We start from the raw sequence: 69,092 nt of genomic DNA on the forward strand, positions 1-69,092 counted from the left end.
GCATCCGACAGCTGCTTTGGCCCACATACACACACACACACATACACACACATACGTACGTATACATACTTACATTTGTATGTATATTGTCCCGCTCGAGTGGTGCTTTGCTGCTATTAGTGGTGCTAGCTGCTGTTGTTGGCCATCAATCTGCATTCATGGCATTCATCATCCAAAAAACAGAGTCAGATACAAATATGGCGACACAGAAACCATTTGCAAATACCTACTCGTATTCTACATACATGAATTCACACACACACACACACACACATGCACGCATGTGTATGTAAAAAAAAAAAAATAAGAAATCGGTGGCTTTTGTCAATTGGTATTCCCATCGTGCAAATACTGCTGCTCCCCAGTGAGAGACTGTGAACCCTGGAAATGGGCCAAATTGGATATAGCGAAGCTGGGGCCAGCATGTGGGGGAAGGGGGGGGGGGCTGTGGATGGAGCTGCAACGCTGTTGTCAAGCGTAAAAAAAGCGTCATTGAGATGTCAACTGTGAAAAGTGCGACCGGGTCCCGGGAACATCCATGTGGTGAGCCAATAAATATCGTGTTTAAGCCAACACCCAAACAAAGTGATGCGAAAATAACACAGCGACTGTCAGGCCAATCGGTTGGGCCGAAGGCCGAGGCGGGTCCGTCGCACAGCGCGGAGGGACGGACAGAGGCATAGTGGGGAGTGGGGGAGAACGTGGCGACAGTGCGACCATGCGATCGGTGGGTGCGGCTTTTGGCCATTGTGTACGCACATGGCAAACAGTGTGAAGGCGTTGGAGCATAAACAGTTTTTGACATTGTCAGGCCCAAGACACATGCTAATGCCTGACTGCCTGACTGCCTCGGCAATCGGCGCACACACACACATATACACCCACATCGTGCTTGTGCGCACGTCTCTCTCTGTGTGTGTGTGTGTGAGTGGGTCGGCTTTGTTGGCCGCACACACGGCTTGTCCAGTCAGCCATAAACGTTATCTGTTCATTGCGACAAATGCATGAATAGTTGCGTCTCATGCTCCCGTTCCGTGTCCCGAGCTTATACCCTGTACGCCCCCCGCCCAAGCATATGGGCATGACAAAATGCGACTGAACAAGCTGTGTGCGTCTGCTAAGGGCAAAGGCCAACATCCTCGACTATGCCGTTAAGTAAAAGCTCGTTTAATTTGAAAATGAGCCATTTACAGCAGAGACCAGACCAGAACAGACCAGACCAGACCAGGCCAGACCAGAACAGACGAGCATCCAGCATGCACAACAATTTATTTCCATTTTTGCCTATGCTTTGCTCCACATAAACAGTTTAATAAAAAGCCTCAGAGAGCGACAGCTAAACCTTCGATATGACCTAGTTAATGGGCTCGCTAGATAACGGACAGATCCGGCCTCCGGGGCTAGCCTGTCTGTACGGCTTATAGAAAGCAGGTGACGAAATTAGGGCAAACGAGTTTTCATAATAAAAACAATAATAATAATAATATTATTATTCTCTATGATAATTACAATATAAATGTGAGCAATAATTAGCCTAATGAGTTGGAATAATAATAGTAATTAAAGTATCTACCAAAAAACATGGGTAATAATTCTGATAATTATATTAATATATCAAGATTAAAATAAGGCTAATAATAATATACTGCAGTCATTAAAATAATAAACTTTAGTAAGACAATAATTATGTTAACAGTTATAATGAGAATGTTAATAAGGCTGATGATGATATATAACATATTCATTATATATGTGATTACATTATAATATATTCTTTTTTAGTGCCTTACTCTATAAGTTAGTTTTAAGTTAATTTTTTAAGGGTTCGTTTCTTTTTCTTAATTTAAATACTTGTTTGTTATTATTTTTCTGTGTAAATTATATTTATTATTTTTTACATTAAATTTTTGTATTATTTTCTTTTTAATATTGGAATTTCCATTGGAACTATTATAATTATTACTGCTTTGAATATTATAATTTTGTAATATATAATAGTTTACTCTGAATAGCATAATATGTAATTATGGGCTACAATATATTCAAATAATTTAATTGATTTAAACAATATCCTCTCCTCCTCTCTCTCTATCCTTTCTTTCCTTATCAAGCTCGCTCTCTGTCTATCTCTCTCTCTCTTTCTCTCCAACTCTCTTTCTCTTTCTCCCTCTCCCTCTCTCTCTCTCTCTCTCTCTCTCTCTCTCTCTCTCTCTCTCTCTCTCTCTCTCTCTCTCTCTCTCTGTCTATCTCTCCAGATCACTATCGCGCTGTCTTTGTCTGTTTCATTCTCCATCTTACACTGACAATCTTACTCTCTTTCTCTTCCCTCTCATCCCTCACAATCTCTTTTCCCTCACTCTGTATCTCTCTCTCTCTCTCTCTCTCTCTCTTCTGTCTTCCTCTCCCTTTTGCAACATTTACAGGGTATATCCCTTAGCAAGCAATATTTGTCTTGGAAAACTATCGTGCTGTAAGCAGAGAGGGTGGCCGATACCGGAGGCGTTACGATGACTGTTTTTCAGTTGAACAAGTGTTTGCCACATGGCAATTTATACACATGCGATATCTAACTATCTGCCCTTAACCTCGTTATATATAATATGTAGATATATGCGTTGTATGTTGTGCATTTATACAGCAAGCTGGCCAATAAATCGGCTGCTTTTATGGCCTGGCCCGAGATTCACGTTTGCGGCCGGGCCTTTGACTTTATGGAGTCCATTCCGTGACAGAACGTGACATGAAAGCTACGGCCAACTACGTTAACACCCGGACACCCGGACGCCCGGACACCAGGACACCAGGACACTTGTATGCCAGAGCTGAAGCTGTGAACCGATTTGTCATTATTATTGGAGACACACGGCAAAGCGGCCATAAAAGCCATACATGCAACACGCTGTTGCCGCAATAACAACAACAACAACAAATGATAAGCCACACGCGCGCCTATGGGGCACAAAAGTCGAAATGTTGACAAACAGCTTAAAAATTGAACGTACCGCCACGACTCGCGACGATTGCGGACTGCGAATGATGCACAAACACACGCAATTGCGGCGCACGCTATTTGTATATAGAGTGGAGCTTACGAGCTTAGCACTAAGGGCTTCGCCGACCTTTGATACCCTATAAAAACTAAAATGAGCCTAAAAATGCGCTTTAAATGGATCGTCTTGGAAAAAAGAGAGAATGCGGCCAAGAAAATAACAAAATGAGAGAGAGAGAGAGAGAGAGAAGGGATTGAGAGATAGACAAGTCCACACAGAGACCGAGAGAAAATCTCATACAGAAAATGAGAGATAAAACCCGAAAGTAAATGAAAGAAAAACTCTGAGAGAGCGAGAGAGAGAGAGATATAGAGGGTAATAGATCAAACAAGAGGAAGAGAGTGAGATTTTGAGGGACAGAAAGATAGATATTACTATAGATATAATGGAAGAGAGATAGAGAGAGATAGATAGATAGAGGTCTAAGCACATAAATAAATATTGTATTAAGATAAATTGGAGAGTTTGGCAGAGAGAGAGAGAGAGAGAGAGAGAGAGAGAGAGAGAGAGAGAGAGAGAGAGAGAGAGATAGCGAAAGTAAGAGATATTGGTAAAGATACAGATAAAGATACACAGAGATAGGGAGAGAGAGGGGTATATATATATATAGACAGAGATGATAACTTTAAGGCCCACACTTTATATAACAAGAAAATGGTAGAGTTGAGATGGTAAGTCTCTAACAAGAAAAAAGAGAGAGTGAGAGAGAGAGAAGACTCATAGCAAACATTAGAAAAGCAAACAAAGAGAAAAGAGAGCAGCTACATCAGCAAGCTTTATTACAAAAGTTTCATACGGAATATAAATTCCAAGACAAATATAAATTTCTAGTAAAAACAGCCAAAAATTTGCAGCTTGAGCAGCGCCCAACACATTCGTTCTATAATAAGACAGGGTATTATGGGATGGACTGCCCGTACCGTAGTTGCCATCATATTGAGTTGGTTGAAAGCGATTTCAATTGACCGCTTAACACTGACATCCTCTTGCAGGGCTTTACAGAAATCAATAGAAGGAAGCTTCAGTAATTTCGTATTGAAATCATTTATCACGTTCCGAGTGATGAATGGAAACAAAAAATTTGTTTATTGAACCGAAAGATAAAAGGCGACCAATTTGTAAGTGGCTGGCAAATAAGCTCTTGGGGCTCCGGGGGCAAAGAGTGCTGGGAGTACCTTAAAAAAAAAAAATGTTGAATGACATTAAACTTATGCCAAATGGGTTAACTTGGCTATTGAAGAAACGCTGCAAAACATAATCCGAATCCTCTATAAGCAGAAGCCTCGATAGAACAAATGAAATGACTAAAAATGTATGTGTAAATAGCAAATGAAATTTCCTAATGAAACTAGGTCGTTGGGGGCCCTGTTCCGGGATGCTGAAAGCTCTGAAGCGCACCATTGTCTCTTGATGGCTCGACACTCGATGTGGACAGGAGTGTGTGTGTGTGTGTGTGTGTGCATAATTCCTTGTGTATACATGTGTCTGTGTGTGTGTGGCTCGTTCAATTGTCGTCAATGGGCAAATATCTAGGCATTAATTGCAAACAACCGAGAGACGAGCCCAAGACGTATGCAACGCTTTGTGGCAGCTCGTTTGCATGTAGCCAAGCCTGACACATGTCCAACGGCCTCGGCTTGAGCGTGAGCTGCCTGTGGTGGCTGCTGGCTTAGCCAGACTATTCCAATCAAGCCCAGGCCGTGGGAGCACGTGCCATCTCTGGGCCATCTGCTTAATTAGTTGTACCATAAGCGAATTTGTATTCAATTTCGCGCAAACGTTTCCCATTTCATAACAGAATCGCATGTCATGTGGCACAGCCCATAAATTATATTGCCAAACAACTTGGCAATTAAGTGCAGGCCAGTAACGTGCTAGCTTGACTGTGTGAGGGTGCAGATGGTGGGGCCATCTCGGCCATCTTAGTTGGCGCGTGCCACACAGAAAGCCCCACCAGAAGAAAAAACTACAAGCGAGCGAGTTGATGCTGATATGGAGGCGATACAGCCGCTTGCCATATCAAATTTACACCTAACAAACTTCATAACAAAGTCATAAAAACCCCAGCAGACCCTTCACTCCGCCATATCCATAGGCCATAAAAATGTACATAAGCTTCATGAGCGGCAGCCGGGACCGGCAAGTGGAGTGGGCGCCAACGGCTCAGGGGAGGACCCGTAAAATGGGGGCATACAAACAAAGTGCCCGGCTAATAGCAAATGAAAAGCCAAATGGAAGTCCATAGGAGGTAGCTGGCCACATTGCAGGCAGGCTCTTTAAACAAGTGAATCCTTTCCACGCTCCGTCTCAGTCTCTTTCTCTCTCACTCACTCTTCTGGCGACTTGCGAACGATATTCAACATCCAGCGATTGCTCACTCGTTCGCATGACGTTGGTCAAATATGCATATGAATATAAAACTATTTGGACATTTTGGCCGGACCCGAAACTTTTCCAGACGCCCCAGAATTGGTGGGCCGACAGACAGACAGACAGGCAGACGAACAGGCGGACGTACGGACTACAGTAGGTTCAGTGGCCAATCTTTTAGCAACATCCAACAGGCAGCACCAAAAAATCCACCCCCCACACACACCCCCTGCAACAGACGAGCAGGTCATGTGCCAAGGGCAGACACACGAATTTTAGTTTCAGTTTCCGTTTCGGTTTCGATGTTGGGATTTGTGTTTACGGGCTTGGGGCCGAGCGCCTTGTTGCCCATGTCACCGAGCCTGTAATGTATTCTAATTGAATGTTGAACTTGACCAGCATGGAGCATATGCAATTGCCAACAACAACAGCACACACACACACACACACACACACACACACACACACACACACACACACACACACACACACACACACACAAATACGCACATACATGGGCGTTGAATGCTATTTACACGCATATTCTATTTCTTCTGCTTCTGGCTTTTTACAATATTACCTTAAAATTTGTAATGTAAACACGGAACACGTTGAGCATAAAAAAAAAAAAAAATGAAAAAAAAAAAAAACTCCCGTAAATGTGTGCAGTAAATGTGATTTGCGTCGGGCCGTAACGGATTTTATCTACATGAAAATAGTTGAATTGAAAGAATATTTTCAGTTCTGTTGTACGGAATTAAAATAACTGTAAATTTATTTACAAAAGAAAGAATAATGGGTCTACAGATAAAATAAATACTTTCGTACTGTATCGATTTTTATAGAGCATCGAGAGAATCGAAAGTGAACTGATCTATGTATATCTGTATCTATATCTATATCTATATCTATATCTATATCTATATCTATATCTATATCTATATCTATATCTATATCTATATCTATATCTATATCTATATCTATATCTATATCTATATCTATATCTATATCTATATCTATATCTATATCTATATCTATCTATATCTATATCTATATCTATATCTATATCTATATCTATATCTATATCTATATCTCTATATCTATATCTATAGTCTATATCTATATCTATATCTATATCTATATCTATATCTATATCTATATCTATATCTATATCTATATCTATATCTATATCTATATCTATATCTATATCTATAGTCTATATCTATATCTATATCTATATCTATATCTATATCTATATCTATATCTATATCTATATCTATATCTATATCTATATCTATATCTATATCTATATCTATATCTATATCTATATCTATATCTATATCTATATTATTCGATATTATGATACATTTCGTCTTCTTGTTTTAAAAGTTTGCATAATTTGGACAGTCACAATTCGCTTCATAGGCATCTAGAACTTGGTAGTCTTTTATTCTTCAGGGAATGATTCTGTCCAGGTGTATATCCCATTGGACTGTACGTAAATGCATGTGGAGTGCATTGCAGATTCAGGTATGCTGCATTTTTGGATGTCTCATATTTCATTTATCCTCACCCCTTTGTATTCATCCCATTGTGAACGAAATCAAGTCTATTGCCACTAAAGAACACTGTTGTGTTCGTACTCGTGCCAGCCTTAAACCTGACAGCTCGTCCTTCAGCCAGCTCCATGTTAAGCCTCTGAATGGTGCTTCCTCTAGTTCACTCTGCTATACGGGTGATTGGTCTTGCCGAAATATATGCGAAAACAATCTGCCTGACCCTTCTGAGTGATGACCGAAATTCAGTATGTATAGAGAAGGCATTAATTTTACAATTTATCAATTTAAATTTGTAGAAACTTTTACAGTTTCCATAAGACTAAAATCAGAAAAAATAATTTAGGAATGCTGTAACCCACTACATGTTGATTACTGCCACAAAAGTAACTCGAATGAATTTTTGAAATGTTATAAAAATATTGAAATAGCTCGACGGGCCACAGAAAGCAATCAAAGTGAGAATTAGTCAAACGAAGACAAACTTTGCCATTTATGCAATGCATTGCCAGATAAATACATATTTGACACAAAAGCATTTCATATTTGTTGCTGTTTTTTCTTTGATCCCTTTGCTTTAAGGTAAGCAAACCCACCCGCCAGCAAAGTGGTTCACTGCAGTTGTTGGTTTGGTTTAGTATTCATATAGATATTTCGCAACGTATGACAAATTCCGAAAGGTCAAAGCAAACAGAGGGAATTGCGCAATGCGACGCACAAATGTTTAAGCTACATTTTCCAGATGGAATGTAATTTTATTGAAAAACCAATGCACTGAGCGCCCGGACACGCCTACGCTTACGCCTATGAGCTTTGAGCAGCGACCCCCCGTGTGCACCTTTGTGCACATTGATTGCATTGTGCATTGTGCGCGAATTTCAAATATATGTACATGCACACGTGCATATGTATGTATGCATGCACACATATGCGATTCGATTCGAGGTCTGGTATCCGAAAAAAAGACAATTTAGCTAAAATTGCACAGCTCCAAATGCAATTACCATAACAAATCAAATATTTTATTGTGAAAAAAAATAAAAACAATTATATTATATGTATATATGTATAATAAAAAAAAAAATCTAAATCTAAATCTAAATCTGTAAAAAATAAAAGATTTAGCAAGCGTCAAATTTCAATTTTAAAGCAAGCAAAACGTTTCCGCCTTGTCACACAGACTTGCATACCCATACATATATATGCACGCACACACACAGAGAGAGAGAGAGAGAGACACACACATACACTGCATACCACGTACCGCCACATGCCGCATGCCACATACCGTGCGGCACATACATGTACATATGTATGAAACAAACGGAATCCCAGCATTTCACATGTCGATTTAAGATCCCAAGTTTGACAATATGTTGAATCATTTAAAATTTTATTGAAATAAATTGCAAATATTTTCACCAATACGAAGGACGATTCATTCGCATCACAGGATAAACAAAACATTACCAAAGAAGAGATCAAAATCGAGTCTAATGACGTAAGAGTTGACATGTTAGGTATTTATACAATATATATTTATATATTGTATATATGTATGTATGTATGTATGTATGTACCCTTCGTCTGATTGTTTTTATGCAAGATTCACCTTATGTTATGAGAATGTTTACACAAAACTTGTTTTTTATTTTCTTTTTGCCACCAATTTAACATGTAAGACAGGTTGTTGCATATGTATGTATATGTATATATATATATGTATATATGTATATATATTTTGTATGTATTTTTATATATATAATGCGATATATGTGTATTATTTTCTATTCAATAATTTAGTGAAGTCAATAGCAGAGTCTGTTCTCTGTTTGCCAATTCTGTTAAACTTTGTCGCGATTACCTCATACTGCTGCATTAGTATTAGTGTGAGTCTGAGTGCTTGCATTGCACTGTTGTAAAAATGTTATCCGATTGAGCTTGCGTCTTACATGCACGCTGCTCACTCCAAGACGAAGAGAGAGAGAGAGAGAAAACTAAAGAGAGTGAGCTGTAGCTGTTGCTCACGATTGAGTGTCTTTTAACAGTGACTGTTGCTGAACATAGTCCCATGCTGCTCGCGCTGCTGTGTGGGAGAGAGATGACCAATGAGAGCGCATTCGGACAGCTTCATTATGTTTGTCATTGGGCGAAGACTAAAATGAAGGCGAAGAGAAGACTAGAAATTGTCATTCTGCAAAATTTCTTTGTGAAAGACAGCATGCTGAGAGTTCATTTGTGCGCACAGACATTAAATTATGAAATTATAACGGAAGGTGTCCAAGTTTACACAACTCTGAAATACATATGCATACACATATATGTATACAAAGATATTTAAATGCTTATATGTATGTATATATGTACATATGTATGTATATAGTATATGTAAATACTAGGTTGCAAGGTACTTTCTCGAACAACTATTCCAAATTGAATATATGTAAACTCTGAGATAAACTTTCAATATGCAATTTAAATTGCATTATATACGAGGTGTGCTCCAAAAGTATTGAAAATGTTGAATTTCCACGAAATGCGTATACTTGATTTTCTATTTTCATCACTTTTCTTGTCGCCCTAGCCTGAGACTCAGGGTTCCCAATTAGACCGTAAATCTCATCCATTTTGAATACTTGGCGCATTTTTTGTTAAAGCTTCCAAGTTTTTTTTTGGCTTGTCTGCGTTAGCCGTTGTTAGCCTATTCCACACAAAGAATATATATCCCTTTTTTGGCCAAATCACTAATGAGGCCGCAACCAACATCGACCTGAATCTGGTCGGGCTGAAGAAGCCCCAGAAATGTGGGCGGTACGCTTTGATGAGTACGATGGCAGCGTTGGCGCAGCTGAACAAGATCATGAAGGTAAGTTTAAAATTAGATGAGTATACGGACTTGAATACTTGAATAATGAAAAATCGAATATTTAAGATATGGATAGAGGTATTCAAGAATAACTGAATAATATAAAAAATGCAATATTAAAAATATGAATGTAGATATTCAAGAATAAATATGTATATAATATAAAAACCCCATATATTTAAGTTACTGAAGATGTTTAGCGAATTCAATCGATTCGAATGCAACGCACGCATTACACTGTTGAGCAAAAGAAATGTATTTGTTGGCCCACGGGCCAATTAGAAGCTGCAACGGGCAACAAATCAGCTGTGCAACGCATCAGCGTAAGCATCAATGCACTTGTTTTCAAGATTAAAAGCTGAAACGGTGCTGGGCGGGGTAAGCCGGTTAGAGAATGCCACAAAACTGCTACCATATTACCCGATAGCGAAATGGTGCAAAGTTGTTTTTAAGCCTATGAGCTGTGGCCGCTGCCATTCCCCATTCGCTCCACCCTATGCGCTGTGCCTCATTCTCTATTCCCCATTCACATCCACATCCACGACTGCATCCGCATCCACATCCACATCCACACAGTGGGTGCTACACGATTTGGCTGCTCCTTGTTGTGGCTGCTGGCTAAGCATCGCTGAGCTGCGTCCAGTTCCTACGTGCGCTGGACTCTCTGCTGCTGTTGCAGTTGTTGCAGCTGCAACAAAAACAAAAGCGTTGAAACCACCAAACACCAAATGCTGTCAGCCAAACAGAGAAGCTACGATGGCCATGGATATATATATATATACATATGTACATGTATATATATGTATATATATATATGTTCGTGTGTGTGTTTCAGCAACATTGTTGTTGTTGGCATTGATGGCAACGCAGGAGCAGAGCAGCCGTTAGCACAACTGCTGCCAGCTGTTAAAGTTCACACACACACAACCTACACACACACACACGCGCGTGTGTGTGTGTGTGTGTGTGTGTGTGAATGCTCCTGTTCATTTGCGCATCTAATGAAGCTGAGCGCTGCAAATGTGCGTGGGCGGTTAACGACTGCGGCTGCTTCTGCGGCTGCGGCCGCCATTGCCTCGCCTCGCCTCGCCTCGCCTCGCCTCGCCTCGCCACGCCACGCCTGGACTTGCTGCTGCTGCTGCAAAAAGTTAGCCAAGCGCAGAGCGACGCGACGCCGCCGTTGCCGAGACCCACGCCAAAAACAAACTGTTCCATTAGAGATGAGCTGATTAACATGCAGCCGCAGCGAGCAGGCGACGCAGCCAAAAAAAACGAGCAAGCGAAAAAACAGTCAAAAAAAAACAGAAATTGAAATAAACTAAAAATAAATGTTATAAAATTATTAACTCATTTACACAGTGCAGTAAACAACGGGGCAAACAACCAAGCCGAACCCCAACTTTGTCCCATATTTAATTTAATTTTCATTATAGATAAACACTCCATAGAGAGAGAGAGAGAGAGAGAGAGAGAAAGAGAGAGTGCTGAAATTGTAGCTGATTGAATCTTAATATAAATTTGATGCCTTTTTGATAGCGCTATAGCTAGCTATATCTAGATATATGCTCTATGTATGTACATATGTATGTATGTATGTATATATATTTGAAAAGTTGCTTAACATATGAGCTGCCTTTTAGCCAAATTGATGCGTTGCTTAGGGAGATAGCCGCAGCGAGAGGAAGAGAGAGAGAGAGAGAGAGAGAGAGAGAGAGAGGGAGAGAGAGACTGGCAGAGAGAGCTGATTGTAATTATGTTGAGTGTGTCACAGTGTTTAAAGCGAAATTCACGATTGTTGCATACTTTGTCCTACTTTTATTATTATTTTTATTTTTATTATTTATATTACTTTCTTTATTATTTTTTGTTTCAAGCGCCTGCAGGGAGCTGCCATCACTTGTCGCCTGTGCCCAGTGCTGCTGAGTCGTACTGTCGTCGTCACACACATGTACGCATACATATGTATATACATATATTTGCACTTGCATGTGTAAATGTAAATGTTGCGTGTGGCATGTGCGGTGTGTGTGGGTGGCCCTGTGTCTGTGTATGTGTGTCTGAGTGTGTGTGCGTGTGTGTTTAAGCAATTGTTGTTTTGTTGCTGGCAGTTTGCATGGTTTTTGTTTTCGTTACTGTTTGTTGTTTGTTATTGTTGTTGCTGTAGCATTTTGTGTTTTGGCGCCCTCTAAAGAAGAGCAGCAAAAAAAAAAAGAAGCAAAAGCAAGAGCAGGAAAAAAACAACAACAAAACTCGTGCACAATTTCTTGTTTTGGATGGGTGACCAGCGCAGCATTCACTGGCAGCCGCGTGCGGTTGGACATACGACAACAACAGCATTCAAATTTGAGTATGCTGCACACGCACACACACACACACACTCGCACACACACATACTCGCACACGCACGCACAGACAGGCACACACGTTGAGAGAAAGCTTTGGCACGCAAATACAATAACAAATTAGAGGCACAAAGGATTTAGCATGTGTCATGGCTAAGCTCTGCGGTTGAGCCTGCAGGCATGCAGCCACCTAAACCCCCCCACGCCAACCACTCTAACGCTCTCTCTCTCACTCTCTCTCACTGAGCTCCTCTCTCTGTCTGTCTCGCTCCGTCTCGCTGCTGTTGTTGCTGTTGTTTATGCGTGCAAATTGCGTTCCTGGGCCGGAACTGTGCAGCGCAGCGCTGCGATGCCTCTCCGTATTCAACTTAAAGCGAGCATTACCCGCTATTACCCCGTTACTTGCCGGGCGAAAAAACGGGCAACGGCCAAAAGAGTTACAGCAGCAGCGGCAGCCCTACGTATATGTATATGTATATGCATATGTATATGTATGTGGATGGCCCTTTGGTCCTTTGGGATGTATGTGTATGTGTGTGTGTGTGCATGTGTTCGTATGAAACGCTTTCGCGCAAATTTCCTAAGCTTCTTTAAGCGTAAAGTTACGAGCAGAGCAACAATAACAAAAGCAACAGCGATGACAGCGTCCGAGCACACACACACACACACACACACACAAGCACACACACACTTTGAAAATTAAACGAAAGTCCAAGGTGGCAATGGCCGGAACGAACTGGCTTGCTACTCCAAGGATAATGCATACAAATACAAAATATACACTCACACAAACACACACACACACACACACACACACAATAACACTCGAACACACACACACAGACAGTGGCACAAAGCTGTTGCGAAAGCAATTCATTTGTCAAACCTTAAGGCAGTGTAATTACTCAACTATATAAGGCCAGTTTACTGTTGCCACGGTCAAAGTTCATGTTAGTTGACCAGAAGTTAAATTGTAATCCGGTTTTACCAAATCCATGTCAACGAAATTTTGTTACGTTCCTTCCCAAAAACGTAATCCAACAAATTTTGGCCACAGTTTTGGCAACTGCAGCTGCAACGGAATAATGGCTTGGAGTTGGATGGGAGTTGGACCGGGCTTTGGAGTTGTCTGAGCTGGTCAATAAATTTAAATGAGTTTGTAAGTTATTTAAATGCATTTACATGCAAATGGCTGGCCGTTCGTCGTAGCTGGTGGCCACTGTACGCACATGTTGCGATGAAAACTATTTGTGCCTTGAAGATAAAGTGTCCGACATTCTCTGGCAATTGAACAGCTCAGCACTCGGAGCGGAGCAGGACCGGGCACAGTCAGCGGTCCGTGAGTTGAAAAATTGCTTTGAATTAACGCCCACAAAATTTATCATATAACTTTTGATCTATTGTAATTATTTAAGCCCCGGCATATTGCGCCAAAATTAATGGAATGCTTTTGCGCATTAACGTTATTTGGTTTATGTGAGCATTTGTTTTTCGTTTCGATTTATTGTGCATACCCTGCGCCCAGTGGTTAAGCTGGGTATAATGCGCTTGCCTAAGCGGCATGCAACGGCCTCGAGGAGAAGTGGTCGGTGACGAAATCAACCTAATATAACTATATAGTACTCACCACTCCCACTTCCACTCTCCCCATATGCGCACTTTCTGAATAGAGGCATTGTGAGGAGGAAAATCAAAGCAGTTGGAAGCTTTTGTGGTATTGGGGAAGCCCTGTAACAGAGGAACAAAGCAAAGCTGCTTATACAGAGCTATAGACAGAGCTGCATTGATCGAACTACCATGACTACTACTACTAGTCGTCTGTCTGTCCTCCTGTCTCTTTGAATAGAAGTCCGTCTGAGGTGCACTGTTTATTTAAGGGAAACTGACAAGACGGGAATCAATTTGAAGATAATTTACATTTACTATTTATTATTCATTATTTATTATTTATTAATTATTATTTATTATTTATTATTTATTATTTATTATTTATTATTTATTATTTATTATTTATTATTTATTATTTATTATTTATTATTTATTATTTATTATTTATTATTTATTATTTATTATTTATTATTTATTATTTATTATTTATTATTTATTATTTATTATTTATTATTTTTATTTATTATTTATTATTTATTATTTATTATTTATTATTTATTATTTATTATTTATTATTTATTATTTAATTTTTATTATCTATTATTTAATATTTATTATTTATGTGATCAATAAATGGCCTATCAGCCTGCCGTATTGCCCATATATAGAAATATCATTACTTGTCTAAAATTACTTCATAAGTAATTTGTATGCAACAATCTCGAGTCTGGCTCTATTTGGAGGAAGTGTTTGATGCTTGACATCATCACGGGCAATGGAGCTGCAATGCTACGCACACGCTTTGTACTGCATTAGACCGGCTCAGTTCGCCTTCTGCTCCATACAATTCGGCGAAGCTCTGCCATAACTGTTGTCGCAAAGGAGCTTATTAGATTCTAAGCTTCCATCTGATGCCATGGCATGGCTTTCACGATGTTGCCCGTTGTGATGGAACGGCTCATTGTCTACTCGAGGACTCTCATAGTGCTCTGCTCAAAGAACCTTCCACATTTGTTATAATGTATGTGTGTGTGTGTGTGGGTTTACATGATTGAGCGTGAGCGTGTGTGTGTGGGTGTTCTGTATACGTATGCATGCACACAACAAACAGAAGAGCTTTTAAATAAATATGCATATATAGGGTATTTTCTAGTCAGGCACTCTCCACTCTGGCAGTATTGCTTGTTTTATTTTATTAATATTGTTTTTGTTTTGCTATTTGTTTTGCTGCATGACAGTCGCATAAACAGCATCGATAAATAAATTCAAATCAAATATTGGCGCGCCATATGTCGTGCTGCCACTTATCGATAGCCATGATTATCGATAGCACGTGAAATTAATTGATATGCGAGTCAATATATTGACTGCCATCACTGTTGTTTAGTCAGTGCAGCCATATACATGTGTGTATGTATGTAAGTATATATTCCGCAGCGTGTGGCCGCCGGTGCCGCATTGGGTCGGCTTGATTAATGGCTTGATTGACTGCCAGATTGATTGATTGAATAACTGAGCTGCACGCGCACTATATGTGGCCAACAATTTCATAGCAGTTTACAGCTCGATCACGTTCCATGCCCTGCACCGATCTGCCAATCCAACTACGACTTTAATCTAATAAGCAGTGCCCGCTCGCACGCTCAACCTCTCCAAATGAGATGCCGTACTGTGGAGTGGCCCCCACTTTAGTCAGACGCCTTTTTTATAAGTGTTGCTTCTGTGCCTGTAGTTTAATTCTTTTTTTTTTTTTTTTTGCTGTTTTGCAGGTAGAAGAGACAGACCCGCTGAGCAGTCAGCGTTAAATGCAATAAATGGCGTAAAACTTTGCGGTTTCCGTGCCGACCTGCTGCCGCTGTAGCCATCAATATAGAGCAGCCGCCCAAGCCACCCAACCACACAAAACGCAGGCCAGCTCCACTGCATAAATCAACCTAAAATGTCAATGAGGGGACATTACATTATTGAGTTGGCGCTTGGCCGTTGACGGTTGAATAGCAGCCCGCATCCTGCATCCTGCTGCCTGCTGCCTGCCTGCCTGCCTGCCTGCGTCCTGCCTGCTGCAGCAGGCAGTCACCTGGCTTTTGGTCCTGCGCTGACTTCCGCACCAGCTCCACCTCCACCTCCACCTCCAGCTTGCATCCCGCATTGCGGTGGCACTTCGGTTGTTGGCATTAGTTTGACATTTACTTTGGCACGTCGTTAGCTGAGTGCCATGTGCGAGTCATCAGGCTTCACCAGCCGCTAAAACCCACTGACAATGGGTATGAGTGTGAGTGAGAGTGTGTGTGTGTTTGTGTATGGGTGTGTGTGTGTGTGTGTGTGTGCGTTTGTGGCACATTAGAGTGCCTGCTCGGTAATTCAAATAGTTGAAATTGTTTAAGCTTGATTTAGGCGAGCACTACACACTTTGCCACACACACGCAAACACACACACACACACACACACACACACGCATACCGCAAGCATATTTAGCTGCCCGTGGTGGCGTCAAGTTATTTGAAGCACTTTAGCCTGGTTTGCATTTGAAGATGGCACAAGCTTGCTATGTTTGGTTTAGGTATGCATGAAAGTCGCAGCAGATAGTGGGCTTAGCTCTCATAATGCTTTAGCAACCACCCACCCACCTCCCAGCCAGCCAGCCAGCCAACCACCCGACGCACAACAAATTAAGCCTTTTAGCAAACACAAACAAAAGTCCAATTTGTTGCCAAGTTGTGATGCTGTCCAAAATGCCAAAGCCGTTAACTGGCCAACGCCTTGGAAGACGCGCCCAACCGCGCATTCCACGCCTTTTAGCACGAGCAACGCAACCCCTTTCCCCTTTTCCCGTTTCCCCTTGCCCGCGAACCCAGCGTACAGCGAGCAGCTTGCTAAACTTTCGCAGAAGCCGTCATCTATGTACACAATATATATGTATATGTATTTCTATATATTGCTATATAACTACTATATATAGATATATATATATATGTATATATATTTGTATTCATTTTACTTTTGGCCTACGCCACGCTCGTCGCTTGTTTTGTTTGACTTTGATAACAGGCGGGCGCTAGATTTCTGCTGATGTTGACGTTGATGAAATTTAACAAATTTGAAGCGTGGAAAAATTTCAGCTAACATTCGGCGACGTCATATCTTTTATTGCCCAGGCAGGCGCGAGGCATCGAGGCAACGCTAGCTAACAGCAGCGACAACTAAAACAGAATAAATTGAATGAATGGGATGGGGAGCGGGTGTGAAGCACTACATGATACTCTACCATATCACATTCAAGAAGGCTTCAAAGAGAGCGAGAGAGGGAGAGAAAGAGGGAGTGTGCGAACTGTATGCCAATAGGGTATCAGACTCTGCCTAATACTCTACCCAAACAAGCTTCAGCTTTAAGAGCGAAAGTGCGAAGGAGTGAGAGAGGGAGGGCGGAAGTGAACTGTAGCAAGGACTGCAATATACTCTACCAAAAGTTGCCAGAGCAAAGAATAATCTAGAGGAAGAGCACCATTGGGGCAGTGAGAGAAAGAGAGTGAGAGTGAGACAGTGAGAGAGAGAGAAGGAGAGAAAGTAAACAGACTGTGTACATAGCAACATCTTTTCAATAGCATAATACTCAATTACAATTACAAAATAAGGAAAAGAGAGAGAGAGACAGAGTATCTCTAAGAGAGAGACAGAGTATCTCTAAGAGAGAGACAGAGTATCTCTAAGAGAGAGACAGAGTATCTCTAAGAGAGAGACTGAGGAAGAACGATAGGCATAACCCTATAAGCTTACCTATACCAAGATTTCGACATCACAGCTAAATATTCTAAGACCCTGTTACTATTTTTTTTAGAAAATAGATTATTGTAGAGTAAATTATTATATTCCTTGGAACGATAAACTCTGATAGGATTACTAAGACGCTGAGTTGAGTTTCTACTAGTATTTGTCTACTTGATTACTACTTAAAGTAAATGTATAACTAAATCAGCATTTTTTCAAATAGGTTCGTCCAGTCTAACGAGTTTACTTATGTACGCTAGGCCGGGTATTGGGCAGTCGAGAAACCCCCATGGAGTCACTTTTCAGCATATCGATTGGCTTCTCAATGAAATGTACGAAATTCCAGCTGCAACACTAGCCAACATTTTTGTCAAGTGTACGGAATTTGGATATCTATGTATATATACGCACACATATATACACATATATATGTATATATATTTAAAAAATACAAGTATATACATCTATGTAGATACTTTCGCCATCCCATTAAGTGATTCAAGTGTCAGCCTTATTAAATAGATACAACAAAATAAAAATGTAATGCCTCTTAGTGCCACTGTGCAGCATTTGTGGCTGGGCAAGCGGCTTATGCAGCTCCATCGCTAATCCCAGGCACTTTGGGGAGCCTAGAAATGAGAGCGCTTGAAATTATTACAATTACTAGCTGACTAGATAACCGAAATCCAGTGATGGCGGAATGAGACTGACTGTGATCCCAGCGGCTGTCTTAAATAGTCTAAGATAATGCGACATCTCGGCCCTGGCTGGCTTATTCAATTATTCAGGAGTCTGCTCCTCCGGCACTTCCGGCTACAATGCAAGCGGGCGCTGTCGCAAGCGAATCAAATTCTTAGACACCTACTACAACAATATAATCAACTCAAAGCATATTTCAGAGCGAAAGCGTTGAGCATTCCATTTGTATTATTTTCATTTTTGTTTTTCTTCGCTTTTCACACGTTACTCGCATTCGGAGCTTGCCTCAACGGGTCTCACGTTGGACACATGTCAAGCAGTTGCATAAGAAAGCTTTTGAGAAAATGTCTTCAATTTTTGGTTGTTTTCTGTTTTCAGCTCCCCCTTTCCCTCTCTTGCCTCTTTCATTCAGCTTTCATCATTTTACGTTCCGGACATATTTCAAGCAAAGTTTTTGCGAATATCAATTTTTGTTTGCTGTGTTTTTCTATCCGACGTTAACTGCTCGTATGGCTTCTTGCTTTAGTCACCTTTTTTTTGTATACATACATATACATGTTTCGTTTGTGTGTGTGTGTGTGTGTGTTGATGCTGTGAGCCGACAGCTGGCAGGAGAAATGATTTGCCAAAAAATGTGTGCAAGTTCTTTTGGAGCTGGCGACACTTTGACACCGGCTTGCATAACTTACTTGGCGTCTCCGGGGAGCGACGGCCAATAATAGCAGGATTCACACCACTGTGCAGCGCTGATTAAACAAGAGCGCACGGAGTGCACGAATGGTGGTCCGTCCATTCAGTAATGCCATGTCCATGAGTAATCCCAAATGGTTTTAGTGCGCTGGGAAAGTGGGAACCTGTGCCATGTAATCACAGCAAATTAGTTCACTGAGCGATTATTTGCGCTGAGCTTTCGCTGCTGGCGCTGCCGCTGCTGCCTGTTGGCGGTTACCAGGTGCGCCAGTTATGGAAGCTCCCCTGCAATCAAAATGGCGCCAGAGGCAAACCATGTCGTCATCCAATTTACGACACTGTCGTGATCATTGCGCCCAGCTAGCCGGGCCGTGCGTGCGAACAGTCGCTGCGGGAGTGATCTTAGCTTTGTTTAGATTACGCTCATATGATTGGCCAATGGCGAGGGGGATTGGGGATTTGATGGATAAGCGGCAGTAGGCGGCAGTGGTATAAACGTTGTCTGATTATCAACCTCTTTATTTTTTTTGCTTATGTGTTTTTTTTTTTTTTGAACTGATTTAAGATACAAGATACGGCGTAAGTAGGTTTTAGTCAACAATAGAACGCTAGAGCAGACGGAGCAACTGCCTCCAGTGAGTGTGTGGCAGCAAAAGCAACTAGAACAAACAAGATGATCAGGCTAGAGGAAGTGAAGGATGATGACACACCTCCCCCCAGGAAGCCACCTCAACAGCCGGCGGACTTTGAGACGGCCATCGATGCGGCGGGCTTTGGCTTGTTCAACATCTTGCTGCTCCTGGTGGCTGTCGGCGCTGCGATGGGAACGGTCTATGAGACGTCTACCATGTCGTATATACTGCCGAGCGCCGAGTGCGATCTGCATTTAACCCTGATTGATAAGGGTGTACTGAACGCGGTCACCTATGCGGGCATGATATCGTCGGCCATACTCTGGGGCTATGTAGCCGATACGAAGGGACGCAAGAAGCTGCTGGTCTACGGTTATTTGGCAGACACGATTTGTGTGCTGGGCGGCGCCATTAGCCAGGACGTAGTGCAGCTCATGATCTTTAAGTATCTGGGCGGCTTCACGTAAGTTCCAACTAACTAAATAGGCGCAATAATATGTACGATGATGTACGTTGATGTACATCCCAAAACACCTAGTATGAGCGGACCGTTTGCCGTGCTGATGACATATCTGACGGAGCTGCATGGACGGCAGTATCGCCAGCGCATCATGATGCTGGTTGGCATTATGTTCAGCCTAGCCACGCTCAGTCTGCCCGGCCTGGCCATGGGCATCTTGCCCCAGACCTGGGACATACAAATTCTGGGACTCTCATGTAAGTGACCTTCGCACTGACCTTCGCGGTTTGCTCAGCTCAGTTAGCTATCTGATAGTAGTTGCTTTTATCTGTGCGAATAGTACGGCACTGATAACTAGAATAATTTACGATTTGTTTAAGTTGCATTAGATATATTCATCGGTTCACACTTGCTATAAACAACTTGGACCAATTTAGAGTCCATCGGTTTATACTTGCTGTAAAATAGATACATTCATTTATAGGTTATGGATTTACACTTGCGAAAAGTAGTTATATGGCTTATCGTTTTACACTTTCACTTTACCGGCTTACACTTGCTACAAAATAGTTGTATTGACTGTTGGCTTGCCAATTTACACTTGCTATAAAATTGTTATATTCATTTATGGTTTATCGGTTTACACTTGCTATAAAATAGTTATACTGACTCTTGATTTGTCAGTTTACACTTGCTATAAAATAGTTATATTGACTGTTGGCTTGCCACTTTACACTTGCTATAAAATAGTTATATTGACTGTTGGCTTGCCACTTTACACTTGCTATAAAATTGTTATATTCATTTATGGTTGATTGGTTTACACTTACTATAAAATAGTTATATTGACTCTTGATTTGTCAGTTTACACTTGCTATAAAATAGTTATTTTGACTGTTGGCTTGCCACTTTACACTTGCTATAAAGTAGTTACATTGACCTATGGCTTATCAGTTTATACTTGCTATAAAATTGTTATATTCATTTATGGTTTACTGGTTTACACTTGCTATAAAGTAATTACATTAATTTATGACTTATCGGCTTACACTTGCTATAAAATATTTATATTGACTCTTGGTTTGTCAGTTTACACTTGCTATAAAATAGTTATATTAATTTATGGCTTATCGGTTTATACTTACTATAAAATAGTCATATTACTTTATGGTTTACTGGCTTCTGCTCACTATAGAATAGCTATATTGACTTATAGTTTATCGACTTAGGCTTGCTCTAAAATACATAACTATACTTGCTTTATAGTCGATTTGCACTTAAAATGAAGTTTATGTATATATCCATAGATTAACGTTTAATAGTTGATCAATTTACACTTGCTATAAAGTAGCTATATTCATTTATAATCTTTCGATTCACACTTACTATAAACTAATTAATTGTTAAAAAGTTGCTATAAATAAATATGGCTAATCAGATTACATGCTATAAACTGGCAGGAAGATATTTAAAGTACAAGTAGCATTAAAATCTGAAGTACACGCATAAAGAGAATCAAAATTATTTTCAAGTGCAAACATTATTTATTCGATCCAATTAACTAAGTAGCTGCCAACTAACTCACACACTTAGCTAATGGTATAAACAAGTATGCACACCACATAATAAGCTAAGTCTAGCAACGTAGTCAGGCCAAGAAGTTGCCACAAGTGATTCGATTAACTGTCGAGATCTCATTGACAGCTTAAAATATAATTAAGAGTCATTTGGGCTAAAGTTGGCAACTTTGACTAGGTGACGTGTTCATGTTGAATAAATAACAGCTTGACGCGAACCGAGTTTAGTTTAGGTCTAGGACTCTGGCTGCATACAACCGATTCCCAGCCCCAGGCAGCTCTGCATACATAATTGCGCTTGATTATAAACATATTTCGAATGCTTATTGAGCTCAACAACAATGGCTAACTTTTCTTTGGTCTCCACTTGCAGTGCATGCCTGGCAGGTTTTTGTGGCCATTAGCGCAGTGCCGAGCATCCTGAGCTTTGCTTTCTTTCCCTTCTTCCCGGAGAGCCCGAAGTTTCTGATGTCGCGCGGACGCAACAAGGAGGCGCTGGAGGCGTTCAGGTTCATCTATGCCCTGAACAAACGTCAGCCGCGCTCCGCATTTCCAGTGAGTGAGAGATTAATGAAAATTGGAAACTAATTTGCATAGCTTGGTTTCTTTACTGAAACTCCCAGATCAAAGAACTGGCCAATGAACTGTCGCCAAAGTCCGATGCCCAACAGCCGGAGCAGACGTCTGGGAGTGGCAAGCCGGCCGTGGATAAGGCGCTGCCCAAGGATGCGGACGTCGAGCTGGCCAGCAAGCCAAAAAGTTCACTGCACCGGGGTCTGCTCCAGCTGCGTCCGCTCTTCGTCAAGCCCTATCTGGGGCTCTCGCTTCTGGTCTACCTGCTCAACTTTTGTGTGCTCCTGGGGTAAGGGTTCACGGCTGGCCACATAGGTAATCCCCGTGCAATACATATACATATATACATATATTCGCAGGCAGAACACGATGCGTCTTTGGCTGCCGCAGCTGTTCGCCTCCATCAAGGAGTACGAGCAACTGGCCAGCAGCCAGGCCCAGCCCGGCGGCACCAGCATCTGCAGCATCGTCGAGTACAGCGTGAATCGTACGCAGAGGCAACTGGAGGCAGCCGCCATGGGCGGTGGCATGGCCGAGTGTACGGTGAATGTGAGCGCCTCCAGTTACACGAACAACTTGATTGTGGCCTCCGCCGGCCTGGTCTCCTACACACTGGCCGGTGTCCTGGTCAATCTGGTGGGCGTCAAGCGGATTATGTGTTAGTATTAATCAAATCAAAACTCTGTCTAGGACTCGCTCCTGAATTTTGTGCTACGCTCTGATTTGATTGATAGTTATGTGTCTGTTTGCCGCCGGCTCCTGCGCCCTGGGCATGTACTGGTCGAGTTCATCCACAACGACCGTGGCGCTGGCCTCCATTTTCGTATCCATGGGCAGTATATCGGGCACATCACTCATCAGCGCCTCGCTCAGCATGTTTCCCACGGCACTCCGGTAGGTCGACGCACTCACACATCTAACTATTACCGCACTCTAATCGACAAATCTCACCTGACTGCGTGTTGCTCCTGACAGCACCATGATCGTCTCGCTGAGCATGATGGTCGGCCGCATGGGCTCGTTGCTGGGCAACATCTTCTTCCCGGCACTGATGACCACCGGCTGTCTGCCGCCCTTCCTCATGGTCAGCTGCTTTATGTTCAGTAAGTAGCTCGCTCAGGGGCTTCACCCTTTTAGTCCTTTTATTTAATATTTATTATTTATGTTTTATTTTTATATCTCCTCTCCGTCTTCTTCTGCCACCTTTCAGCCGGCTGCCTGTTGGCCTCATTTCTGCCCGTGAAAAACAAAGCCGTACTGAAGTAGCTCAATTTCCATATTCATGAATCCATTTACCTCCAATCAACTTTTCACAGATTGCTTTTTACGATATAGCCGCTAGCTCTAGTTAGTCTTAAGTTCTGTGTGTGCTTCATTTTTTTTTTTTTTTTTTTTTTATATATACTCATATATATGTATGTATATATTTCTGTGTTTCGTTTGTTTGTTCTGCTGTTATTAAAATTTAATTTATTACAAAATGAGTGCTGCAACGGCATCTAGAAACTTTGTTCTTGACACTCCTTAATTGCACCCACTTATTAATTCCTGTTCTGCTGCGCATACATTAGTCCTCCCTGGAAGCAAGCCAAGAAATTGCAAGAACAACAAGAATAATTATAATAAAGCCTGAACAAAGCAAAACCGTCAAGTTCATGAATTCAATTTACGATTTTGGTTTGCTTTCGGTTCGCCTGTCTCCCGGTTAGACACTGATGCAACTCGAGTGCCCCGATGGTTGGGGGATGATGAATGATGGATGATGGATGAGAAGGCAATACGGTGTTGGTGCCAACGGCTTCTGCAATGAGAGCTATAACAAATTTTATAATTAAGACGATTTGAATGCTGAAGGAAAACATATTTGCAGGGAATGGGAATTCCGTTCTCTTGGCTTGATAATGAAGAAATGTTTTGCTATTTATACAATGGGAATTACAGCAGAATATATAATTAAGAAGATTTTGAAATTTGAAGGAAAATATATTTTAATAAAGCAGAAATGTTTTGCTATTATGTGATGCATGTGTTTTTAGCACGAACTCATTGAAAGGGGTTTTCGCGTGGAAAGCTGATTATGTTTCAAGGTCTGCAACAGGCAGCAGGCAGAGACGCGATCGACTTCTTACAGTAAAGTTTAAAGCAGATACATATGCATGATAGGAAATATCCATGTATCTATCGATCTATATATCCGTCGGCTATCCATCCGTCTATCCGTTGTCTATTCGTTCGTCTATCCGTCCGTCTATCCGTATGTCTATCCGTTCGTCAATCCGTATGTCTATCCGTCCGTTTATGCGTCCATCTATCCATCCGTCTATCCGGCCGTCTATCCGTCCGTCTATCCATCCATCTATCCGTCCGTCTATCCATCCGTCTATCCGTCCGTCTATCCATCCGTCCGTCTATCCATCCGTCCGTCTATCCATCCGTCTATCCGTCCGTCTATCCATCCATCTATCCGTATGTCTATCCATCCGTCTATCCGTCCATCTATCCATCCGTCTATCCGGCCATCTATCCATACATCCTCATCAGTTGCATGATTAAGGCCTAGGTATCTCCCAGTCGGTCACTCCCTGCTAACGGAGCCATGCTTGCATATTTGAGAAATGATTGAAGCATCACTTGAACAATTGCTGCCTAATGACTGTAACACCTTTAATTGTCCCTTTATTAAACCTGCATCATAAAGTAGTCTCTGTACTACAAGAGACGAACGGATGACAAATTTGTTGTTTTCCTATTGAATATCTATGCACCAAGTGTAAGCAAACGAATAGCAAACACGCCTACCAACCGGATCTGCAGACATTCAGACACATCGAGCCCGCATGCTCTATCCGAGTGAGTCGACAGGTGTCTGGGTCACTCGGGCAGCTCAGATGCCGGGAGCCGCGCGACTTCATTAAAATTTATGAAATGCTCCAAAAGAGGCGAGTATAAAAACAGTTGCCATTTGCCTTGGTTGGGCCAGGTAGTTTAAGTAGTTAACGAATGGAATATTTTGAGTAGGGCCAACAGAAGCCTCACTCGCCTGCGCCTGCTCGCTCTCTCCCATGCAGCAACTATCATAAGAAGTGCTGTGATAATTTGCAACAGTTCTTATCGCAATCAGTTCTCTCTCGTTCTCTTTCGCTCTCTCTCTGTCACTCTGTGGCTCTCTCTGTCTTTATATACATATATTTTTCCTTCGTTAGCGCTTGAGCACGCTCTTGGCGGCTCCGGGTGATATATGAGCCGATTCTAGGCAGCCACCAGCGCTAGCTAAATGGAAATGTTAATTATCTGACAACGGAAACGCTTAAAGTTAATGTGAGCCGGCAGCAGACAGACATAGACGGCAAACAGCAGGCATTTAGGAGGCCGGCCTCTCTCTCTCTCACTCACTCACTCTCGCTATCTCTTGTTTAGGTGCAGCTTAGACTGAATGGGGAACGGGTTGAGCGGGGGAGAGCTGGGGGCAGGCAGTGGCGACAGCTGGGAACATGATTTCACAAATCTTTGAAATCGGAGAAGCCGCAAAAAGTTTTAATTAAAAAACTTGTCGCTTGACTTGCTAAATGGGGCCATGGTCAGAAGGGTCTTAGTACCCCTATCCCTATGCCCTAGCCCCTGGCCTCTACCACTCTCTGTTGCTCTCTCTTTCTCTAGCTGTAGCTGCAATAGAATCTGTGAGTGAATGGCAATGGGAGTGCATCACCTCAACAGGTTACACACGAGCGCAATTTACGTCACGTTCGCCCGTCCGCTTAATCTTATCAGCCGGCAAGACAGGCGGGAATGGAATGGAATGGGAATGGAAATGGGAATGGGAACGGTAGCGGCAGCATAAATGCATGCCGCACAGGGCACGGCGTCCACAGTCGAACAAGATGAGCCTCAGCGACAAGGTGGTGATTGTGACGGGGGCAAGCAGCGGCATTGGTGCTGCCATCGCCCAGGTAATGGCCCGTGAGGGAGCACATTTGTCGCTGGTCGGACGCAACGTTAAAAATTTGGAGGCGACCCAAGCGACAGTCCAGCAGCTATATAAAGGCGTCCAGACACTCACTGTGGAGGCCGATGTGACCAAGGATGCGAATGCAATAATACAACAGACGCTGGACAAATACGGACGCATCGATGTGCTGGTGAATAATGCCGGCATTTTGGGTAACGGCCCGCTCATCGATCTGGACATGGACGAATTCGATGCGGTGCTCAATACAAATCTGCGCGCCGTTGTGGTCCTCACCAAGGCAGCTCTGCCGCATCTGATAAAGACAAAAGGCGCTGTGGTCAACATTAGCAGCTGTGCCGGCATCCGTCATTTTCCCGGCGCCCTCTCCTACGGCATATCGAAGGCGGCACTGGATCAATTCACGAAAATCGTCGCGCTGGAGCTGGCGCCGCAGGGCGTCCGTGTGAACTCGGTGAATCCGGGCTTTGTGGTCACCAACATACACAGTCGCATTGGCATTGTGGACGAGGCATACAATACGATGCTCGAGCGCGCCATCAACTCCCATCCCATGGGCCGTGTCGGCGATGTGTTTGAGGTGGCCGAGGCCGCCGCATTCCTGGCCAGCTCCAAGGCCAGCTTCACCACTGGCGCCCTGCTGCCCGTCGATGGGGGCAAAAATAATTTTACGCCACGCTAAATGACACAAAGTATTCCCAGCTATTCATATGTGTAAATGTTTCTCTTTTTTTTTCTGCTTTCTGTTTTCCTTTTTGTTTTGTTCATTCTTTTGTGCTGTTTAAGTGAAATACATGTAAAATGAATTTGGTTTCACTCACAATGCTCGAGTTGAATGCGTCTCCCCAGCCCCAACGACCCCAAAATGACCGCCAATCAGGTTGTCAGACACACTCAACGAGCTGATTAGCTTATCGCGAGCAGCGGCAAAACATTTGTGATACCAGAGGAACTATTCTGATATATAATACCCCCAGACCCATTGGGCATATCAATGTAGACGGGCCAGCAGCAGAAGAAGAAGAAACTCTATTCAATTCTTATCTGAAATGTTTTTCTCTCAATCTGAAGTCAGCCCTATCGGACACACAGATATATTGGGGTTTTTTTCTCCTGCTGTAGGGGAAAAAGGGGTCAAGTCGGTCATTGTTCCCCTTACGAAACTCGGGGCAAATTGACTTTGGGACAACATTGGGAAATTTTAACGGAAAAAGCTACGGTTAAGTGAAACGATTCATAAGCTGATGCAGAGCTTTGGTCTTAAAATTAAAGCTGCGAATGGAAACTTTTTGAAGCTAAGACCAGCAAAAGTAAGAATTGAATCAAATTAATTAAATGTAAAGGTGAATTAGATTAATAACAGAGTATGATAACAGAGTATGTCAGTGTTTTCTTTTTAATAGCCAATCTTTTTTTTTTTTTCATTTTTGTTTTTATACCCTGAACCCATTGAAAATGGGAAATCAGGGTATAATGGTTTTGTTAAAATGTATGTAACAGGCAGAAGGAGGCGTGGCAGACCCCACAAAGTATATATATTCTTGATCAGGGCGACGAGCTGAGTCGATATAGCCCTGTCCGTCTGTCTGTCCGTCCGTCCGTCCGTCCGTCCGTCCGTCTGTCCGTATGTTTGAACGCGTCGATTTCAGAAGATACAAGAGCTAGAGACTTCAACTTTTTTTTTAAATGTCCGTATATATCACGCGGATATCCAGTTTATCACTAAAAAACGATAACTCACTTTCGAAGATCACTAAAAAAAATTTATCTCCTACATCTTTCAAGCTAGAGTCTCCAAATTTAAAATGTATATTAAGACGCATGTCATACAATTTCGGTTTTTAAATGTTAAAATTTAGCCCCCACCCCCAAATCCACCTCCTCACCCTAATCTTTGTAAAAGTCGTATACTAGAGACTTGTGCTTCGGTATACACATACATTTTAACAATATGAATACGTTCTGAAAGTTTTATTACGATCGTACGTCTAGAAATTAAATTATTCAACAAATAAGTTCTCATTATATTGCCAACACTGCAGCGCAACCCAAGCGCAATCGCCTGTATATGTGAGTGTGTGTGTGTGCGTGTATTTGTTTGCATGAGTGCGTGTGTGGGTGCTAATTATTATTGAAATATCAGTTGCTTGTAGGGTTCAGGGGATCTCGTAGTCGAGCAGTCTCGACTAGAGCTTTCTTACTTGTTTCTTTTTTGTATAATGAATTTTTCAGCTTTACATGACATTAGTCTATAGTCTTCCACAATATTTTGACTTTTTTGATAAGCATATCAATTAGCAGTGCCTTCTTTTGAAAAGTTTTGTTACCAATCATTTTATTTTTCCTTTTGGTATTCTTGGAATGAATTTCTTTATTTTTGTATGAAGCTAGTTTTTATAGAAAGAAAAGTCCGTAGTCGCATCACTTTTATTTGTAATTTTTGGCTCATTTATATTAAGCTCTATTTTTATGTTTTTTATTTAGTTATCCAAATAGTTTCCTTATAAAAGTCTTCAATCGGAGAAGAATACGGAGACGTACCAGCTCTTGACAATAACAAAATAATAGCTCTATATAAACAAAAATAAGTTCCTAGTCTCATCATTTATTTACTCTTATTATTTTGTCCCTGTATGTTTATACCCTGAACCCATTGAAAATGGGAAATCAGGGTATAATGGATTTTATTTCTATTTCTATTTAGCTTTCCCAACTATTTATTCTAATGCTTGACAACAACTATAAGTATATTAGCTTTATGATAGCTCAGGCAAGTGTGCAAGTTTTCTTACGTTTAAACTTATAAGTCCATCCAAATCTAGATTACGACTCAAAGCTTTCAGTAAGCTCAGCCAATTTTGAATCATAGAACCTTTCGAGCTACGCAAACATATGTGGCAAAGCTTAAAGCCTTTTGGGCTACTTGAATTGGCTTTCGGTACGATTGCAACCCCTAAAATGCGGCAAGCTTAAAGCTAAGGGCAACCCCATTGATAAAAGCTCTGGACGGAAAATGAAAATGGACTCGACTGTCAGTGCGTGAAAAGCAGTCGCAGTGTTCGCTTCGTGACTGCAACAGGAAATAAAGCATCGATAGGGTCTACCCGAGTCTGCTTGCCTTGTGGCTTTGCCAACTGTCGTGGCTCAACCACCCGCACACACGTAGACACAAATGCCAGCGGATTGGCCAGCTGTTAGTCGAGCAAGCGAGTGATTGATTTTTCGCATCAGCAACTCGAGCACCGTGGAAAGTGTGGCATAGGTGAAAGTGGCAGCTGCGCCCAACTGGCCCCAGCCACACATATGGACATGAATGCCACGCTGGCCGAAGGTCAGCAGCCAGCCAGCAGCAACAGCAGCAGTAACAGCAGCACTGCCAGCTGTGACAACCTACAGCAGTTGGCCGCAAAGGTGGGAAGTGCAACTGGAACAGCAACTGTCAATGAGGACGTGGAATGCGTTGAGAGTCCAGCATATCCAGAGGCTGATCAGGACGCAGAAGCATTTGGCGAGGACGAGGCGCAGCCGTTGAGCGAACGCTGGTCGCCGTTGGGCGCAAATTATGACGATGCCAACAGCGCCAGCTCCGAGCTGATAACGAGCGGCGACTGTGAGCTGAAGCCAACGATGCTCAATCAGGAGCTGGAGAAGCAGCCGCCAGCAGCGGTGGCAGCGAACGAGGAGAGCGCCAGCGAATTGGCGCGTTTGCGCAGCATTGAGGAGGAGCAGGAGGTGTTGACCAGTTCACTGTTGGCGTTGACCTCGCAGTTTGCGCACGTTCAGCTGCGCGTCCGACAGATTGTGGAGGCGCCCACAGATGAGCGGGATCAGCTGCTGCGTGATCTGGAGGATTTTGCCTTTCAGGGCATACCGGAGGTGCCACTACCAGCTACCAAAACTGACAACGACAATGATGAAACGCAGCAGGCGACTCCGCCGAATGGCCAGCTGATCGAGAAGCTGAAGTCGCAGTTAACGGAGCTGGAGCAGTTCGCCTATGATTCGGGTGCACCCGGTGTGTTGCCGCAGCATGTGCTGCTCGAGAAGCAGAAGTTCATACTGGACGAGCTGCGCACGAAGCTCAATCTGCAAGTGGAGCAACATCAGCTGCCCGCTCTCAGCACCGAGGAGCTGCGTCATCAGGTGGACAATGCTATTGGCGAGTTTGTGGGTCCGCTCAAAATGAAGGAGCAGCTGGTGGCACAGCTTAAGACCCAAATTACCGATCTGGAGCGTTTTATAGCCTTTCTGCAGTGCGACACCGCTGGCGGCACCACCAGCGCCAGTGAAAAATTGAAGCTGCTTAGTGGCGCCTACAACAGTTATGCCGCGAAGCAGACGGCTAGGCAGGCGCCTGGTCAGCTGCCTGTGGTGGCAACCACATCAACAACAACAACAACAACCAATAGTAGCAGCAACAATATGAGTGCGACAGCAGCATCGTCGTCATCATCATCCAACTCCAACTCGGAGAATGGACCACAACGGGAAAGCCTGCACAGCAAGGCGCATGGATTGCTCGACAAGGCATCGCTACTGATGCAGATGTTTGCGACCACACACTTTGCCAAGCGCCAAGCGGACTTTCAGCAGAACTCTCTAAAGAAGACGCACAAGGGCAACCATTGGGGGTGAGTGAATAGCATTAAAAATTTAATTAATTTAATTGCCATCGTGGGAATTGGAATATCCGTTGTTTTCGTGCCACTGTGGCAACGCCAACGTGCGTGCAATCGATATGCGAAGAGCGTCGATTCATGTTGCCATTTTGAGTAATCCGCCGTTAGACTTGGGCATATTCTTGAAAGAGTGGCATATTATCAGAAATATTTGTATTTAATTACAATTTCCCAATGATATCAATTAATTTTAAATATATATACATTTTAAAAGGGATCTGCGCGCGCAGCTGGAAGTGGATATCCAGGAGGTGGCCGCGTTGGCAGCCACATTAAGCTGCGATCGCGAAAAGTTGGCAAACATCAAGCGTGCTCTACGCCAGCAACGGGAACAGCAGACGACCAATGTCAACAAGCCAAGCGTCTCGGTTGATGCACAGAATGGAGCATTAACCACTTTGCCGCCACGATGCAGGCGTGCAGCTGTCAACAGCGCCGGCCACGAGCTGACGCCCTATGCCGCAAGCGCAGCTACAGCCTCATCCGATTCGGATGAGGACATGTACGAGCGCTACGATTGGGACACGGACAAGTCTCTGGGACGGCGCATTGTGCACATGCGTGGCGACTCCATAGCCACCATTGGCCGCGAGTTAACCAATGTGGTGCGTAAAAACTTTGCGCGCACATTGCAGCAGCTCATCCAGCATGGGCTGCGCCTACCAGCCGAATCGGCGGCGTCCAGTCTGATGGTGCCATTCATGCGTTGCCTGCAGCCGGGCGCACAGCGTGTGGCGGCGGGTGCGGCAGCAGAGATGCAGTTCCTTGGCATTGGTCGTAGCATGCACGCCTGGGAGCTGATACTGGAGTACTACAATCTGAAGAATGGCGAGGAGTACAACAATACGCCGGCCAGGAAGCTATCGCAGAGCTTCCAACTGGACATTGTGGACGCGCAAGCGGTGACAGCCAAGCAGAGTCTGCTGAGCGCCATCGGTATGATCCTGGCTATGCATCGACCATACAAGCGCAGCTACAATGCCCACTTCAAGGCTCTCATCTGTGCCGGACTCAAGTGAGTTCTTCATTTGATATCCTATTCACTTGAATAGTAATTTCTCTTTCGTCTCGCAGCGCACATCTCTTGGTGGAGTGGCTTAATCTGATACTCAGCTGCAACGAGCTAATCGATACATACTACACGTCCAACAGCTATGTGGCATGCACGGGCTTCCGCGACTCGTTGCGCTCAATTGATGCACTGTCCAAGTTTGACTTCGATTTGCCCGTGGATCTAGCCATACGGCATTTCCGCAATATCTAAATTAAATCGTTCGATCGATTGGCATCCAATTTTTGTTCTCCCTTATAACTAGTCCAAGTCATAATTCTAAATGTATAAATATGTGTATATAACTTTAGATATGTCCAATTAACTAAATACCTACTAAATACAATTACTAAACCTAACTCGCCTTGAATTCGCTTGTGTAGAACTGATGGATGCACTGGCTCAGCTTGTCGCCCAGTGGCCGCTGCAACGGACCGCAGCCGAGTCCTGCCAGCAGCTGACGTGCTTCGGTCTCGCTCTGGCACGCTGCATATGCATCCAGCAGCAGACGCGGCGTCGCATATCGCTCCACAATAGCCAGGGCCCGGTCCAGTGAGAGGGAGTGCAGCTGCAGCAGCTGCTGCACGAATACCTCGCGCACCGTCAGCTGGGCATTGCGTGCCGAATCCTCGTAGAGAGAACGAAACTTGAGCAGACCCTCCTGGCCCCGACAACTGTCGGCCTGTGCTTTGGCCAGCTCAGCCTTGTCCACGCTGCACAGCGTCTTGGCCGCGTCCACATAGAGCTGCTGCAAGGCGGCACCAACGCCGCTCAGATAGCACATGGAGCGATAGTGATTGTCGCAGCGCACCACCTGGATATCTGCGGATTGGACGCGAGAGTTGACAAGTGCTTGCAGCAAGGACTCTAGCGGCAAGCCGAGCTGCTCATTGTCACCGTAGTCCTCGATCAGGTAGATGATATGCGGCAGTCCGCACTGGTGCAGGCGATGCTTCTGCTCGTGGAAACGACCGTCGCGTATGCTGCTCGCCAAATCGTCCATGCGCTTGCGCTCCACTATGTAAGGCAGCACCAGTTCATTGCCGGCGGCATCGCGTGCTATCCACAGAAAGTCACCGACAGTTAGGCGCCGCACCTCGTGCTCCACGTTCAGCGTTTGCAGATAGCTGCGCGTCTGATCCAGGATACGCTTATTCTTCCCGCTCGTCTCCTGTGTGTCCACTAGCAACACAATACGATAGCTGCCTGCAGCCATGTGCACGACACGTTCCCGTTCTTCGGCTGCTGCCAGCTCCTGTTGTGCTTTCTTGGTCAACTTCTTGGGCTTCTGTAGCTGTTGTTGCTTTTGTTTCCTCTGCACCACTTTGACCACCTGTTGCACTTGCTCCTGATACTCTACGCTGCTGGACGCCGCAGTGGCGGTCATTTTCACTTTGGATTGGCTTGCCAGCAGCCTATGCTGACGCAGTTCTTCATCGATCAGCTGGCATAGCGTTGTGCCGAAACCGCGCAGCACGGCGCATTCGCGGCCACTGTACAGAGGCAGCGGGTAGTTGCGCAGGGCTTGTAGTGCCTGCCGCAGCTTGTGCTGTGATTTGCGATTGCGTTGCTCAGCTTCATGTAGCCAACGCTCCAGCCATCGCGTGAACAGGGGATTTGGCTGCTGCAGCTTAATTTCTAGACGTGCCTCCATCGCCGCGCCAAACTACAAACTAAGGCTGCCACCTAGTTGAAATATCTATGCACTGTCGTGCGAATGTGAAAAGCAAAGGAGAATCGCTCCAGTTAACGTCTTGTAACAATAATAAAATCTTTTGTTTTGGCTTACATTTGTCTACCTGCGTGTGAGTTTTTCTTTTAATAAAATAAATATTTTTGGGTACCGCCATCTATTGAGGATACCAAAATTTTAAATACCATACCATGTAAAAAGTGTCCGCTGAATATTGTGCGCATGTGCATGAGCACGCACCATATCGCCACCTGTTGAGATTCTCGGAAGCCAAGCTACCAGACCGTTGAAAATAATATGGGCTAATGCTGCCACTTACTGTTTGGAAATGTGATTGTCCAATTCTGAAGCGTGCAATTTTGTTTTGCGGCAATTTGTAATAAGGATGACCACCAAAGCTTCGAGTACCTCCAGCAATGCTAACGTCGACATCAATGATATAAACCTAGAGGGCCTGAGCCTCAGCGAGGGTATTCGGGATTCGCCTGTCTGCATCATCGTGCTTGGCATGGCCGGCTCAGGCAAAACCACTTTCACGCGGAGCCTCATCGAACACGCTCAGGCACAGTTTAATCCGTATGTAGTAAACTTAGATCCCGCCTGTCGTGAGGTTCCCTATGCAGCGCATATCGACATACGGGACACGGTAAACTACAGAGAGGTAATGAAACAGTATCAGCTGGGCCCCAACGGCGGAATTGTCACTGCGCTCAACATGTTCACCACCAAGATGCCCAAGTTCGCGGAGCTGGTGCGACGCGCTGGCGAGCGTGGCCACAAATGGTGCATCATCGACACGCCTGGCCAAATTGAGGTATTCACCTGGTCGGCATCTGGTAGCATCATCACTGAAGGCCTCGCTACCATGTTTCCCACGATCGTTGTCTATGTCATGGATGTTGTCCGTTCCAGTTGCCCTACCACATTCATGTCCAACATGTTGTATGCGTGCTCCATACTCTACAAGACGCGACTGCCCTTTCTGATTGCGCTCAACAAGGTAAACACACTTCGAGCACACTGTTAAAATATATGATATAAAAATCTGTATATTCTAATTGAACAGATTGACCTGAAGGATTGCAGCTTTGTACAGGAGTGGATGACCGACTTCGAGGTGTTCCAGGATGCATTGGAAGAGGAGCACAGCTATGTCAACAATCTGACGCGCACCATGTCGCTTACACTCGACACATTTTACGAGAATCTGATCACATGCGGTGTCTCGTCCAAGACGGGTATCGGCTTTGCAACCCTCATCAAACACGTACTTGACTGTGAGACCGAATACCATCGCGACTACAAGCCGGTGTATGAGAAGATGCGTTTACAGCGCATTGCCGAGCAGCAGACGACTCCGCAGCCAGTCGACAACATTGATGAGGCCGGCACAGCTGTGCCCATGGGTCTCGATATAAGTGTCAGTAGCTATTCGATAGATGATTATCTGGAACTGTAGCTAATTTCAATTTCTCCACTCTTGCAGGATCCAAAGACCAACTCAGAGAATAGTGTATATCTTATGGCGCCGAGCCTAGTGCCGGTGCAAACGGATGCCGATGAGGAGCTGGAAACCGATGCCAAAAGCAAAGCAGAAGAACAAAACTTTCAAAGTTTCGTTCAGAGTCATTTGACGGCACAGCAAAATAAACGGGACAAACAGCAGCGCGATCAACAGGCGCAGAATCCTTGAAAGTGATAAACTATATTCGTTATTAACAAATAGATTTAAGTCGAAAGATAGCATCGAAAGCGCATAATTTTAGAAATAAATGTACATTATACATATATTAGTGAAATGTTTAATGTATGTATTATATGCAGTTACTTTGCTCTTTATTATTATTCACTTTAACAAGCAAAAACATTCAATATAGTGTTTGTGTTTCATTTTCATTTTTGTTTTTGTATATAGTTATGTATGTATTTATTTATATATATATATGCGTGTATGTGTGTCTATGTGTTGTTCTCATTGTTCTGTGGTATAGATGGACTTAACTGTTTAGCATTTGCAAATAATTTGTAACAATTACAGTGATATATATTGGATATATATATATAGTATATATACTATCCATGTTTGGAATCTTTGATTTGATTTATTCAATAATGCATATACATGTATATATATGCGTGCTGGTGTATATGTAAATGCAAGCCATTGTGTTCACAATTTGCTTATATTATAGCATATACTATACAGTATGTATATAGTATATAATATAATGAGCAAATCAATTGTAAGTGCGCCCTGCCACGCCCAGCTCGCAGTTTTTGTTAAATATATGTATATGTATATATTATGCTTACAAAAATACAGATCATCTCAAATTACAATTACAACTCTCAATGGTTTACACAGTTATATAGATCGACATACATACATGTTACATACAGTTACATACATATTCATAAACATATATAGTGTATACAGTGTACATAGTATTACTTTTCATTTCATTTGTATTTCCTCATATTGTTTCATTCCTATTCCTATCAATCGAACTATGATCTACATATGAGCTCTTCAATATCTAACTCTATGCGATTTCCGCTCCTAACCGTGGAGAAACTTAATACTTGATTCCATATTCTTGCTGCATTTTCAATTTGTGCTCAAGAGACTGGAGTTGCTCTAGACTGGACTGGACTCAAATGATGGCATATACATAAGTATTAGAGCGTTAAGGGTGCGTTGCATAAATATCGCCCAGCGTCAAGGATGCTCCAAGTGTTCCGATCGAGGCTTTCGATCCAGTTAAATGCAGTTTAAGCTTAATATTTGTGCTAAAAATCATACACACATACATACTTATCTTATGTATATCATATACATACGTTAATCTTGTATAAGTTTGGTGGGCGTGTGATATACGCACACCCACGTACACCGAAGAAATTATGCTCACAATGGAAGGAATTCAGTGCTAAACAAAATAGAACAAAAACAAAAATGTGTTTGGTAACAGCTTATTTAAAGAATCCTTAATATGTTTTCAAGAAACAGTCTTCTAGGTTTTTGTTTTACACTTCTTTCTTTTTTGTTTACTTTGGAAACATAACAATGAAAATTGCTTGAGTGTCATTGAGTTTTGTTCTTTTTTTATAATTTTTTATTATTCTGCGTTTGCTTTACGTTTTATTTTTTTTTTCCATATTTTTTTTTTTGTTTTCTTTTTTTTTTGCATAGCTTAGCTTGGACAGTATTTAAAAATTTTTTTTTTTACTTTTTTTTTCGAAAAAGTCAAGTTCTTAACATAATATATATATCAAATCCAAGTAAACAAATATATGCACGCATTTGAAATACATTGAAATATGTTTAAGATCTACAAAGTAATATATATTTCTATATATATATATTTGTATATATAAAGATTCACGAATATTTATATATAAAGCAAAAGTTTTGTGCACATATTTGATTATTTGTCAAATATATATTTGATTAAAATACGCTTCATTTTATTCATTCATTTACTTAAGTTGTTTCAAGCATTTCCTTTTTGGATTTTTTGATCAAAATTTTATTTATCTATATAGGCCTGTATATCTCTTTGTGTATATATATCATAAAAATATGTAAATACATATCTGAAAAAAATAAATGGATAAACAAAATAACAATAATAATAATATTTAAAAATAAGACATCAAAAAGCGAAAAAAGTGGGGCACACGCACGACTAAAGTTTATGATTTCTTTTGTAGTTGTTGTTGTTGTTGTTGCTATTTTTATATACATAGAAATTAATCATCGTCGGACAGATTTGTTGTTGTGAGCAGTGTGGCATTATCCTCGGCGCCCTGCTCCTCAATATCCTGCAGAGGAGATAGAAGAGACAGAGAGAGAGAGAGAGTTGAGGAAGATTTGATTAAGTTTAAATTGACTTAAAGTCTCATATATACATATATCTAATCCATGCCCCATTTATGGGCTAGCCCTGCCTCAAAAAGATTTACACTTTGTTTTTCTTATACAAAATATATTTTTGTTTGTTTTCTTGTTACATTCGATAGGACGTATAAAATACCACACGATCAATATGTTAAACATTAAAAGTACTCCGATTTACACACACACACACACACATACATATGTAGATACGTATATAGATTATGTATGCATGCATGTGTACACACACACACAATGTCACATACATATATGTACCTGCTGCATTGCTCTAGTATTTCATCACACACACATATACACACTCATACAACACACACACACATATACATATACATTTATATAAATTTAGAGACGAAAAAACACAGTTTTGATTCATAAAGTTTTGATTTAAATTTGCTTTTTTTTTTTTTTGTTTTTAGAATTCTTGTATAAAAATAAAAAAAATTTGTTTATTTGAAATAAATGTTATTTTGTAATATATGTAATTATAATAATAATAAAAAAAAAAATCCTTATATAATGAAACAAAACATTTGGGCTTACAAAGAATTTTGCACTTTGAGAAAATTTGTAAATGCGACAGAAAATAAATGTTTCATGTGTTGTGTTGCTTAGTGTTACAAGTGCTTGAGTTCAGTTCACTAATAGAATTATGTTCGTGTTGCAGTAGTAGTTATAGTTGCAGCTGTAGTTCATGTTGTGGTTGCTGTTGTTGTAGTTAAATTTGTTGTTTGTATTTTCGTTTGTTTGTGTGTTTGTTTGTTGCTTGAGCGTCTGGAAGTATACGGAAGATTTTGTTGCATTTGATTGTGGCTGTTGCTCTTGCTGCAGTTGCAGCTGAGCTGCTTCATTTGAGCTTCTGCTTGGCCGGACTGGACGACACCTGATCCGCCTCGGGCAGATCGCTCTCCTTCTTGCGCTTCGATTTGTCCTTGTTGGGGGCCTTCGCCTTCTTGGTCTGTGCCGCCAGCAGCTTGGCCTCACGCTTCGCCTCACGCTTGGCGCGCAGCTGCTCGGTGATGAATGAGAACACCAGATAGCCCTGCACGGCGATCAGGCCGATCAGTGCAATGACCGCACGGAGATTATAGCTGCCGCCGGACACGCAAATGCCATAGTAGAGTGTGAGCACGCCAATCACGGAGGTGGCGAAACGCACCAGGACGAAGCACACGTTGTTCACGATGCCCACACGGGCCAGACGCTCCTCGCGATCGAAGACACCGATCAGCTGGAAGATGTGGGCGAGCAGCTCGCTGAAGTAGTGGAGCGTGAGCAAAACGAGAGCCAAGCGCTGGAAGCTGAGCGTGTAGGCCAGCACGATGAGTGTGAAGCCGCTAATGGAATGTATGATCTTGGGCTGTTGCTCCTCCTTGGCGCGCACCTTCTGGAAGTAGAGCTCGGGCAGCATATGCAGATAGTACGACAGCTGAATGATGAAGTAGAACTTGTGCAGAAAGCTCATCGGATGCGCTGGATAGCCCTCCCAGAGCAGAGCCACCTGGCCGAGGTAGCCTTCGCGCAGCGCCACATGCGTGCCCCAAATGAATGAGAGCAGATAGAATGCGACCAGTTGGCCGGATTCGTTGAAGCGAGCCAACTTGAATTTGGACAGATGCAGCTTCTTGCTAATCTTGTCCAGCACAAACTCCTGGATGATGGCGTGCATGATGATGCAAGTGAGCGTGTAGAAGAATATAGCACAGTAGTCCTTGATGCCGGCCACATATGTATACGGCTTGCCATAAGGCTGTTCCCTGGTCGGCTCCTCGCCGCTCACGTTGTGATGCAGCGATATGAAGGCACTGGCAAACGATGCCGTCGATTCGTTCATTAGCCCAACCACAAACACCATTGCCACACAGGAGATGATGTCCGCGTGGTTTTGTATGACGAACTCATGGCTGAATATCGGTGGATTCTTGTTGCTCGTCTTGCGTCCCAGACCTGGTTTGATGGCCATAATTAATGTTTGTTACTTCCTTTCAGGCGTGTTGCTCTGCAATGTTGCAAGTTGATGAGATTAGTGAATGCAATTAACTGACTGCCCCTCTCTCTCTCCCTCCCTGTCACTCTCTCTCTTGCCCTTTCATTCGGTCACACGCTCTGTGCGGGCGTCTGTGTGTATGCGCGTGGCTGTTGCAACGTCAGCAGTCGCAGCAGCAGCTGACAACGCCAGCGGAATTATGGCCATGTGCATGCAAATGCCAATTGGCCCGTGCAACAACAGCGCACACACACACACACACACACACGCGCGCGCGCACACAAAATTAATGCAAACAATACAAATTTGCCTTGTTGGCACACACACACAGCTATACACTTACGCGAGCGCCACAATCAAACACACTCACCCACACACACAATTGCACAAGAGAGAGAGAGAGAGAGGCGGCTGCCGCTACACGCAAGCAAATTTCTTTTCTTCTTTTTTACTTTTCACTAGACAAGCGAGTTTAATGTTGTTGTTGCTTACAGGATTGGAATTTGTGTTACAATTTGCTGACGTCGACGTATGTATTTCAGTTGTGTATATTACTTTCGCTTCCACTTGTTATTATATTTGTTATTCTTGTCAAACGGTATATTCTTTATTTGGATTTTTTTTTTGCATCTAGTGTGCCTTTGGTCCAGCCGCCTCTGCTGCCTGCCTACCTCTGGCTTTTAGTTTCTCTGCTGCCTCACCTGTGAGTGAGTGACTGACTGACTAACTGACTGACTGAATGAATGTGTTGCTACGTTTCACCGCAATCACTATGTGAATGCCAAGGCGGCCTACTGGCAAAACAGAGCCGAGCAACAACAACAGCGCGCAGACATACACCAGAGCCGTAGCAGTACAACAAAACACTGCCAGCGGTAGCGACAACAGCTACAACACTAACACTGGCACTAACAACAGCAACAACAACAACAACAACAACAAAAAACTGCCACGCAAACGACTCTCGGCTCCAACGGGCAATAGTATATGGTCGTGTTGTTGTTGGTTTTTGTTGCTGTTGCCACTGCTGGTTCACTACCACTTGTTCACGTTGTTGTTTATTGCCTGCTCGCTTCCGCACACACTGCACTGTGTCTTCGCCTTGCCGGTTACAGTTAAGCGCTCTCGCTTCCACACGCCCAGAGCGCCACAATATTATGTTGAGGCGCCCAATCGTTAGTGTCACGATGTTTGGCCACGATGTCCGTTTTGATGTTCGTCTGCTTCGTGTACGAGCCGACTATGACGTGGAATTTGTTGTCTTTTCAGTTTATCGATAGACATAACAAGCGTCAACCGAGTCTTTGCAACCCTGCACCACTTGCTGATAGTGGACATAGCAAAATAAAGGTCGAGCACTGCATATGTACATTGTCTGCTGGTGATGTCGATGTAGCTTCAAATATACACATTTCACTCACAGATTTTCACAACGGCCTCGTCATGCGCAGTAACCGAGCACATCACAGAGCTAATGCGCTCTTTAAATTTTGCCATTAACATTAATACGCGCACATTGCACAACTTATATATAACCGTTGGCATTCAAAAAATATTTGAATACGACGAACGCGCACATAAAGCTATAAATATGAAAGAAATTTATTAGATCTAATTAAATACATATAAATGTTGTATATGAAGAATAACTGCTATATGTTCACTTATTATATGAAGAGGAATCTTATTGGGGATGTCTGCTTATAATTATGTATTTAATTGGTAAGGATCTATCTCTGTTTACTTTTGGCCTTTGTTGAATAGTTTGATATCTGAAACCCATTTCAGTTACGTTTTTATGGGTGATTGTAATTAGCGCAAGGTTATGCAAGCCACTGGCCCCCCACATGGCAATTAAATGCATTTTGTACTCACGTTACGATTTCGCTTGCGCACAGAGGACACAATTGTGCGCTTGTTGCGTGCCACCAGGCAAACGGTTATAATTAAAATCATGCCGATAAGTGCAAATCCGAGTAGGGCAGGCAGCAGCACGCTATCCTCAGCCTTGTAGCCCTACAAATGCGAAAGGGAGAGAAAGAATTTGTGTGTGAGTGTGTGTGAGAGAGAGAGAGCTAGACAAGGACACAGGCATAGGCAAGCAATTAGAGCGAGATCCGATACTTACCGACCACTGGACATAGGTGGAGGGATCTATGTAGGCCCAACGTGTATTCATCCAAATGTTGTTGCTCTTGTTCTGACCCACATCCGTGTTGCTTGATGATTGTTGTTGCTGTTGCTCCTGCTGCTGTTGTTGTTGTTGTTGCTGCTGCTGCTGTTGTTGCTGCTGCTGCTGTTGGAGCTGTGTGCTCTGCGTCTTGGCTAGCACGGGCGGCATGATTGGTTTCTTGGCTGCCGACTTGAGCAGCGGTACTTGTATGATGCGCGTGGTTAGGGTGGCTGCCATCTGACGATTGGTAAGCGGTGGGGCGGCAGCGGTTGTCCTTGGCAAGGCTGGGCGTGCAGTGCTGGCCGGGATCAGGGGTGCCACTTGATCAGTTGTTTGCATGCTCTGAATTGTTGTTGCTGGTGCTGGAGCTATTGTAGTTGTTGATGTTGTTGTTGTTGTTGTTGTAGTAGTAGTAGTAGAAGTTGTTGTAGTGCTGCTAGGTGGCAAAGTCTTGTTGACCTTTAATATGAACTGCTCAATGCCATTGCGATTCACAATCTGGACAGTTTTGCCTACATTCTGACCCAGCATGGCAGCCACTGGTGGAGCTGGAGCTGGAGCTGTGGCCATCCGGGCTCCACCAGTGGCTGTTGCGGCTCCTGCTGCTGCTGCCGCCGGATGTAACTGCTGCCTGTCGCCGCTGTGCGTGAAAGCCGCCTTCGTTTTGAGGAACCATTCAGTGGGACTAGGCAGACACTCGGCGGAAACCAGAAACGGTATGAGCACGGCCCCAATGATCACCGTGCAGACAAAGATCAGGCCTAGATACGCAAAGAATGTGCGACGTCTGCGTGGCGCACCTGCCGACGCGCTGCGCTTGGCGCCACTGGACGTGCTCGAGGAGGAGGATGTGCACGTTACGGAGGATGTGTTCGCTGCCTGGCAGCTGGCGTTGCTCAGCTTGCCCTCAATCCGGAAATCATCGTTTTGCGGTAAAATCGTGTACTGCAAGCTGTTCTCGCCGTGCCGTATTGTTTTGTACATATTTAATATATTTTTTTTTCTTCGACTTTCGCGTCTTTCTTTTGTTACGTTTTTCTCTTTGTGTATTTGTGTTTGTAAGCGAAAACAAGGACACTGTAGGACACTTTTTTCTTTATGGAGCTCTGTTTCCTGGTGCTCAATTGTGCTTCACACTAAACGCTGGTGTGCCAATTGTTGTTGTTGCTGTTGTTGCTGCTGCTGCTCCTGCTGCTGCTGCTGCTGCTGCATGCATGCTTCTTGCGCACTAATTTTATGTTTTTATTGATTGAGCGTTGTTGTTTTGCCAATCGCTGAGAGACGAGCGCTGGCAGCGCAGCTCGAAAAACCAAAACTTTTTGGCGCAGTCGCAATTCGCAAATGCCGCAGTGTGGCAAAGCAGATAACGGTTTCAGCGCACTCATCTGGCCAGTGCTGGGCAACGCCAGCGCAAACTGCATGCCAACAAGAATATGCCATTCACACAGGATATACATATGCATACACACATACAAATGCACACAGCATACAGCATGATGCAAATGAATTGAGTAAGAAATTTGAATTGATATAATAATTTGTATTATTTTCAATTTATATAACTCTATCTATACCAATATGTAGTATTACATACATCATAGTTAACGGGCATATTATTGAACCTATTATTGTATATGATTGGATGAGCTCTGACAAAAGCTGTTTGATTTTCACACTCAGTTTCTACATGCAGCTACAAAGTATGCAAAGCGCAGGCAAATCTAAATACTTGAATTCTATATAGAATTGAAATTTCGAAAAATCGTAAGCTTTCTAAAAATGTCTTGCTATTTTTCAATGCAGTTTACACTCCCACATAATTTACTCTATGTACATATTCTTCATTTAAGTATTGACCCTGCCTTCTTATGCAGTTCCATAAGCATATCCATGCAAAGATAGGTGATATACAATCGGTTGGAATTGTAGCGCGGGAACGACGAGCGAAACAACGAATTCTATCATAAACAATCATAAATGAAATATCAAAATTTGCCAACAGATTTATGACCAACAGCAAATGTAACATTAATTGAGCAATCGATCGGTCTCAACTAAGGTCCGCTGCATAGCTAAGCGCACTGATAAGAGACCCAACGATAAGAGACCTGACCAAGTGGTTTGCTGCGAGTCCAGCTGCTTATCAAACAGAAATAGTTGGCAACTGTTTAATGCATTGCACGGTCGCTGCCAGAAATCGGTCAGTAACGGTAATGCGATTCAAGTGCGAGCAACATGCTCCTGTTAATCAGTGTTGGTCTTGGCTTAACGCTAGCCTTCCTCAGCTTCGGCTTGCTTGTGGTGCTGCCATTTCTGGCTATCTTAATGGTGCTGCTCTGCCTGGGCCTGCTGCTGCTGAGTCGCAAGTCTGTGCTCATTTTCGACAAGTATCCCAGCAAGGGCATCTTTTATAGGCTAAAGTATCAGATTGCATTGCTCGTGCTGCGCAAGCTGCGCGATCGCATCTATAAGCGTAACGAGGAGGAGCTAAGCTCCGCATCGCATCTGGCCACGCTTGATCGGCCCCAGCCGCTAACGGACGACCCGAAGAGCTACGATGTGGTCAGCCTTATGGCTGCCAATGCCGCCGGCGAGAAGCTGATGATCACGCTGGAGCGGCGCCGGCGTGGCGTACTGAAAGCTGCGCTCTACCTGTGGCTACCCAGCGGCAAGCTCTATATGCTGCCCAAGCTACCGGACATGGTGCACTTCACCAGTGACGGCAGCGAGGAAAGCACCGAATTTCGTGGCGCAGGCTTTCACATCTATCCGGAGCAGGCGATGACTCTATGGCGCGTCAAATACGTTGGTCAGCTGCGTAGCGAAGCGGAGCAGGAGCTGGTGGATGTGCAGCTGGATATGCAGTTCGTGAGCCAAACGGCTCACTTCAATTACAATCGTGATCTCAGCTCTTCGCTCATTGCGGACTCCGTGGCGCGTGAGGCCTGGAACGAGAGCTTCTATGGCATGCTCAAGTCCGTCGGCCACATTGTGGAGAAGCGTACCCACTACGAGCAGTACGGCCAGTTGAAGGGCAGCATTGTGTTGGGCCAGCAACAGCTGCAGCTGGAGCTGCGCAGCATTCGGGATCACAGTTTCGGCACCGAGCGCTGCCTCAGCTCGATCAATCGCTATGTGTACTTCGCTCTGTTGCTCGATGATGGCAGCAGCATGGTCGTTGGCAACCTAAGTCAGCCCTCTTTCTTCCTATCCTCGCTCAAGGTGGGCTACGTGTGCACGCCCGAGGGCGTCTATCAGGCGATTACGGCAAGCAACTTTGAGCTCTACTCCTACGGCGAGAAGGGTGTGCCGCCACAGCATCAAAACTTCATTGTGGAGACCGCGGAGCGCTCGTATCTGGTCCAAATACGCGTGGAGCACAGTGCCGTGCGCTTTGTAGGCGGCGACTGGGAGTCCAAGGTCTACAATCAGTTCGTCGCCTGCACCGTCAACGGCATCGGCGGCCAGGGACATGCTGAATATCTCTACAGGCACAAGATGGGACGACCAGATGCGGTGTCTGCCAAGGATCCCGAATGGTATCAGCGCATCAAGAGCTTTGAGCGCAGCCTGAGCACCCTGGAGCCAGTCATCGAAGAAGATTTTATATTTTAAGCAAATTCCCAACTCTTCTATACATAGATATATATACATATATATACATATATATAATAATGGCTTGTGATAAAATAATATTACTCTTCAATCATATGGTGTGAATAAAACTTAATATATTGATTTTAAGATGGAACGACGAATGACACAAGTTGGATTTAAAAAAAAGATATATTCTCATGCTCTTCAAGCTAGCTAGATAAATAGTTCCGCATTAAGTTAAGGATTTGTATGAGAATGAATTCCCATGGTATCAAATTTGTATTCCTGATATGTGGCCTACGTCTTCATTGGAGAATTCGTCTTTCTTGGATTACTAGAATCAAATAGATTTCTTTCAATATCAATCACAAATGAAAATATATCCATCCGTCCATGATCACACATTAAACTAATAATATTAGTTTAAAGTTTCAAGTAATAGTCATTTGAGATCAGAGAGTAAGTCAGGCATATTTTTAGCCGCGACATAAACTAACGAGCTTTATAAATATTTATAAATGAATTGGAGCACAACACTTGAGCTGTGCGGACGACGATCGTGATAAGATATGGCAATTATTTGGGATTTTCTATCAATAAATACTGAAAGAAAAAAAATCGAAGGAAAAATAAAAAAGTAGCTATTACGTATTTTATATATGTCTGCTGATTTATGGCTCCAAAGACAACGATTGGCGTTATCAAGAGGCAGTATTATGCCTGAGATTAGCAACAATCCAGTCCAGCTGGCTGGAATCCTATGCTACGATAAGCACAGTTAATGAGAATTACATGGGCAGAAATTATGCCGTTAATGCTGCCAATTTTCATTCATGGCCCATAAGTTGATTACTGAAGCATTATACTGAGCCAAGATACCTGAAGTCAGAGCTATCTAGCTAGATTAGGCGATACCCTGACCAACTCAACTCTTGGTGTTGCTTGAGAATATAGTACATATGCATATGGCTTATGGGATATGCCACGCCCACTTCTGCATGTTACACATATTTCAACAAATTCAGTTCATTCTCAATGGGTTCCATATCTCTAGCCAGAGAATATAGCCTTACAATTGATATATCTTTTGACATCTGTTTAATGACATAGTTACCCTTAGTTATTTAAGCACATCTATAATTTATTAAGCATATTAACAATTGATAATTAATTGAATTACATATTTTGTATAATCAGCTTTTTTGCTTATATGTATAATATTTGTATATAATAATTTAGTATATGAATTTGGACAATCTTTGCACGAACAATACAATTTTCTGAACTTTGTTTTCTTAAGCGATGACCGTGATACAATTGATCTTTATAAATCGCATTTTAAATAGAATATAAAGTGATATACAAATTTTGCTCCTACAACATACATTGATTTTGATCTTAAACTAATTTAATATTACTAATATTAAAAAAAGAGTTGTGTTTCTTTTTGCATGATTTCAAATCGAATTAGTTTACCTCGGAAATTTGAAAGGAATTTCAATTTCCTGCGTTTCGATATATATTTCATTTTGCTTTCAAAACATATGTAAGAATAAAATATATATAAAAGAATTTTTATCCGACTTTCGCTCAAAATTTCCATTCAAAATTATCTGGTTTTAAGATGCTTAACGTTGCTAACAACTCAGAGGTGAGCTCCACGTCGACCATAGTCAATGCAAAGGAGCCGAACAATTTGCCAATGGTTCCTGCCACCAATCATAGTAGGAGCCGCAGTCGTAGTGGTAGTCGGAGTCGAAGTCCAGGTGTTATCTGTGACAGTATGAATCTGAGTCCATCCGAGATGCCGTCGAATAGTCGCCGAGCCTTTCTCCAGCATATGGTAGACAGTCTTCCAAAGTCGGTGTACAATCGGGTATTGGCCCTGAAGCACAATCAATTGCAGCAAATCAAGATATCGGAGCAGTTCTTTCGAGAGGTGTATGAGCTGGAGAAGCGTTTCTATTTACAGAGCTGTACGCTCTTCGATAGCCGTCGCGACATTGTGGCCGGTGATGTGGAGCCGCCGGCAATTGAGCGCTATTGGCACGAGGAACCCGACGATCTTCTTGAGAAGATTAAGAGCTCGGAAGAGTTTAAGCAACTGACGGTGCAGCTGCATCACTTACCAGCCAATGCGGTGGGTGTGCCCCGCTTCTGGTTGACGGTCTTTCGCAATGTGTCCCTCATCTCGGATTTGGTCCAGGAACATGATGAGCCATTGCTTGAGTGTCTGGTAGATGTGCGCATTAATTACGAGCCGGATAGCTATACGGTTGTATTTCAATTTCGTCCCAACTTATATCTGCACACATCGTCGCTGCTGTTGACCAAGAAATATATACTGCGTCACGAGGCCGACAAGGATTATCCGTTTATGTTCGAGGGTCCAGAGATTGTCCGCTGCGAGGGCTGTCACATACACTGGCGGGATGGCTCCAATTTGACACTGCAAACGGTGAGGCAGAAACGTCTCCGGAAAGGTGCACGGAACATACCAAAGGTGATGCCACGCGAATCCTTCTTTCGATTCTTTTCGCCGCCGCAAGCGATGGATCTATCATTGGCCGACGAGAAGACCAAAATGGTACTTGGCGCTGACTTCGAGGTTGGCTATCTGCTGCGCACTCAAATTGTTCCTAAGGCGATACTCTTCTATACTGGTGACATTGTGGATAACGTTAACGATGACCTCTGCTCGGTGGAAAATACATCAGCATCGTTGTCCTCATTGTCGCACGTTGATCAGGATGTTCAGAAAGATTGTAGGCATTGTCTCAGCATTAACAGTGTTAATTCTTAATACTATTTTTACAATATTCAATAATCGTACGCATTTTAATTCTTACTTTCCACTTATATATACATTTACTTTTGCAGTTCTCATTTACAATTGATAATTGAAATCTACTTAAATATACTTGTATAGTACTCCTCCTCCAAATCGTATAGATCCATGGCCATCTCATCGCGCAGCTTCATCAACTTTTTATCGCACTCAATTTGTTTGCCCCGAAACAGCTGTGAATTATTCGTAATCGCCTCATTCACCGAATGAAAGTCGTTCAGTATGAGATACTGTTTAAGATCGGCAACGAGCTTCATCAGCGATTCACCGGCGCGCACTGCAAAACAAAGAAACAGCTGTTAGACTCTTTTTATTAAAGTGCTCCAAATGTGTAACGCCTTAAAGGAAATATCTGCAAAGTGGGATTATTCATATGGCTAACCGTAAGTTGCCTATTGAGCTATTCTACGTGGACGCGAGCAGTCGTCAAAATGAAGTCGTCGCCCAATCTATTGTTGAAATAGTATATTGGAGTATTTAAGCAGCAGCAGTCCAAATCAAACAGTCGACTCTGGGCAGTCCAGCGCGCTTGACTACAGGCTAAACACTTACCCATATTTGCCGCTCGCACTTGCATCTCCAGTGCATCCTGCTCGCATTGTGTTATCTTTGAAATTTGTATGTGACTTTCTCGCCGTGCTAACTTTAGAATTTCTATAAACAAGTGGATAAACAAAAACTCGGTTATTATTGCAGAGCTTATTGGAAAACTGAAAACACACTGTCTTCGCGTGTCGTATATCATAAACAAACGCCACATTATTGATAGAGAAAGAAGAAGAAGAAGAATCAAGAACGCCTTGTGCCAAAATCGGAATTAAAATCCAAATCAGTTGGATACCGGACGTGTGTGAACATTGTCACTGAGATTAAGATTTACAAGCTACAAATTTTACTATCGCACTCATAATGGGCACTTCGTTTTCGCACTTTCTTTTCGATCGGTTCGCCGCCAAGGAGGATGTGCGTGTCCTGATGATTGGCTTGGATTCGGCTGGCAAGACAACAACGTTGTATCAGCTTAAGCTGGGCGCCAGTTTGACTAATATACCGACCATTGGATTCAACGTGGAGCTATTGCAATATAAGCGTCTTCGCCTAACTGTATGGGATATTGGTGGCCAAAAGCGCGTACGATCTATGTGGAACTATTACTATAACAATGCGGCTGGCATAATATTCGTGGTAGATGCCGCCGATGTTGAACGTATTCCCGAGGCCATGAAGGAATTGCACTCCATGCTGCGTGTGAATGAGCTTAAAGACAGTGTGGTGCTTGTCTTTGCCAACAAGCAGGACTTACCAAATGCCATTGCACCCGACGAATTAGCTAGACAATTGTGTTTGCATGAACTACACCAGCGTTGGGCAATTCGCGGCGCCTGTGCATCTAGCGGAAAGGGTATTCTCGACGGCATGGAGCTGCTCTACCGTATGATACGGCAACGTCGTCAACGTATGCGTTCTGAGCGTAAAAAAACATCATCATCCTCCCGATCCTAAATCTATCTCTCTCTCTCACTCTATAGCTCTATGTCTATCTATCTTTCTGTCTTCCTCTCTCTTCCTCACTTTCACTCATTCTCTATATATACATATAATATATATATTTTTAAATATATATATATATATATATTTATATATAGAGCATTTCTGTGTTAACTATTACCTTCAAAGTTTTCCAGCATGCTACGCACATCCTCTTTAAGACGCGCGTTGTACGACTTAAGTAACGCTTCCTTTGACTGTGGCAGGATTGTTGTGCGAGGGCCGTTGGACATTTTATGAGCGTAGCTATGAACTACACTGCCGATGCAGGGCTATAACTGTTTATTTTTACCCTTGTTGTTATTGTTTATTCCTTTCTTTTCCTCTTTCCTTCCTTGTACTTTATATTGTTCTATTATTACCGCGATATTTGCTAATCATTCAGGGTTGCTCAGTCGCATGCGTGGTACAGCAACTATCGCGAGCACACGATTGAACACCGTTCAATCAGCTGTTTTTATTCTTACCTTTCCTATTTGGCTTAATGGCAAAGTCTCTTGAATATGTAGCTGAATTCATATGTAATCATTGTAAAACATATTATCAATAAATAATTGTAATCTCATAATTATACGAGCATAAAGGCATATTGTGAACTATATACCCAATGTAATAATCATGTAATGACTAAATAAATGTAAACTCAATTATGAAACTCACATATTTTGAACTTTGTTTGATCACAGTCATTATTCACAGTAACAGTCATGCGATATTATTGTTGTCAGTTAAATACGTTTTTTTTTTTTTTAAACTAGCAAACGAAAACTCCACCACTTAGTTGACCCCTTTTGTGTATTTGAAATGACAATTTTTATGAATGGGCTATCGATAAACTATCGATATAATAAAGTGCATCGATGAGAAAAATATATTTGTATTGAAAATATCTCAATGGTCCATCGCTAGTTCTTGACCTGCAGAGGTAGTGAAAAGAGATCTCGCAAAAAGCGTCTGAGTTGAGCAAGGCCCTGCCCTGCAACGCAATTTTCATCAAGATAAGCCAACGAAGGAGATTTTACACCTGTAATGCTTTAATGCTTAAGTCCATACTTGGCGCAGACTCGAATGGTTCTGCGGAAGATCTACCAAGCGGAGGCGTTGGCGTTGTCGTGGCCAGCGGCAGTAGCGGGGGAAGTGGCAGTGGCAGCAGCCGCAGTACTGGAGCGCTAAGCCGAGCCAGTTACGGCCACGGCTCCAGCTCAATATCGAGTGGTCTAAGTGCGGTTTGTGGCTTAGTCGGAAGCGGCAGCGGCAGCGGTAGCGGCAGTGGCAGTGGCAGTGCAAGCGCAAGTGGTGGCAGCACACCAGCTACCGTTTATTGTCCTGCATGCGTGGCGAACAGTTCACAACAACAGCAGCAGCAACAGCAGGCGCTTGCCTCTGGCGCTGAGGGTTTACCAGCGCGCGAGTCAAAATCAGGAAAGCGGGCTAAGACGCGGAAGAGTGCATCAACGGCTGGCTGCTTGGACGCTCAACATATACGCAACCATTTAAAAATGTCTACATCGAGCTCCATGCGCAGCACCCGCGGCAACGGGGCCGGCAGCAGCAGCAGCAGTAGCACCACCTCGGCTGTTATACCATCCGGCTGCAGCAGCATCGCCTACGATTCGAATAGCAATGGCAGTTGCAGCAGCTTCAACGGCAAAGTCAACTCGCCAGGCAGCTACAGCTGCAATGCACTCAATGTCGACTTCAGCACCTATACGGCAACGCATCAGTGGTCGCGCATGCTTGAGTGTGCGGAATTTGTCGGTGCCAAGTAAGTAGCAGAACCCATTCAGGGGGATCGAAAACTTTTACTAAATTCTATACACATTTTCCTTTTTCAGACGAAGCAAGCACACTGTGGTTGCCTACAAGGATGCCATGTTCGTGTTTGGCGGTGACAATGGCAAGACCATGCTCAACGATCTCATTAGATTCGGGGTCAAGGACAAGTCCTGGGGACGTGCATGCGCAACGGGCACACCACCAGCTCCGCGCTACCATCATTCGGCAGTTGTGGCGGGCAGCTCGATGTTCATCTTTGGCGGCTATACAGGCGACATTCACTCCAACTCGAATCTGACCAACAAGAATGATCTGTTTGAGTATAAGTTTCTCAGCGCCATGTGGGTGGAATGGAAATTTTCCGGCAGGCAGCCAGTGCCACGTTCGGCGCACGGTGCCGCCGTCTATGATAACAAAATGTGGATATATGCTGGCTATGATGGCAATGCACGATTGAATGATATGTGGACCTTGAATTTGACAGGCGAGAATCATCAGTGGGAGGAGGTGGAACAGCTAGGCGATCGTCCGCCCACTTGCTGTAATTTTCCCGTTGCTGTTGCGCGCGATGCTATGTATGTGTTCTCTGGCCAGAGTGGCTTGCAGATCACCAATTCTCTGTTTGAGTTCCACTTTAAGTCGCGCACTTGGCGTCGCATCTCCAATGAGCCGGTTCTGCGTGGTGCCACCTCCGCGCCACCATCGCGTCGCTATGGCCACACCATGGTGCATCATGATCGTTTCCTCTATGTCTTTGGCGGCTCGGCTGACTCCATGCTCCCAAACGATTTGCACTGCTACGATCTGGACTCGCAGGTATGGTCCGTCATACAGCCGGAGCAGAACTCGGATGTGCCATCGGGACGCGTTTTCCATGCCTCGGCCGTCATCAGCGATGCCATGTACATCTTTGGCGGCACCGTCGACAACAGCGTGCGACGCGGCGATACCTATCGCTTTCAGTTCTCCAGCTATCCAAAGTGCACGCTGCGCGATGACTTTGGCAAATTCTTTCACGAGAAACAGTTCTGTGATATTCAGTTTGTGGTGGGTGCCGAGGAGACGCGTATTCTGGCCCACATTGCCTTTGTGGCAGCACGCTCTAAGTATTTGCGGAACAAGATATTGTCGGCGCGTGAGGCGCTTCAGCACCAAATGGAAAAGCTCTATGGCGTTGGCCAGGTAGATGCGCTTGCTCTCAATACGGGCGTTGGCGCCGATCGTACACCGATGCTGGAAGTGCGACTATCGCATGCCTCGCCCGAAGCATTCGAAATCATACTTAACTACATATATACGGATCGCATTGACTTAAAGGAGTCCTACAACAAGAACATCATCATTCTCATCACGGACATCTATCAATTGGCTGGGCTTTTCACAATGCCCCGCCTGGCGCAGGGCTGCATACAGTATCTGGACTTTAAGATCAATAAGATGAACGTGCTCGAGGCGCTCTACAATGCGGAGAAGAACAAGTGGGTTTCCAGCATTGCGACTTGCTAAGTTTTTTGGTTAAATAATGCAATTTTTCATCATGAAATTTCATTAGCATTAAAATCATCAAGGATCATTGCATGCAGTTCATCATCAAAGACGAGAACTTCACCGATGTGGTCATGTCCAGTGAGTTTAGCGATCTAGATAAGCCGCTTCTGGTCGAGATAATACGCAAGCGTCTGCATCCCAGCAAACTGGTCATGGACACCAGCTTTGAGTCGAATATTGGTGAGTGCTTGCACATGGTATGTGTATATAGACATCATGTGCATATAGGCTCTTGATTTGTCGCACTAGTGATCCTTATGCGCCTTAAGTTTGCATTTAGATCTGGGTTTATTGTTTTGTTTTTGAACCTATCCACGTATATTTAAACTAACTTTTTAACAATGAATGTGCCTCCTGGATGGGATGGAACTGAGATGTGAATGGTCAAGTGTTCCTATTGACGGCTCGGAGTTGAACTCAGTTTGTAAGCTTTGTATAAACAAAAATTGCTCTTTCTATGTGGAAATTGGTGAAACACAAAACGAACAAAATTTAATAATAAACAACAAATGATTCCGCTCGGACTTGGCCGGGTAACTTTCGTTGAAATCCATATACTAATCCGTATCCATGCATATGTGCATATACATATTTAGGTACCACATTGGAGCACGATTTGTCCATGTTCTTAGAGACGACGGGCAAGGACTTTTGCGATATAAGTCTCATACTCGATGATCAGGTGATACCGGCCCATAAGTCTGTGCTATCGGCCCGTTGCACCTATTTCCAGGGCATGTTCCGCTCGTTCATGCCGCCGGATAATACAGTCAATGTAAGTTTTACAATATATTATTCTATTATCTGTATATTAGTTATATCGTTATATTTCCCAAACAGATACAAATTGGTGAAATTTCACCCTCACTGGAGGCGTTTCACTCGCTGCTACGCTATATATATTATGGAGAGACAAAGATGCCGCCGCAGGACGCACTCTATCTGTTCCAGGCACCCTGTTTCTATGGCCTATCGAATAATCGCTTGCATGCGTTCTGCAAATACTCATTGGAGCATAATATAACGTCAGAGAATGTGCTGCAAACGCTGGAGGCGTCCGATATAACTAAAATCTATGACATCAAGGATTATGCATTGAAATTAATTGTGAAAGATTTTGCCAAGGTGGCCAGGCTACCAAAGATAGCCGGTTTGTCGCGCGAACTGTTGCTGGAGATAATACGCGCTGTGGCCGATTCGCAAGGCGAGTTTCTGACCCGCATCAATATCAATACCGATATCTGAAAACTAGTGCTGCTACAGCCGGCTTTGCAGTTGTTGCTCGCCTGGTTGCAAATCGGACGTAGCACGTAGAGCAGCAGTAGCGGTTGGTAGCGCAATAAATCATCCACTTCCACATCGTCAAGCAACCTCATGCTTCCTCTCATCGAATCCCAATTGAGACTCGCATTTTTCCCTAATGCATTAGCATCACTAACAATAGCAAAGAAAGCCAACTAAACTAAATTTGTATGCCCATTGCATTGCACGGGTCATGGACAATCCAAAGAAACGAATGCGACAGAGACAGCGATAGCGCAGATAGAGCGGGAGCGAGAGCCACTGCTCTCTCTTGGTTAGGTAAAAGGCTAGGGTATAGTTGTGTAGTACATAGGCTCTGAAAATTGTTATGAACTAAATGGATTCGTAGGCCAGCGTTCTCTAGCAAATAATAATATTTATTCTGTTTGTATTTGAAGGAACCTAAATGTTTCCCATAAATGAATTGTGTAAAGTGAATTCAAAGTGAATTAGACTAAAGAGTTTCCAAAATACTTGCTATGCTATATCTATTCCATAAACTGAACAATTTACTGTGCTAATACATTAAATAACGCAAATGCTTCATTGTACAAATATGTTTGTAGGAATATTACCCACGTTAGGATCTACCTTGAATAGATAGCTGGATAGAAATTTAATGCAAATTTGCCATAGGACCTAAGGGAATATGTTCAGCAGATCGTAGGCTGGTGTAGGAAAACTGTTTTAGCCAAGGGCATGGATTAGTATTGTACTGATCTGAACTTGAAATGCGAAGCAGGAAATTGCTTGATCGATATTGTAAATGGTGAGGCAAGATATTGAAATGAAAGTTAAATCGAAATTGTATTTGTATTGTACTGAGTTTTATACATAGTTATAATTGATGCTGCCAAGATATATATATATATATATGTATTTCATTATATATATACATATATGTATAGAACAGACAAGTACGTACATGTATTTCATACACAACTCTCTCATTAGCTCACGAATCATAAGAATCATTGAATGGTTATCAAATGCTGGCCGCATTGTGTGAGTCTTGGGAAGTGTGGAGATGTTTGTATGAAATATATATAGACATATGTATAATGTATGCATATGTATGTAAAGCATAAATGTATGTGTATATATATGTGTATGATTAAATGCTTATATGCACAATATGTACCTAGGCCATAAACTTGTCTAATTGATTATATGGTTTTTCGTTTAGTTATATTTGACTTATCAGTTAACTGAATGTCCAAGCTTGAAGCTAATAAATTACATATATATATGTATATATGACATATACATATGTACATATGCATGTATATAAATGCGAAACAAATCGAACGAAAATCAATTAAAAAACATTCTGCAAGAGTGTAAACAATTGCAATGCCAAACAGCAGAGCAATTTTTATCAAGCCTTAAATAATAATCGCACTGAATTCCAACCTCATAGTATACCCCATATGGATATATACAATTATTTGTATCCAATAATCACCTCACCCATTGGGCTTATATGTATATTAAAATTAATTGAATAAAATCAAATCAAATCAAAGACCTCAATTTAAGCATAGGCAATAGACAACAAATAAATAACAAACAATTTTAGAGCAAAGAACAAACAAACAGTTAACGATTTATAAACAATTGTAATAACGATAAACGCGATCAACAACAAATTTGTATGCCAAGTGTAAATTGAATATTGTTTTTATATATTATTTGAGCTTAGTTAGAAATGAATATGTTTCTTGCCGATAAAGTATATGATAATTTATTTGGTTCTTAGGACAGAGTTGTGATAGCTGTTTCTTTCTAAAACGTCATGTTGATGGTATTAATAATTGTAATTATTATTATTATTATTATTATTATTATATTATTGAGTTTAACATTTAACAATATATATACAATAAGCAATATTATTGTTTTCTAAGCCATTTTATTTGAGATATATTTGCAATTTTATTTATATATGAAAAACAAAAACAAAATAAAACAAGATTTTCATTGAAAATCAATTTGATCCGTTGCGAGACAAATATATGCATTAAGATATAAATATACAGAAATTGTATTAACGCTTATTATATATATATATATAGTATGTAATCATTGTTGCCCACAATTAACCAACACTGATCAGCCAGTGTTGTACAAGCCCCAGTTGATGCATCCAATCGAAAGTATGAGAGTCAAACAATCAAAGCTCCTCAGTTTCCATTCGCATGAGGCTTTTCATGTGCAACCCTTTAAATAGCATTATCTGGAAATAGACCATGAACGATTCCATTCAAAACGATAGTCGGCTAGTGCAAGACTGCGAATCGGTTCCCAATCGAATCGATTTGAACCCGGAACTTTCATTTGTCTTTTGATACGTGTCAAAGTCGAGGCCAAACGTATAGAAGCCAAACCACATACATATGTATGTATGTAGAGATATGTATGTATGTATATCCGCAATAGATATGACATTTTTGCAACACAATATGGAATCGTTTCATTTAAATTGTAAGCAAATTGTTTGTTTTTATTCCCCCTTTGTTACCCCTTGAGGGTGGGCAAGCCAGCTGCACGAATAGAATCGAATCTAAAGACATATTGAACATATTTAATTTGTATTAGGCATAGTTCATATACAAAACTAAATAAAATATACAATTGGTATGCAAAATAATAATATAATAATAATAATAATGATATATATGAGAAATATGTTGCTTTTCAATTTTTGGTATTTATGCTGTCGTAGTTGGGCGGCTTCCCAGGGGAATACCCCTAATATGGATAAAATTGTCAAACTGTACCCTTGGGTATTTTTAATTTTTGCTGGCACAATTGGAAGCTGGAACAATTTGCCAAAGCAAACTTTAACACTCAACCAGACACACACACACACACACACACATACACGCATAGTCGAGAGAATGTGCTAATGTAGCTGGGATGCTGGGAGCAATGGAGAGATACAAATACCTAATAAAATTGTACACAAACAAACAGTTGGCAGCGCATTGAGATAGCAGAGGATGCGATGGATAATGTAAGATAGCACAGCTCGATGGAATTAAAGCAAAACAAAAGGCTGCCAAGGACAAAGCCCAAGCCGAATCGTGAGGCTGAGCAATGTCGCCTCGCCTCCGTCTTGCCTGCCGCCTCCTGCCCGCTGCCTGCCGCCTCCTGCCCGCTGCCTGCCGCCTCCTGCTCGCTGCCTGCTTATCAAATGCAAATTACAAAATCAAATATGCCAGAGCCAGAGACCGGAGTGCTCCAGGCAATGAATGAGCTGGCTGAAGCCAAGCAGGCAGCATTTTTGGGCACAGTTTCAATATGCCAGCACGCACTAGAGCTGGCCGCGTGACACGAGCTGATATCGTTGTTGGAACTCCAAGTTGTGAACATCGTATGTGGTATGTTAATGTCACGCTTTTGTATAGCTCTTTTTCACTCTCTCTCTCTCTCTCTCTCTCTCTCCCGCACTTTCTATCTTTTCCTATATCTATCCTCACTTCTGTTTTAGTTTTTTGTCTCTCTCATTATCTCCCTGTCTCTCTCCCTCTCTTTAGCTCTCTCTCTCTTCCACTCTCTTTGAATGTATCTCTCTCCTTTCCACGCTTTCTCTCATTTTATATCTCTGTTTTAGTTTTTGTCTCTTTTTTTTTATTATCTATTTCTCTATCTATCTCTCCCGTAGGTTTTTTACTTAGTCTTACTCTCTCTCTCTCTCTCTCTCTCTCTCTCTCTCTCTCTTTGTCTATTTGTATGTCTGTTTCTCTCTCTCTCCCCCTATCTTTCTAATTTTTCACTGCTTTGTCTATTTCTCTCTGATTTTCCCTCTCTCTCTCCCTCTCTTTATTTCTCTCTCTTTTCCTTCCTCTTACTCGCCATCAAGTCAATCGCCCGAGAGAGAGAAAGAGATTCCTCTTCTAGTCACGTTCTCTTTTTCACTTTCTCAGTCTATAGCTAAATTCTAATTTCACTGATCCTAAATGCTTTTGATGTCTATGGCATTTCATATAGAGTCCATTGAAGCATTGAGTTCTTGTACAAGTGTTTTCTGAGCACTTGAATAACATAATAAATATGCGACTTTTCCAGATTTGTTACTTAATACTAAACTCTTTCCGTCTATAATTACGCCCTTAATCTCAAGCGTGGCCTTCTCCTGAGTATCGAATTGTCATTTCAAATTTGTCACGCGCTCATCCCTACAGACATCACAAGTTGGAGTGCGAGCTGGAGTCTGTGTGCTGGCCTTGTGCATGTCAAAGTTTCAGATACAGCTACAGCTATAGATGGAAATACAGATACAGATAGGGATACAGTTATATAAGTGCACGCCTCTCAGTGCCTACACTGACAATTCAATTTATTGCCATGGCAACATGCTAAATTATTTGAAAACTATCTAAACTGTGTAGGTCCCAGGGCATTGAGTCTTTATGCTTCAATATCCCAGCTGAAATTGCATAATTCTGCTCCTCTGACGTATGCCAAACTTTTCGTAATTTTGACTTAACTGAAATGATTTGTAATGGGGAGCAATTCATTGGATATGAATAATTTACATTGGTTAGATGAGGAGCTAATATAGTATAATATATATAGATAGAAGATTGTTTATATATTACATTTAAGGACTCATGTCTGTCTCATGCCTGAGTGACTTTCAACTTATTGGCAGATTCCTCAAATAAGTTTCGTTGTAAGTTTTCAATTATGGACTCAAGTAGGGCGCCCTTTCTTCCCCCTCTCTCTATATATAGAGTTTACCCCAATCTCTTATCTCTTATCTAGCTAATTCCATGCCCATGCCTGTCGGCTCGTCTGTTTCTCGCTTTTCTTTGTCGGAAGCGGCAAAAGGGAAAAAAAGAAAAGAAAATTCCTTTGCCGCCTGTCAATTTCCAAGTTCATAATTTAAGCCAACAAAGCCCAAATGCGATCGAAGTCAATCAGCTGTATAATATGTCTATATGCTGGCATTGGTAATAGGCCTACACACATCCAAATAAAAAGGGGTATGGCTGCTGGAGGTGGGGGATTTTATTTTTGGGGTGGCTGCGGCTCGTTTCATGATGCTTTTTAATATCCGTTTCATGTGGATTTATGCGCTTCAAGTTCACGCTGAGCGCCAACACATAAATTTCATGGCAATTGAAGCCCCCTTTCCCCAGCCCCTCAAAAAATAAGAAAGAAATAACTCCAACTACAACAGCAACAACAACAAACCGAAGCCCCAACCCTCAAATCCCCACAGCTGACAAAGGGTTAACTTGTATTGGCTGCGGGAAACTTTACTTAAATTGACTTGTGGCATTTTTCAAAGTTCTTTTCGTTTTTCGTATTTTTTTTTGTACCCCTCCGTTGACCAACTTCGATTAATTTATGGGGATAACGATTGGCCACTGCTTCCACCCGGCCACAGTGCGGGGAGCGTCGCATAAAGTGTCATTAAAGCAGCTTGCCTGATTAAAGGCATCAATTTGGTGGCATTCCCATACACACACACACACACACACACACACGCATACACACAACTCAATCCTACCATTTACCATTGCATATACCCATAGAGAGAAGTTTAATTAAAAAACTGCGCCCCAAGCGTCCAAATATGCCGTGTGTGCCGCATGCGAGTGCTCGACTATCAAATATCCTGTGCTGTAGGCGTAGCCAGAGGCTTTTTTTATATATATGATATCTCTTACTTCTTTCAGTTTGATGGGGCTTGAAATTCGACGAGCGCAAGTCTTGTAAATTGATAAAAGTTTGATTTCAGCTTTTCTCTGTTGTGCTTGATTAAACTTTTGTTGCTTCATCTGCTTTCATTTTGAAATAGAGAAAGAGCTTGAGCTCAGATGAGAGAGAAACTTGATGCTCGACAATGTTCAATGAGATAAGTTTATTGCTAGTATTATGTATTTTAACTCAAGTATTTCATAGCTAACCCTTTATAAAGCTTCTTGCTTCTTCTAAGATTCTTGCTGCTAATGAACTTTGATCTTAGTTTCTTGGGTTGACAGAGCATAGTTGGAGATTTCCTTCAATATGTCTGACTCAAGTTTCTTGCTCTGGCATTTTCTTCAATATATCTGACTCTATCTATTTTCTGTTTGTTAGCTTCACTTAGTTGAGAGAGAAAACTTTATGTAATACAATATTCATTCATCTAAGATTCTAGCTGTTATCAGTTTCTTACTTTGTCATATTTTCGATAGGGTAAGCTAGTTCGGAGAGAGAAACTTGAAGAAACTTGATTTTTGCTGTTAAAAGTTCCTTTAATTCAAGTTACTTATAGGTAAGTTTCTTGCTTGCTCTATAATTCTGGCTGATGGAAAATTTTCAGTATATCGATTAGTTAGAATTAGTTTTTAAAAATGTTTAATGCTGCAAAACCGATATACCCCAGTGGCTTGTAGACGTACTGGTGGTATTAAAACAACACCTGGCAATTGAAGTTTAATTGGGCAGACAGAGAGAGGGAGACAGAGGGAGAGGGAGACAGAGGGAGAGGGAGAGTGAGAGAAAGAGAGAGAGAGAGATAGAGAGAGAAATGCAATATAAAGTAATTACGTTTTGCATGCTGCATGGGAGCGTTATCGAATGCTTGGTACAGTTGTGCCTGGGTAAAGTCAGCAAGTGTTTAAAGGCCCATTTGGAGGCTAAGTAGAAGCTTCGTGTGACATTCGCTGAAGGACATTTGACGAATATACATACCTACATATGGAGCGGGCTGATGGGGATTGGGACTGTGCTCTGGCTTTGTGCGAGCCGCTCTTATCGGCTTTATGGCTGGCGATAGTTTTCATTTACTTTATGACACTTCCATCAAGTAGTTGCAACTGTGTGTGTGTGCGTGTGTGTGTGAAAAGGTTAAAGTTCAGTGCATAGTTTTGCGCTGTTAAGTACGATACACTAATGTCGGGGGAGCTGAGGATGGGTTTGATGCTGAGCAGGTTGTACTGTTTGTGCCTCAACTGATTTGCGGACGGAACATCAACGCTTCCTTTTCTGTCGTTTAACTTTTATATGAGATCTAGCCGAGAGCCCCTCCACTTACATATACCTCCATCTACGCCCCAGCTTCGGAACTCAGCTCCCACGTGTTGTAATCCGTTTGGCACATGACATTTGGGCGCATCGTGTGCTTTATGGACCAAATGATTGCCTGCTCAGGGGCTCAGTGGATTCGGCATGACGATGACAGCCAACGGTAAAAGGACGAACTCTCATTCCATCTAGGTTGGGGGCACGTGTATATGTGTGTGTTGAGTGTGTATCTGTATGTGTGTAAGTTGGGGTCTCATCTTCCATATGAGCTGCTCTTGCTAATAAGTGGGACTCTCGGGTAGGCACACACACACATACACACCTATGTACATACATATGTATATTTACATATCATGTGTGCACTTGCAACATATTTTACCAACTTGGCTTTCATGTATGAAATGTTAGGTTAGGTGCGACTAATTGTCCCTCTTGAGCTCCCAAGCCGGTGCTATGGAGCTGTAGAGTAATTTGAAACCGTTTCTCAGACAGTTGTTCTAAGCTACAATTTATTTACCCATACCTCAATTTCAAGTTTAGGTAACTTAATCTCATATATACCATGTGTGATTAACTTAGCTTGCTGACGTACATTTGTATGTAGGTAGCTAAAATTCTTAGAAAATGCAAATAAAACAGCAAAGCTCCCAGAAAATATGAATAACATGTGTTATAAGAATATTACATCTATTGAGTATGGAAGACTTGCTAAAGTAGAAAACAAAGCGAAAAATTTCAATAGAAATCATATACCGTTTTATTAATGTGTAAAAATAATATATAATTAGATTTAACACACAACTCTTTGATTTCTTATATTGCATGTTGCTTACATGCATGTACAAAGCTTACTAATAACAGTTGATACATTTTCTACGCTCTACTAACATTTTCTCTCTCTTAAGTCAACAGGCTCTTTGTGTTCTGTTAAGCACACTGTTAAGAGACGCATCGTATGTTAAGTGCCTTGAGTTGATCTGTTCGTGTAAATACGATTGACGCTCGCGCAACGAGACTCAATAAGTCAAATAACAGAAAAACTCAATGCAAACAGTCTTCACACTCGCTCACACATGCACATAGGCGAACGCAACGCTCGCATATTCACCAACACATACAAATATGACTTCTTGCTCGTTGAACTTAACGAAAGGGTCGGCAAATAAGAGTGAAACAAAGCAACAACAAAAGCGGTTTCAGCCGATCGCGAACGAGCTCTGTAAGGAACCGACGCACTGTTAAAATGCACTCAATCGTGCACAATCGGTTGCTCTCTGAGTTTTTTTTTTAGCGTGAGAGTAAAACTCACTCATTTGGAGACAATGGCAAACGGTTAAAACTTATTTGCGAGCTATGTATGCATGCAAGTATACATACATATGTAGATAATTGTATATATGCGCATATACACGCATGCATGCATGTTTAGCATCCTCTAAAATGCATCAAACGTTATCAATAATCATGAGGAATGTACAAATTGCTTGTGAGTAAGCGATAAATTAAATTCAATTAAATGTTGCAGCTGCAACTGTTAAGCCAATGACAGAATTTATTCGCTACATAGAATGCATGACAAGCATCTGTGTGTGTGTGTGTGTGTGTGCGTGTGCATGTGTTGTGGCATGTCAAATGTGCGGAGCATAAATATTTACTTAAGCACATTTCATATTTGAAGTGTGTTCTGTTTGTCAATCTAAATTAATCATGTTAAGCTTTCAAATAAAACTGTCTATCGCCCATGGAGCTTATTCAACTGAGCTCACTGCTGCAGGGCGTGGTGGGCGTGGGCGTGGCAAGGCAAGCGCCTTCGGCTATGCAATAGTTTCTTCTTCTATTGCCCTCACTTGAGTCGATGGCAAATGCATGCATGATAAGCATAAAGCGCAAAATTAAATTGTAATTTTCATGCATGTAATTATCGCTCGCACACACACACAGACGCATACACATACACACACAGCTTGTGTGTGATGCGTATATTTTGAGCAAACTCTTCAAGGTGCTGCCCGTAATATTTGATAGACAAGATTGTGCGTGTGCGTGTGTGTGTGTGCGTGTGTGTGCGTGTGTGCGTGTGCGTGTGCCTAATAAGATTACAAATTATTTTGGCTAATTGCCTCCGACATAACTAATAACAACTGCAACAGCAGGAGCAAAGCTCACAAAGCCACTTCACAGGGACAAGCGGAAGTAGGGCGAGGGAGCGAGGGGATGAGCGGGGGAGGGGCCCCCGGTCGTTGTTGCTTGAGTTTGGGGCTTCATTGCGCAACGGTAACTGGTTGTGCGAGCTCTGCTCACGTAGCACGCACCGTGCCGTTGCTAGCATTTCCGCCCAGCGCCTAATTGTATGCCATAAAATAATAATTACATGCCATGCATATGCAGAGGATGTCGAGGAGCTAAAGCATTTGGCAGGAGGCAGTCGGCAGTCAGCAGTCGGCAGTTGGCAGTCGTAGCAAAGATTTCCGTTTCACTAAACTGCGAATTGCGTTGCAGCCACTTACCAAAATTGCAATCATAATGCACGACCGATTCCAAATTATGTTGCATGCAACACATGGCATTAGCGGAGTAAATCGCTTAAGGTCCGCAAAGCGATTTGTAGGATTGGAAGCTGTAAGTGAAGGCGAGGGATACGATGTAGGCGATGAGGGAAATATAAAATGTATTTTGTATTATAAAGTAAACAAATATTTGGGTATGTATATAGTGGTCGCATATAGAATATTTTATTTGGCTTTACTAGGCTCTCAAGATTAATGTACAGATTTCCACTAGAGCCTTCATAGCCCCTCGAGAGATTAGATAAGATTATATTTTTACTAAGTCGTTACATTATCTAAACAAATAGAGTCAACCGATTTTAAAAAAAAAGCTCCATCTGTGCATACTACACAGCGATCCACAACAAAACTCTCAAATGTTTAGCTCTAATAGGTCCTGAGATCGACGCGCTCATTAATTTAGCAAAAAACCAAACTCTTATTTTACTTTTGGGTTAAGCTTTATAGCAAAAGAAAATGATAAAAAAAGTTTTTGAATTACCAACTTTTGTGCTTTCAGTTCTGTGCGGTTAATCAATCAGAAAGTCAGTTACTCAGTCAGTCAGTCAGTCAGTCAGTCAAGTAGAAGCAAACACGTTTGTGCCTGCGTTTGGTAGTTCATGCATTCCGAGCTCATGTGTCGCTAGGCGCACTGATTGCCATGGAAATGTCAGTTAAGACTCTTTGGCTGCTTGGCTTGGGTGCTTGGTCTCCCCCAGCTCCAGCTGGGGCTTGGCTCACGTCGAACGGTAAATGTTTATGACGTACTCAAAATTGTCTATCAAGTTCAGCTGACGATGTCGCGACATCTCTGCCGAAACAGCCATAAAATGTCACTTGAAGCAAGTGGAGCAACGGAGTATGGCTGGGGGCTGGGTGGGTGACTGACTGACTGACTGAATGGCTGGATGGCTGGATATCTGGATGGCTGGATGGATTTCCAGCTGCGTGGCAACTTTTGCCTTTTGTTCTTATGATTGAATATTTAATTCAATATGTCGCCCAACCAATTTGGTTTAGCTCGCTTATTTTTTTTTTATGACTTGGCGCCGAATCGCACAAAGTTTGCTCGCTTCTAATTAGGCGCATCATAAACATTTTATGCCACTTGCCCAAAGAACTCACAACGACGACGACGACGAACTTGAGAAAGTTGCCAAAACTTGATGCGCACAAAAGTGAATTTGACTTCTTTTTTTTTTGACATTTTGTAATATGAATATATGAATGGATGGATATGGATATATATATTTAATACACTGATATTAAGGTTTACATATATCTATATTTATAATATACCAATCAAGTTTTAGTATGATTTCATTTGCATATTATTTTGTTTGCCTTTGTCAAGCTGAAACATTTCAATGCTAAGGCTATAAAATTAACAAATATTTTCTTGGTCGCATGCACATAAAATTCAACATATATACATACACACACACACACACACACACACACACACACACACTCAGGCCATAAAATGTGCGGCTACTGTTTTGTTTTGCGTTTGTTTTTCAGTATTTTGTTACTCTGCCAAAAGTGAGCCATAAAAAAAACAGTGCTAAAAAAGTTGAGATGCAAATTTGAATTTAGCTGGAGCTCTGCAAAGGCTTTGGGTATGCGGGATGATGTACGTATGAATGTAGGACACATTGTAGAATTCATTAGCTTTAACTTTAACAGAAATGACAGTTAACTGTACGTCCGAATATAAACCATTTCGCCGCTCTTGAAACTAGAGAGAGAGGGAGAGAGAGAGAGAGAGAGAGAGAGAGAGAGAGAGAGAGAGAGAGAGAGAGAGAGAGAGAGAGAGAGAGAGAGAGAGAGAGAGAGAGAGAGAGAGAGAGACAGAGAGACAGACAGACAGAGACAGACAGCCCACTAGGGTTGTGGTTGAAAAACGGATCTTGCAGCTCTTACTTTTTAAAGCTTTTATTTATTTATTTATTTATTTTTTATTATTATTAATTTTATTATTATTATTTTAACTATTACTATTTTCCTATTTTTTATCACTATTATTATGTTTACTATTTTATTTTATTTATATTATTATTATTATTTTAACTATTACTATTTTCCTATTTTTTATCATTATTGTTATGCCTACCATTTTTATTTTATTTTTATTATTATTATTTTAACTATTACTATTTTTCTATTTTTGTTATCACTATTATTGTTTTTACCATTTTTATTTTATTTTTATCATTATTATTATTATTATTATTTTATTTTTAATTTTTTTATTTATTTATCTTTGGCAATACGACTTTCCTTTATACCTAAAAACTAATTTATCATATTAGAAAAAAATACAATAAAATCTCGATTCGAAAATTGTAGAAATATTGCCTATTAATATTTCAACAGATTCTATTATGCATTTTATGTATTTTGTAATTTTAGTTGAATAAATAATATGAAAATACATTACGCTAGAACTAAACTGGGATTGGCCTGAGTTTAGTTTGACAGATATACAGATGCACTCATTTGTCTGAGCTAAATCCTTCATATCACTAGCCAAGCTGCCCATATTATTGCATAGCGTTGCCAGACTGTTTTTGCATAGATCAGAGCACTAACCAGAGATACATTACATGCCAGAGTCAGAGATACATTCTATGCCATGTGCTTTACAATCCAAGCAATCAACTAAGTGCAATTTCATACATAATAAAGTTCAGATAGCTAGCGAATTAAATATGTATATATTATTCTTACATATTACATGTACAAGTTAGGGTATTAGTGCATCGGTGGATCACAGTTTGGCATACGATGGCCGCTGTTGCTTCCGCTTCAACGGCGGCACCAGCTGCACTCATAAAACGCTGCGTTCGCTGGCCCCAAAAAGCGGAGTTCGAGTGGAACCGTGCAGTGGAGTAGCTGGAGAAGGTAGAGCGAAAGAGCTTGTAATTTATGGACCAACAAACAACATTGTTGACATTATTGACAAGCAGCAGCAGCAGCAGAGGCAGCAGCAGCAGAGGCAGCAGCAGCAGCAGCGACTGGACAGTGGGCGTGAGAGGCGAATTGCCGTCAGTTTTGGGTCCCAAAACAATATGCTTTTTATGATGCTCCCTCGTACCCGGCTCGCTCTGTCTCTTTCGCTCCTGCTCATAATTTGACAGCTGGCGACCTTTCAACTGACTTGTGTCCCATCCGCTGCCCGTTGCGCTCATTGCCTTGGCCACTTTTCGTTGTCCTCGTTTGAGTCTCAGTTGGAGTTTGAGTTTGAGCTGCCCATAAAATACTTTTTCTTCCCTGTTCTTTCTCTCTCTCTCTCTTTCTCTCTCGTTTTTTTGACAATTTTAATGAAACATTTATAAGTTAAGAGCGCACAAAATGGTATAGGGCTGCTTGAATTGTTAATGGAAGCTCATATATGTGAGTGTTCATGTGTATATGTATGTAGAGAGAAGCTAAAGGTTATGTGGTGAAAATTGTATATGTTTCGATTGATATTTCTCTTGCACAATATATATTTTTTGATTAAGCTTTCATATAAATAAATGTATCTTAGTCTGGGAAATCTCTGGTAATGGCTTGAGTATAATAAGACAACACACAACATAAGTAAAGTCCATATATACAATAATCAATGTTATCGATATATGCAACTCTTAGTTAATCGATAAGTGCAGCACATAGCACATACTTCAATTAACTAACTTTGCCATTGGTTAGTGAAGAAGTGTTATCGATAAAAGCACTTAACGTATACCTTAATTATCGATAAGTAATTCATATGTGCTATCGATAGTTGAAGACCTAACCTAATATCTCTGATAACTATCTCAGAGTCGTCATCGATAAATGTAGGCGTCATCTAATAATACACTTATAGACATTATAATAGTGTATCTGTTATCGAAAATTAAAGTTATCGATTAGTGGAGCACTTGTCCAATACCCCTCGTATGGCAATCTATTGACATCGTTACAAGCAATCGCTTGGCATTAAAAACTTTTGTGGAATTCCATCGAATAATTTATTATAGCCTCAAATGTTTATATAGCGCATTTGTAAGCTCAATAATTGGCTATAAAATTGTTGTCTTTCTCTCTGCTTCTTCTCATTTACGATGTTTTCATCCTGCTGCATGTGTATACTGCCCCAAGACATAAGGCCCTGACAGTCAGTCGATGGACAGCTGTGCCACAAAGGCCACAAAAGTCCAATCCGAACTGCTCTCACTACCACTCTCTCTATCTCACTCTCTCTCCCTCTCTTTCTCTGTCTATTTTTCCTGGTAATTTGTGCGCGTCTCGCTCATAAATTGGCAAATATGCATTCAGTCCGTCTGCTTTGACTGTAGCCAAAATTCCATCCACTATTTCTAAGCCAATAAAAATCATATTACGCATACGCCACGGCTACCGCTCCCTAAGGCTATCACACACACACACACACACCCTTAGTTCTAAGGAAACCCACACAGACAGATCTCAAAACGCATCAAAATGTTGCACTAAACTTTGTTCAGAGGCTGCCACTGCCGCGGGCATTGCAATAAAAAGAATAGAAAATGCATTTCAAGTCCCAAGTAAATGCCAGATGGATCGAGCGTACGGCCAGACGGTAGCGGGACGTCTCTGGCATGCAGAAGCGCACAAAGAAATATGATAATCAAAGCTCAACCATAGAGCAAATAACAAGAATGACATGCGATTTGCTTGCTAGACCGAAGCGCGAATGCACTGTAAAAAAAACTACTGTAGATTTGATTTGGGTATGCAAAAAAAAAAAAACTGAAAGTTATTTTAGATTAGATTAGATATTTATATTATATTATTATATTATTATATTATTATATTATTATATTATTATATTATTATATTATTATATTATTATATTATTATATTATTATATTATTATATTATTAGATATTAGATATTCCTTATAGTTTATATACAACCGCAAAAAAGATTCTATTTGGCATTACTATAGTTCTATAATCTGATATTTTCTTGAGAGTTTAAAAATGTTTTGTTTGTGTCATGCTTTTTAATAGAGCTTTCGATCTCTAGGCTCTAGATTCTAGCAGTACACCTAACGATTTATATGTATATGTAATTAGTTATAAAATGTAAGCTTTTCATGTATCTAACAATTCTAGAGCTATAGAGTGCTACAAGTTCTCATATAGCACATGCTAGTGTTGGTAAACGATTAAATAATACTTTATATAGACAAAAGGCGATGAATCATATATGCATATATTAGTTGATAAGCTGAATTC

General features: G+C 42.1%; 11 protein-coding genes across 16 annotated transcripts; 7 read left to right on the forward strand and 4 right to left on the reverse strand.

Moving 5' to 3' along the window:
* Nucleotides 1-19,514: 19,514 nt before the first annotated feature.
* LOC108657442 (uncharacterized) lies at nt 19,515-23,687 on the forward strand. Its single transcript, XM_018110052.3, has 8 exons — nt 19,515-20,042; nt 20,118-20,296; nt 21,990-22,171; nt 22,240-22,478; nt 22,549-22,847; nt 22,924-23,083; nt 23,165-23,292; nt 23,400-23,687. Exons 1-8 carry the CDS (start codon nt 19,621-19,623, stop codon nt 23,453-23,455), a joined length of 1,665 nt encoding a protein of 554 aa, XP_017965541.1. The 5' UTR covers nt 19,515-19,620; the 3' UTR covers nt 23,456-23,687.
* Nucleotides 23,688-26,037: 2,350 nt separating this feature from the next.
* On the forward strand, nt 26,038-26,969 carry LOC108657446 (uncharacterized). Its single transcript, XM_018110055.3, has one exon. The coding sequence runs from the start codon at nt 26,068-26,070 to the stop codon at nt 26,833-26,835; it is 768 nt and encodes a 255-aa protein (XP_017965544.1). The 5' UTR covers nt 26,038-26,067; the 3' UTR covers nt 26,836-26,969.
* Nucleotides 26,970-29,169: 2,200 nt separating this feature from the next.
* On the forward strand, nt 29,170-32,242 carry LOC108657441 (RUN domain-containing protein 1). The gene is made up of 3 exons (XM_018110051.3): nt 29,170-30,784; nt 31,047-31,847; nt 31,907-32,242. The coding sequence occupies exons 1-3, from the start codon at nt 29,457-29,459 to the stop codon at nt 32,094-32,096; spliced, it is 2,319 nt and encodes a 772-aa protein (XP_017965540.1). The 5' UTR covers nt 29,170-29,456; the 3' UTR covers nt 32,097-32,242.
* Nucleotides 31,226-33,583, reverse strand: mus81 (mus81 structure-specific endonuclease subunit). The gene is made up of 2 exons (XM_018110053.3): nt 32,221-33,583; nt 31,226-32,162 (listed from the first exon to the last, which is right to left on the reverse strand). Exon 1 carries the CDS (start codon nt 33,535-33,537, stop codon nt 32,239-32,241), a length of 1,299 nt encoding a protein of 432 aa, XP_017965542.1. The 5' UTR covers nt 33,538-33,583; the 3' UTR covers nt 31,226-32,162; nt 32,221-32,238.
* Nucleotides 33,584-33,884: 301 nt separating this feature from the next.
* LOC108657444 (GPN-loop GTPase 1) lies at nt 33,885-35,472 on the forward strand. The gene is made up of 3 exons (XM_018110054.3): nt 33,885-34,576; nt 34,643-34,996; nt 35,063-35,472. The coding sequence occupies exons 1-3, from the start codon at nt 33,962-33,964 to the stop codon at nt 35,267-35,269; spliced, it is 1,176 nt and encodes a 391-aa protein (XP_017965543.1). The 5' UTR covers nt 33,885-33,961; the 3' UTR covers nt 35,270-35,472.
* Nucleotides 35,473-37,051: 1,579 nt separating this feature from the next.
* On the reverse strand, nt 37,052-43,020 carry LOC108657304 (uncharacterized). 2 transcript variants are annotated; one of them, XM_018109865.3, is made up of 3 exons: nt 41,608-43,016; nt 41,355-41,495; nt 37,052-37,401 (listed from the first exon to the last, which is right to left on the reverse strand). In XM_018109865.3, exons 1-3 carry the CDS (start codon nt 42,634-42,636, stop codon nt 37,330-37,332), a joined length of 1,242 nt encoding a protein of 413 aa, XP_017965354.1. In that variant the 5' UTR covers nt 42,637-43,016; the 3' UTR covers nt 37,052-37,329. The 2 variants fall into 2 exon arrangements, with proteins under 2 accessions (XP_017965354.1, XP_089119151.1); XM_089263025.1 differs by lacking the exon at nt 37,052-37,401 and adding an exon at nt 40,218-41,062 and having other exon boundaries at nt 41,608-43,020.
* On the reverse strand, nt 37,569-40,705 carry TRAM (translocating chain-associated membrane protein 1). Of its 4 annotated transcripts, none has more exons than XM_030388657.2 (2): nt 40,181-40,705; nt 37,569-39,491 (listed from the first exon to the last, which is right to left on the reverse strand). In XM_030388657.2, exon 2 carries the CDS (start codon nt 39,453-39,455, stop codon nt 38,340-38,342), a length of 1,116 nt encoding a protein of 371 aa, XP_030244517.1. In that variant the 5' UTR covers nt 39,456-39,491; nt 40,181-40,705; the 3' UTR covers nt 37,569-38,339. The 4 variants fall into 4 exon arrangements, with proteins under 4 accessions (XP_030244517.1, XP_030244518.1, XP_017965359.1 ...); XM_030388658.2 differs by having other exon boundaries at nt 40,519-40,704; XM_018109870.3 differs by having other exon boundaries at nt 39,972-40,702.
* Nucleotides 43,021-43,605: 585 nt separating the features above from the next.
* On the forward strand, nt 43,606-45,396 carry LOC108657303 (uncharacterized). The gene has a single exon (XM_018109864.3). It carries the CDS (start codon nt 43,888-43,890, stop codon nt 45,265-45,267), a length of 1,380 nt encoding a protein of 459 aa, XP_017965353.1. The 5' UTR covers nt 43,606-43,887; the 3' UTR covers nt 45,268-45,396.
* Nucleotides 45,397-46,833: 1,437 nt separating this feature from the next.
* Nucleotides 46,834-50,058, reverse strand: MED22 (Mediator complex subunit 22). Of its 2 annotated transcripts, none has more exons than XM_018109873.3 (3): nt 49,767-50,058; nt 48,650-48,751; nt 46,834-48,374 (listed from the first exon to the last, which is right to left on the reverse strand). In XM_018109873.3, exons 1-3 carry the CDS (start codon nt 49,876-49,878, stop codon nt 48,157-48,159), a joined length of 432 nt encoding a protein of 143 aa, XP_017965362.1. In that variant the 5' UTR covers nt 49,879-50,058; the 3' UTR covers nt 46,834-48,156. The 2 variants fall into 2 exon arrangements, with proteins under 2 accessions (XP_017965362.1, XP_017965361.1); XM_018109872.2 differs by lacking the exon at nt 49,767-50,058 and adding an exon at nt 49,401-49,610.
* On the forward strand, nt 46,874-48,094 carry LOC108657305 (nucleosome assembly protein 1-like 4). Its single transcript, XM_018109868.3, has one exon. The coding sequence runs from the start codon at nt 46,874-46,876 to the stop codon at nt 48,050-48,052; it is 1,179 nt and encodes a 392-aa protein (XP_017965357.1). The 3' UTR covers nt 48,053-48,094.
* A 460-nt stretch (nt 50,059-50,518) lies between the features above and the next one.
* Lztr1 (Leucine zipper like transcription regulator 1) lies at nt 50,519-54,828 on the forward strand. The gene is made up of 5 exons (XM_018109863.3): nt 50,519-51,410; nt 51,481-52,899; nt 52,974-53,149; nt 53,566-53,744; nt 53,810-54,828. The coding sequence occupies exons 1-5, from the start codon at nt 50,683-50,685 to the stop codon at nt 54,212-54,214; spliced, it is 2,907 nt and encodes a 968-aa protein (XP_017965352.1). The 5' UTR covers nt 50,519-50,682; the 3' UTR covers nt 54,215-54,828.
* The last annotated feature ends 14,264 nt before the right edge of the window (nt 54,829-69,092 follow it).

The sequence above is a fragment of the Drosophila navojoa genome, chromosome X (assembly GCF_054131105.1).
Source record: "Drosophila navojoa isolate 15081-1374.11 chromosome X, UAZ_NAV_1.0, whole genome shotgun sequence".
Classification (NCBI taxonomy): Eukaryota; Metazoa; Arthropoda; class Insecta; order Diptera; family Drosophilidae; genus Drosophila; species Drosophila navojoa.

What these genes read in the sequence shown, in the direction of transcription:
- LOC108657442 (XM_018110052.3), top strand. Translation starts at nt 19,621, where the DNA reads ATGATCAGGCTAGAGGAAGTGAAGGATGATGACACACCTCCCCCCAGG. An exon ending in AAGTATCTGGGCGGCTTCAC is followed by an intron (nt 20,043 to 20,117) that starts GTAAGTTCCAAC and finishes CAAAACACCTAG; the next exon opens with TATGAGCGGACCGTTTGCCG. An exon ending in AGCCGCGCTCCGCATTTCCA is followed by an intron (nt 22,172 to 22,239) that starts GTGAGTGAGAGA and finishes TGAAACTCCCAG; the next exon opens with ATCAAAGAACTGGCCAATGA.
- LOC108657446 (XM_018110055.3), top strand. Translation starts at nt 26,068, where the DNA reads ATGAGCCTCAGCGACAAGGTGGTGATTGTGACGGGGGCAAGCAGCGGC.
- LOC108657441 (XM_018110051.3), top strand. Translation starts at nt 29,457, where the DNA reads ATGGACATGAATGCCACGCTGGCCGAAGGTCAGCAGCCAGCCAGCAGC. An exon ending in CACAAGGGCAACCATTGGGG is followed by an intron (nt 30,785 to 31,046) that starts GTGAGTGAATAG and finishes ACATTTTAAAAG; the next exon opens with GGATCTGCGCGCGCAGCTGG. An exon ending in CTCATCTGTGCCGGACTCAA is followed by an intron (nt 31,848 to 31,906) that starts GTGAGTTCTTCA and finishes TTCGTCTCGCAG; the next exon opens with CGCACATCTCTTGGTGGAGT.
- mus81 (XM_018110053.3), bottom strand. Translation starts at nt 33,537, where the DNA reads ATGGAGGCACGTCTAGAAATTAAGCTGCAGCAGCCAAATCCCCTGTTC.
- LOC108657444 (XM_018110054.3), top strand. Translation starts at nt 33,962, where the DNA reads ATGACCACCAAAGCTTCGAGTACCTCCAGCAATGCTAACGTCGACATC. An exon ending in TTCTGATTGCGCTCAACAAG is followed by an intron (nt 34,577 to 34,642) that starts GTAAACACACTT and finishes CTAATTGAACAG; the next exon opens with ATTGACCTGAAGGATTGCAG. An exon ending in CCATGGGTCTCGATATAAGT is followed by an intron (nt 34,997 to 35,062) that starts GTCAGTAGCTAT and finishes CCACTCTTGCAG; the next exon opens with GATCCAAAGACCAACTCAGA.
- TRAM (XM_030388657.2), bottom strand. Translation starts at nt 39,455, where the DNA reads ATGGCCATCAAACCAGGTCTGGGACGCAAGACGAGCAACAAGAATCCA.
- LOC108657304 (XM_089263025.1), bottom strand. Translation starts at nt 42,636, where the DNA reads ATGTACAAAACAATACGGCACGGCGAGAACAGCTTGCAGTACACGATT. An exon ending in CCACCTATGTCCAGTGGTCG is followed by an intron (nt 41,496 to 41,607) that starts GTAAGTATCGGA and finishes TCGCATTTGTAG; the next exon opens with GGCTACAAGGCTGAGGATAG. An exon ending in TGCGCAAGCGAAATCGTAAC is followed by an intron (nt 41,063 to 41,354) that starts GTGAGTACAAAA and finishes TCATATTTATAG; the next exon opens with CTTTATGTGCGCGTTCGTCG.
- LOC108657303 (XM_018109864.3), top strand. Translation starts at nt 43,888, where the DNA reads ATGCTCCTGTTAATCAGTGTTGGTCTTGGCTTAACGCTAGCCTTCCTC.
- LOC108657305 (XM_018109868.3), top strand. Translation starts at nt 46,874, where the DNA reads ATGCTTAACGTTGCTAACAACTCAGAGGTGAGCTCCACGTCGACCATA.
- MED22 (XM_018109872.2), bottom strand. Translation starts at nt 49,515, where the DNA reads ATGCCGTCGAGAATACCCTTTCCGCTAGATGCACAGGCGCCGCGAATT. An exon ending in GTCGGGTGCAATGGCATTTG is followed by an intron (nt 48,752 to 49,400) that starts GTAAGTCCTGCT and finishes ACTTGTTTATAG; the next exon opens with AAATTCTAAAGTTAGCACGG. An exon ending in AGTGCGAGCGGCAAATATGG is followed by an intron (nt 48,375 to 48,649) that starts GTAAGTGTTTAG and finishes TTTGTTTTGCAG; the next exon opens with TGCGCGCCGGTGAATCGCTG.
- Lztr1 (XM_018109863.3), top strand. Translation starts at nt 50,683, where the DNA reads ATGCTTAAGTCCATACTTGGCGCAGACTCGAATGGTTCTGCGGAAGAT. An exon ending in TACAATGCGGAGAAGAACAA is followed by an intron (nt 52,900 to 52,973) that starts GTGGGTTTCCAG and finishes AAATTTCATTAG; the next exon opens with CATTAAAATCATCAAGGATC. An exon ending in CAGCTTTGAGTCGAATATTG is followed by an intron (nt 53,150 to 53,565) that starts GTGAGTGCTTGC and finishes ATACATATTTAG; the next exon opens with GTACCACATTGGAGCACGAT.